General features: G+C 39.4%; 1 protein-coding gene across 1 annotated transcript; it reads right to left on the bottom strand.

Annotated features, from left to right (window-relative positions):
* Window positions 1-14,662: 14,662 nt before the first annotated feature.
* Atp6v0d2 (ATPase H+ transporting V0 subunit d2) lies at window positions 14,663-60,637 on the bottom strand. Its single transcript, XM_051198412.1, has 8 exons — window positions 60,377-60,637; window positions 47,547-47,718; window positions 25,232-25,410; window positions 22,906-22,985; window positions 21,524-21,601; window positions 17,712-17,888; window positions 16,452-16,526; window positions 14,663-14,934 (listed from the first exon to the last, which is right to left on the bottom strand). Exons 1-8 carry the CDS (start codon window positions 60,504-60,506, stop codon window positions 14,773-14,775), a joined length of 1,053 nt encoding a protein of 350 aa, XP_051054369.1. The 5' UTR covers window positions 60,507-60,637; the 3' UTR covers window positions 14,663-14,772.
* Between the last annotated feature and the right edge of the window lie 11,452 nt (window positions 60,638-72,089).

The following is a 72,089-nucleotide window of genomic DNA, read 5'->3' as shown; positions in this document are numbered from 1 at the left end:
GAAATAGAGTACCAGGTGATCCTACATTCAAAACAGCTGGACAAAACAGCCTTGCAGACTACAGCCAGGATTTCTGCCTTTTCTTAAAATCCCCCATGACAGCACCCCTTATCAGCAGGAAGTAATTTGGAAAGAACAACGCCCAAATTCCCAAATATTGTCTATAAATGTTTGTTTTCATTTAATTGGACTTGGTTATATAAAATAAAAAAAAAACTGGAAAAAGCTTATCTGAGATGCTTTGACAGTCCCATCACCAGAAAATACACATTTTTGTTGCTATTAGACAAGAGGGACTCATTCCATGGGGCCAAGTTCTAGGTAAACTGTGAACTGGGCTGCTGCTGACCCCCCGACACTGCATGGGAAATGCAGAGAGATGGTTCTTGATAGTTTGGAGCCTAGATCCAGCTGTGATGTGAGAAAATAATTTCCTCTTTTATTTTAGATTCATCTAATAGGATGTCTTATTTTTTCACAGAATCAATGATCTTTGGAAGCTATGACTTACAAATGAATTCTACATTAATTAAACTACTTTAATATGCATATATGGAAGAGTCAAAACGACATCTAATTTCATGTTAACTTAAAAAGTCTGTTTATTTTTGTCTAACCTTTATCTGAATGTTATGTACAGATTAAAATGAACATCTACTACTTTTGTTGTATGGTGAAACTATCATTCTGTGTGTTAAAGGACGAAATCCTGGAGGTCAAACAGGATAATGGGACTAGAAGGATGGCTGGTACTTGGTCTCTTTTCTTTCAAAAATAGAAGAGACCCAGGAGATGACAGAACTCCCCTAAATGGGCCCTAAAATCCCTATTTTACCAGAGAAGGAGTAGAGACCCCAGAAGCTTAACTTAGTGGCATACATCTTGAAAAACAGTCTCTGGAGGGAGAAATGCCCCCTGTCTCCTAAGATGATCCACATAGTAAAATGCTGACCCATTCCAGTACATGGTATGGCTAGTAGAGGAAAAAGTAAAGGAGCCAACAGCAACCCCCAGTAACCCCTTTTGGAGATTTGACTGACATTTAAAAAAAAATGTTGGTTTGGGTCCTGTCTTAGTTACTTTTTCTTTAAGCAACTTTTTATTGATTTTGTGTGTGTATGTGTGTGTGTGTGTGTGTGTGTGTGTGTGTGTGAATTTTTACATTATGCATCTAGATCCCACTCATCTCTCCATCCCCTTGCTTCTGCCCTTTGCTCTTGCAACCTCTTCCCCACCAACCCCCCCAAACCCTCCAAAACAACAACAAAAGCCAAATTTAAAAGTAAAACCAAAAAATAACCTAAAACCAAAACATAGTAAACAAAATGAGCATGGAAGCTGTAGTGTGACCTAGTAAGTCACACTACTTACTACCCTTTAGTCCAGACATTTTTAGTTGTGTGTATTCATTGCAATGAGGCATTAGTCTGTTTCAGGGCTTCTGGCTTTTGATACACCCTTGATTTTGGGCCCTCACTGGGGCTCCTCTTAGATATCCTATAGTTGCCTTATGTCATGGAGATCCTGTAGTTTTGAATCTGCAGGTTCAGCTCCTTCACATGTTCCAGCAGTTTCGGGTGGGCTACCTCATAGCCCTGGTTCTGGGTCTGGGTTGGTCAGTTTGCCTTTCCTCATTGTGACCACCCAAGTGAGATCTTCAGCACTGCCCTGGCTAGCTCACCCACTGTAGCAAACAGCAAGGAGTGGCACCATTCTCCTGCTCCTGCCTTCATAGGGTCCAGCTTACCCATATTCATACCACTAGGATTAAGCATTCTGCAATCTACTCTCTACACTTACACTAGTTATAGGTCTCTGTGCTGATCATCATCTCTACTAAAATAGAAGCATCTCTGATGAGGGTTGCAAGATGCATTAATGCATAGATGTAATGATAAGGATTAGGAATCGGGTTAATATTATATCCAATTAGCAGAATAATAGTAAATTCTCCCCAACTGTCTATGACTTTTGTAGTCACAGGTTCTTGGCCCAACAGTACTGCCAGGTATGGGTATGGGCTCCATCTTGTAGAGCAGGACTTAAATCCAATCACCAAGGAGTTGGTTACTCCCATGATTCTAGTGCCTTTATTATACCAGTGGGCATATCTTGCCAGACCAGTTATCATATACTATCACACCTTGCACGGTTCACAGCTGGATAATATTCATGATTGTTTTTCTCCTTTAGTAGCACCTTTCAACACTATGGAAGCTAGCCAGTAATGATGAAGCTGCCTGGTCAGCACCAGTTTGGTTCATCCATGCCCTATGATTCAAGTATGTGGCCTTCAGCAGCAGGAGCTTACTATCATGTTCTGGATAGCAAATAAGCATTGACAATAGTCTGTAAAGTCTTGGTTGACATCTCAAAAACAGGTAACCCATTTCCAGCACTGGGATTTTCATTTGTTAGCCTGTAGTGTTTAGTAGGGGTGTTGCTGCCAGTTATCCAGTTATAGGGCAACTCCAGTCTCTGTCTCTTTATTTATTTTCTTTTTTAATTTTTTTTTCTTCAAGACAGGGTTTCCTTGTGTAACCCTCCTGCCCTGGAATTTTGTTTGTAGGTTAGGCTAGCATCAAACTCAGGGATCTACCTGCCTCTGCCTCCCAAGTTCTGGGATTAACTACATGTTAATGTATGTGCCACTATACACAGCTAAAGGGTTACTCCATTTTAACCCTCTGCCCATGTCTCTGTCTTCCTAGTATGGGAACTGTAACTGGTTGAGAATTACTGGCAGTTGATAAGCTAGGAGGAAGAAAGTCAGTTTCTTTGACACTGTAGCCTCCAGCAGGCTAGAGTATTAACTGCTCCTCTAGAAGGCAGGAATATGATTTCCACTTTAATATATGAAGCTTTTTTTTTACCATACTAGGTAAGTCGTCACATGAATTTTTAAAAATTCTTTTTGTGTAAATACCCAGAATAAAAGTACAACACAAAATAAAATAATTTATAATATTACAAAAAATATTATCCTACTGTCCAATCAGGATTCTCATCTTGACTCACTTCAGCTAGAGAGAATCACACCCTTAAAGACTCCCAGAGACAACTATCCAGGTCACCAGCTTCAGCTTGTTTCAGAGGGACTGTCAAATTACCCCAGTAGACTATCCCTTCTAGCTATAGAACTCTAAAGACCCACATCAGCTTCCAAAAGGGTTATGTCCCATTCACCTTATCTTAAGTTGAAAATACCACAAAAGCAAAATTTTCTGAATAGCATGACTTAGCAACAATTGCTGTTGAGTATTGGCTTTTGATAGGGCTAACTGAGATGAGAGCTCTGGTTCCCCTACCTTATCTGGCATTATGGGAATTTATTACATTGCCTGAGACAAATGCCAGAACTCAAAATTAGGACGATGACTCTTTCACTGTATTTTCAAACCTAGGGTTTTATGTAAACAAGGTGTGTGGGCTTTTACCATTGAGACATACCCTAGTCTCCAACTCTGGTTTCTCTTGAGTGCATATCATTCATAAAGATGGGAGATCACTCCTTCCTTGGTTCTGTACTGAACTCTTCTCTGCTGCAAGTTATTCAGACTGAGATGCTCTAACTGCAGCCATAATAAACAAGCCACAGAACATCCAATGTGAATGATCTTGCCAGCGAGCTAGGGAATGCCCTATTGGTGGAGGTTTGAGACATGAACTGGAAAGCCATATCAGTGCTTTCCATGTTACTTTCTCTTCTTTTCCAGAATACTCTACAGTGGTAACTCGTCATTTTGCCATGGACTGTGATCATCTGGAAGATTCCTGCTCTAAATGAGGTAGGGGTGTTATATTGCCAAGCACTGGTTAAAGCTCAAGAGAGAGGAAATGATGCCACAATGGTAGCAAGTTCAGCTATCTGGTTCATGGCTGTGACCACATGGATAAGCAGAAGTGCTATTCTCATGTAGAATTTATACACATTTAAAACTTCTGCACCAAAGTGAAGTGCTATGCCTGTGGGGTAACAGATCAAGGGTAACTCCATGCTATGGTGAATTAGGGTAACTTGAACTAGAATGACCAATGAGACTATAGCCTAATTATTTTCCTTTGTTGTTCTCCTCTTTCTGACTGATGATTGTATTTTATCATGCTATTTTCACTGATTTAAAGTTCAGGAGAGAGGCTTTCTTCAGATCTGTGAACTTTACTTGTGATGTAAAGGAAGGAAAGAGAAGAGGAGCCTGACTTTCCTTATTCCACTCTCTGTTCTGCTGTGGATAGAGGTTTTGAACAGGAGGAGTTGAGTCATACCAGTAGCCATTTCTGTGTTTCTTGACTATGCTCCCATGTAGGAGGTAAAACCAATGGTGAAAATATCTATGGGTTTCTATAAATAACCAAAGTTTAGCATAGTGATGGCTTTGGATTGTCTGACCTGAGTAGCTATTCAATAACAAGTTACATATGTCCCAGGTCTTTATAGAAAATGCAGCTAAGTGGCAGTAAAAAAGCAAATATGCAAGGAAAATGGCACATGAGAGGAGTTGGAATTATTGCAGGCTTGATATGGGACACAAAGGATGGCAAAGGTTTAGTTAGAACATGCTGTTTTCAGAGACTATATCTAAACCCCTGAGTAAACACTGATGTGTAGAATAGCATAATTTGGAGTTACTCAGGAACTGCAGAGAAGTGCATTTTCTCAGAAATCAAGATGTTATTTTTGTATACTATATCACTTAGACAACTATATTTCATTTGCTGTAATCAATTTTTCAAAGTCAGGTAGAATAATCAACAAGTTCTGGAAAAAAAGAAAAATGTATTTTTAAAAGTATTCCAATAATACTTAAGTAAGGCAAAAGGTGGAAATTATAACTTGATTATTGTTGAGTGAGGCATTCTCTACATTTCTAAACATCCATTCATGCTTACATTTCAGCATCCTAATTCAATTACACAACTTATTTCTTGGTTTTGTTATGAAAGATAGAAACAAAAAAATGAAGGGTTTTTTTTTTTTGTCCTAGCAAGTTATATTAAATAAGGAAACAAATGATACTTGGAGTAGTATACTAAGGCTGTTAGTTCAAGATATGACCATGGAAGTAGACTGATGGATAATAGAAACATTAAGATATCATGACTATTGGAGATGGCTCAGTGGTTAACACACTTGTTTTTCTTGCAGAAGACCTGGCTTCATTTCCCAGGACCCACGTGGCAGCTTGAAACTGTGTGTAACTCCAGTTCAGAAGATCTCATACCCTCTTCTGGCTTGCAGAGGCACTGCACACACATAGTGCATAAGCACACATGTAGGTAAAAACACCCACCCATACACATGAAGTAAAAATAAATAAATCATTTTCTGTTTGTTTTTTTGAGACAGGATTTCTACATGTACCCCTGGCTGTCATAGAACTCACTCCGTAGACCAGGCTGGCCTCAAACTCAGAGATCTGCCTGCCTCTGCCTGCCTCCTGGGTTCTGGGAGTAAAGGTATGTGCCACCACTGCCCAACTAATAAATAATTTTTTAAGGATGAAATTATGTATGTTAATTTACTCATGGAAATATTTTGTTTGTTTTTAGTTTGGGTTTTGCTATAAGACAGAGAGCCCTGCATTTAGTACAGATAATGTGATGAATACTAACTACTCAAGAGCATGCAAATCAAATTGTGGAGAACAGGTATTCTGAAGTTCTAAAGGATACCTTAAAAATATGAAAATAGTCTCTGTTGGTACTGATATCAATCTCTTGGGGGAAAATCTTGTTATTAATTTCTTATCTTTCTTGGTTGAAACTTTTTGGATATTTTCCACATCACTGCATATGAATAAAATTCAGCACTCTAGGGTAGGCAAAAAGGTAATGAAAATTAAAGGATGCTAGAGGTAGTGGCATCCTGAGGGCTGTGAAATGAACATCTCTCCACCCTGCAACCCACAGGAGGAACAGCTGTGTGCTCTGACACACTAGCTGAGATGCTGCGGATTTAAAAATAAATGTGTCATGTATTTCCCCATTATTTTTTTAATGAATATTTAAAAAGTCCTTTACTTGGGGGGAGGACTGGAGAGATGGCTCAGCTACTGTTCCAGAGGGCCCAGGTTTAATTCCCAGCACCCACATGGCAACTTGTAACTGTCTGTAGCTCTTGTTTTAGAGAAGCCAACACCCTCAGACATACACTCAGATAAAATGTCAACATACATGCAATAAAAATAAATACATAAATAATTTTTTAAAGTCCTTTACTTAAATTCTGGCTCAGGGCTAACACTTAACAGTATTACTTGACTCCTAAGAGTTAATGGGACTGTTTTCTTTTTGGTCTATAAAGAACACTTGTCAATTTATATGAGTTATGATTATACACTTTCTATTTAAACAGAGTGCTGTTCTGCTGTGTCTATAACTATATCCACAGAGGTGGGAATCACTCTCTGCTGGCCCTTTGGATCTGAGGTGAGTCTTTCAAGCCCCAACAGAGTGCTCAGGTCTTTGCTTGTGGGGCCCTTTGATGCTGAGCCACGCAGCCTTGGCACTGGCTTCCTCTGCTCCTCAGAAGTCTTGCTCCTCTCACAGTGCCATTGAGTTACATTTAAAGGTAGCATTTATTGTCTTGTTCAGAGTCTATTCTTCCCTAATTATGTTAAGTGCTTATAGTGTAATAATTATATACCAGTGGATAAATACGTAGGAAAAGCCCAAAACTGTAAGAAAAAGGAGAAATTGTTAAAACGTTAACTAATGCTTTTCATTTGACATCAGTGAGATAGAGTTTTGCCCATTTTTCCTAAACTATCTCTGCCAGCAGGCAAGTCTCATGGTTCTAAGCAAGAATGTTTGTTTTGAAGTCGTGCTCTACTGGGGTTTCTTCTGAATGGAGCTCTTCTTTCTGTTTTGTTTTTACAAAGCCTTTCCTTTTTTCCTTCCTGTTGTGTTTCCACATTTTCAAAACACTCCTATGTTTAGTGCAGCCTCTCTGTGGGGCTCAGCAGGGTCAGCAGTATCCAGCTGCTACCGATTTGAACCAATTACTCTCTCGGAAGCCCTTCCTGAAAGTGGCCTCACCCAGAACAGCAGTGGCCACTTCCTCAATAAAGAGGCTCTGCTGCACTCTGGAAGCAGATGGATTGAAGCTTCTACCTGTTTTCTCTAGATTTCTAGTGTTTACTGAGGGGGTCCTGTGTCTGCCCAGGCCACGCCTCTCTCCCACTTGACGAATTTTACCCAGCTTTAAACAAGTAGCTGGCTACAAGATAGAACTGATTCATTTCAAGGTTGAAGCGAGGAAGTAGGAGAAAGCACATTTCTTTTTCTACTGACGATAAAGCCTCAGAAGTAATTTCCCCCACTTGATTATTCAGTTCTAAAGATAGGCTTCAGGAAATATCTCTTATCAGCATTTATCTAAACCGATTCACAAAAATTTCATCTATTATACTTGCAAAAACCAGGACCAGTGCATACATCAATTTTAAGAAGCAGCTTATAGATAATTTTAATCATATGTTCAATTTAGTTGGAGATCAAAATAGTTGTAACCTCAGCCCCTGTGCCCTCCTCATGACTGACATGTTGCACTTTGCTGGCCAGGTGGAGAGTACTTTTCTACCTATGCAGGAGCCTCCTTCTTGCAGCCTGCTTGTTGTGCTCAGTAGGTAAAAGCATCTTGCCCTTGGGTAAGAAAAGTATATAGAGTACCTGCATTTTATGTACTCTTATGGGTAGGTGGGGGCACAAATGCCACAGGGCAGGTGTGGAAGTCAAAGGACAACCTGTGTAGTCCATTCTCTCCCTTAGCCCATGTGGGTCTAAGGGATTGCACTCAAGCCTTCACCCGCTGAGCTATCTCACAGACCAATTATTTTTAAAATTAAAATCCTTCCCATTTCTCCCTCAAGTGAGAGTTTTCTCCCTCAGCCTCTGCAATTGAGTTTTTTACCCTAGAGTCCATAAATAGGTCAGAAGATACTCATTATTCTAAGAGACTATGCTTTAGTGGTGATCATATTCCTAAACTACATGTGAATCCAAATTATTAAATTCATTGTAGGGACTGATGTTAAAATGTTCATTGCTAATGTAAGGCTAAGATCTCATAAACTGCACCCAGGACAGAGCATAAGCTTAAAGCACGCAGGGCATAAGCTTAAAGCACACAATTTATGTGCATGATTTTGCCTGTTTTCAGCCTCCCCTCCCTCCCCCCCCCGCCCTAACAGGTTTCTGAGACTCTGAGTGATTTATTCAGCATGTACTATATCACACCCTATCAGGGTAAGTCAGAGGATCTGGAGTGCTGGAGTCTCTTCAAATATTGCAAAATACGCTAATAAATTCAAATCTAATCATGAATATGACTAAAGTTTTAGCTGTGGATACAGCTCAGTGATGTGTGCTTGCCTCACAGGCACAAAGCTAGTTTGATCTCCTGTGTGGCAGTAACAAAACAAAACAACACTCTCCAAATCCTCAGCTCCATTTCCTTTCTCTTTTTAAAATATCCTTTGTCCCAGTGACCTACTGGCCTCCTAAACTATCTTAAGTTTTAAAAGCTCATGATGATATTACAGAGATAACTCAAAGGACATGAGTAAACCCTCTTTAAAAAAAAAAAAACTAAATTGAAACAACCCCAAATGTAAAGCAGACAACATATTATACAGTGAGTCATGCATCTCAGCATTAATAGCCAAGTTCAGTTTGGATAATTGTAAGCTTTAATTTTAGAAAACCTACAAAAGAAAATAGTGTGTGTGTATGTTTTTTGGGGGTGAGGGTGGTTTCTATAAACACCATGACCCGCGCAGAGGCAAGAATAGAATCCAGTTCAACATAACTTAGTTAGCCTTTGTTGGTTCCAACTTCTGGAGTCTGAGGCCAGGCTGTTTATTTTAGACATGTTTAAGCACAGCACAATTTTGGAGCTTTCTCGTGACAATTATCCCAACCCCATGTGCACAACAAAGCTTAAGGCATGACTACATCTGAATTCTTTTGCAAACACATGTGAGCTTGTCAACAAAGATAAGTTCTATAGCGTAAGGGCCTAGGAACTGATGTGGTCTAAGTTATACAGCTAGCTTACAAGTAGAGGTCACAAAGCTATGAAATGCATTTGGTATCTCCCCTAAACTTGGGCTCTATTGACTGAGAAGCAATGTTCAAGATAAAGGTTAGGGAGGAAGAGTCTGAGATAAACATAATAGTCTCAGGATGCAGGTGTGGCCTGGTCCCACATATAGAAAGGATCACCTATTAACTACATCCACTCCCAGGCTTCTAGGTGGAAAAATGGTATACACATCTTTTCCACGGAGACAAGTCTGCATGTTTAAAATTCCTGGTTTCCCTAGAGCTATCTATGGGCACCAGGACCACATGCCCTTTACAAAATAGAAATGTAATAAATAATTGAAAATGTGAAATGACTGCGCAAAAGGTAAGGAAAATTGGATTGGTGTGTACCTCAGTGGTACTCTAGCATATAATATAAATTTCCAGCACTGACAAAATAAAGGTTAATGATGACCTTCAATGATGAAGAGCAAGATTAGTATTAGTGGCTCTGCTATAGTCAAGTTATTGTTCATAAGTCATGTGCTGTATTATTACTGCATGTAAGGAAGACATGGGCTATGCTGTTTATAAGAAAGTCATGTGTATGTTATTGTTTGTAAAGAAGCCACATGCATGTTACAGTTTGTAACTAAAACACTAGCACAATTAGTCTTACAGGGGCTGAAGTCAGCTATTATGGAAGAGCTCCTTCTATACTTTCCAACGGTGTCAATGGTTACAGGTTTTCAACGTCACTTGTGAATCTGGAAGACTCATCATTATCCAAGGAGTATCTCATTTGTAAAATACTGATACCCACAGTGGTCTTACATGAACCTTCTTATTGGTTATCTTTCTTCCCTAAAAATAGTTCCAATTCATTTTTCATAGCATAAGCAAACAGACATCATCCTTGCCGAGCCACTCTCTAGTGGGTTGGACTACACTTAGCTGTCAAGCCCTTAGTCAGTGGTAGAAACTGGCAAGCACATCACAAGATGACCAAGGCAGGAAAGCAGCTGGGGAATAATTGATGAGAGTCAGGTGCAAAAATGAAGATGTGAAGAAGAAACAATTTAGGAAAGAACACTTGGCCCTTAATATATGTTTTACATTTTCTTCTTGTGTATATATAAGACATGTTTTAAGACCATGTTGTCATCCAAAATGACATCAAAACTCCTGAACTCAACTTTTGTAAAGCATAAGGGATGAAATCACTTAGAATGATGTCCTCTGATATGGTCACATATACCTCCTAGCAGTGTGTGTGTGTGTGTGTGTGTGTGTGTGTGTGTGTGTGTGCATGATGTATACTTCCAAATGGAGAAAAATGATTAAAAAATGAATCATATTATGATTTTCACAATAGAGAGAACTCTGGTTGAAAGTAACAAGGCCAAACAGACAACTAAGCTGATCTATACTCCAATGCACCCCATATCTTTCTTTTCTGTGGATCTAAAACATTACTTACAGCATTTCAAAGTGTCAATCCTGAATGCTAATGTTAAGGAAGCCTTCAGAGCTGATCAGCATGCAATCACCACTGTCTGACAGTTTCTCTGGTTCTCCATGTAATGTTACATATACTTCCACTATGCTGAGCAGCCAGTGAGATGGGGCACATTAGGCTGGTTGCTTCAGACTGGTTAACTGAATCCCTTCATTGCCAAAAACGCCATCCTAGATTTACCTAGATTCAAGCCACCTGCACAGTCTCATTCATTGCTGTACATCCCTGAAGTACCAGAACGTATTAAGCAATGGTTTCCTTTTAGACGTTCAGTAAATGTCTTGATATGTGCAACTGCTAAACCTCACTCCAGTCCTAACAGGTTCCTGACTGACCACAGATAGTTGGAAGAAGATCTTGTAAAGTCATGATGGTAATGCTAAAAGGAGTGAGGAGAAACAAGGTGAGAGTAGTCGAGAAAGGTATGAATCAGCAGGTAGGACTGGCTGCCGACTGGAAGGGTTGGGGAGGGTGGAATTCACTAGATGAGGTACAGCAGATGGCAGAGATGGAAACTGAGAGTGTATCAAAATATTGGAAGCAGGATAGGGAAAAGAATAGTGAAGGTGACTGCTCCAAAAATTGAAGAAATCAAGTATAGTGGCCTATGTTTGCATTCTGAATACTAGGATCCAAAGATCAAGGGCAAGCCATGGCTCCATATCAAGACTGTCTCTCAAAACAAACACAAAGATAGAAATAAAAAGCCTACCCAGCCAACCAAAACCCCTCACATAGAATAGCAAGTAAAGTCTTGTCTCCTTGCTTGCTATGGTTCAGTCTCTTCTTAAGACTCAAGACAATCTATAAGCCCCTATAAAGTAAAATAAAACAACCAAGTTGCATATGTTCAATAACTAATGGCATAGAATAAATGCCTCAATTTCAAAAATGAAGAACACGGTTTCAGATATATAAATCTGAAACCCAGAAGAGAAAATGCCAACCACTGTTTCCCCATATCTAGTATTTGGGGCTCATGATAGAATAATTTAATTTGGGCTCCAGTGGCCTTTGGAATTCTTGCCTTTCCCTTTCTGCTGCCTCCAACACCTATGATCTCTCTCTCTCTCTCTCTCTCTCCCTTTCTCCCTCCCTCCCTTCTTTCCTCCCTCCCTTACTCCTCTCTCTGACTGGTTCTATTCTGGGTCTATAACTTGCTTCAACGGATATCCCATAATCTTGGCATCTACAGCATCGTAAGGCCTTCACCAGAACTTAGCCTTTACCTTCCTTTCATACAGTTGTCTCTCAGGACCTCCTTGTGGGGAATATAACACTGCCAAGTATTGCATGACTTCAGAAGGTTTCTAGATCCTTGGTGCAATGCTCCCTGGCTCCATCACGCTAATATGTTGCATGCATGCAAATTGATATCTGCTATCGTAAGAAGTATCCTGCCTCTCAACCTCTGGCCCATGATTGCAGCAGCCTCTCTGTACTTTTGAGACTGAACGTGAATAACAAAAAACAAAAACAAGAAAACCCAAATAGTTCCCCAGGGAATGGTTTTGAGCATAAAGTCCCTTTAGTTCTCCTGGTATTCTCAGCTCAAACATACTCCTTTCAAATTAACATTAATTTTCACAGTTTAGATTCTTTGGCCAGTTGGGTCTTTCCCTCAGGGCACCCTTTCTTTCTTTTTATTTTTGTTTGTTTGTTTTGTTTTTTGTTTGTTTGTTTGTTTTGTTTGGTTTGGTTTGGTTGGTTGGTTGGTTTGGTTTTTCGAGGCAGGGTTTCTCTGTATTGCTTTGGATCCTGTCCTAGAACCAGCTCTGTAGACCAGCCTGGCTTCAAACTCTCAAAGATCCTCTGCCTCTGCCTCTGCCTCTGCCTCTGCCTCTGCCTCCTGAGTGTGTGTGCCACCAATGCCTGGCAAGGGCACCCTTTTTAATTGTCACAATGCAGACCAAGAAGGCTCTTTTTAATGGTGCTAATCTTTTTAGTAAATATCACAGTGTTGTTTACACCTACCTAGTCTGCAATTTCAACTTTGTCCGTTCTCCTTTTCCCCCTAAGGCATGTTTTCATGTCTTTCTGTTCTTGCTGCATTCTCTCACTATAGCTAGACCTTGGTAAAAAGCAATGAGTGGTAACCATGACATGGTCTGAATGCCATTCTGTCCTGAAATTTCTTCTAACAAGCAGTCAGTTCCCTTTGAATTCAGCTTCTGTCAAGTTTTCATGATGCAGGCAGAATATAGCTAATTCTTTAAACGACATCCCAGGAATGGTTTCTAGCCAAGTACTCACTACAGTGCTTCAGAAGCCTCATGAGATGAGACTCTGTGGTCTATATTTCTCTTGGCATTCTGCCTTTCCAAACTCTTATCAGAGTGTCCCATTAAGCACTACTTAGAAGATTCTAGGGCTGCTCTAATCCATAACTTTCCAAATCTATTATCACACAAACCAACCTTAAGGGCCCTGAGTCACATAACAAGTGTATCATAGCAACTTCAGTATCGACTTTCTGTAACAGTTACCGGGTTGTGTTGCTGTCGCAAAATACCCAACAGTAGGACTTTGAGAGGGAAGGATTTATTTTGACTCACAGCTTGAGAGTACAGTCCACCATGACTGAGAAGGTATGAATGGCATGAGCATGAAGCAGCCAGGTATATTGCATCTTCAGTCAGGAAGTAGGCACTTAGCTTTCGTCTTAGTTCAACAAATCATTATTTTTTTCCTTATACCTATAATGATTTTTCTACAGAAAAAACGTGTAGATGAATTTTTCTTTGGGGTTGCCTGCTCACAAAAATGATATGAAGACCTATTATTAATTATGAAAGCTCAGCTTAGCTATCCCACTAGCTCTTATAACTTAAATTAACCAATTTGTATTCATCTACATGTTGCCACATAGTTTTTACCTCTCCTTCTACATGCCATGCTTTCTCTGTGTCCCACTGGTGCCTCCGCCTTTCTTCTTCCCAGAGCTCCCTCTGCCTAAAAGTTCCTGCTATACCTCCTGCCTAGCTATTGGCCATTTAGCTTTCTATTAAACCAATCACAGTGACACATATTCACACAATATAAAGGAATATTCCACAACAAAATGTTGTGCTCCTTAGTTTATATGTGCTATTCTAGACAATGTGTTTATGAACTTTGTTAAATATGCTTATACAAATAATGTTCAAATTATCTCTGTGTGTTTCTTTATTTTACTTTTTACAATTGTTTCGTGTGTGTGTGTGTGTGTGTGTGTGTGTGTGTGTGTGTGTTGCATATGTAAAGGTTAAAGGCAATCTTGCAGTACTAAGTTCCTTTCTTCTACCATGTGAGCTCCCAGGGATTGAACTCAGGTAGTTAGGACTGACAAGAAGCTCCCTTACCTGCTGAGTTATCTTGATGACTGGCATGTCTAATTCTTGAAACACAGCAAATGCAGACTATAGTTAAAAACACTCTTTTTTATTTAAAGAAAAGATTGGGAACATATTTTTGTATTTTCTTTTTTCTGAGCATCCCTCTCCACCGGTTCTAGGCTTTATGAAGAAGTTATACTAAATCTCAGTTTTTTCTTCAGAAGGAACAAAATATAATTAGAGTAATTTTCTTCTTGAAAAAAGTGTGACAGAACCACAAATATATCTCTTCTCTTTCCATCTACCCGTGAGTGTGTGTGTGTGTGTGTCTGTGTGTGTATGAGAGAGAGAGAGAGAGAGAGAGAGAGAGAGAGAAAGAGAACACAATTTATCAACAAAGTTAGCAACGTTAACATCTTAGGAATCTGTCTTTTTCAGGCTTACCAATACAAATGTCTTGGGGTATTAACTCACCAAATGTGCTGTGTGTTGGTAGCACACAGCTTTGCAATTTTGTGAATTCATGGAAGGAACAAACAGCTAAAAAAGTAAAGCAGATACTCAGTGTTTGAGCTTGGAGAGATGAATGGAAAAGGACTACTGAAGTACTTGTTTAGGTATGATTTTAACATAACTAAACAAGAGCACAAAAATGCTACAGGATCAATTAAAATGAATGTGTAAGGCCAGTGAGCACTGAGACATAAACGTGAAAAAATGATGAAGGCTTTCTGAAAATAAGAAAGGACTGTTTTGTTTCAAGTTCAGTTTATTGGGCTACATGCAATGCCTGGAAAGGAGAAATGCCTTACATTTGCATGATATAGATAATGTAAGACACAATCCCTTTTCCTTCCTTAATAACTTTCTTTCAACTGTATAATTTTCTGCATTTGAGGCCTCATTACTGGCTTATAAAATTGGAATGTAACTGTTGATTTTAGCTCGATGTCTCTGGGAGATGCATTCTGCTATCCACACTATATTTCTCATCTCTTGCTCCTTCAACTTTACATATGCATAAAACACACCATAGTGGAATTGCCTGTTGAACGCCAGCACATTCATTTGCACCTAAAGAAGGAAAAAGATTACATGGACCATCAGCTTGTCTAGAATATACTACATTTATGAAGTAATAAACAAGCTAGATATGTTTTTTTTCTATATGGTGATTGTTTATTCTTAAGTAGTATGTAAATTAGACCAATAATGGGAGTAGAGGTAACTTAACACATCTTTAGGACAAATATAGAAGGTATCAGCTTAAAAAGTAAATTTATGGACTCAAAAGACAGGCTTCACATCCTAGCACTGCCAGCAGAAAGCTGTGTTCAGGGAAAGCATGTTTAACTTTGTAATATTACTTATTTGGCTTTGATTTGGTTGGTCTAGCCTAATTTCAGTAAAGTATTCCTTCCTGGCCACAACTTCAAAAAATCTGAAGAGATATTTAAGGCTCTCTTTCTCTCAGGGCTGTGTGACAGTGCTCTGGAATTCAGGCTGGCACTGTAAGCTCTTTTTAGGTGTTCTGTAACTAAAGTCCATGCAGTTGCATTGCTTTGTTCTACAAAACTAAGTAAGCAAAAGAAAATAAAGTTTCTTAAAACTAGAATTAAGCTGCAAATTGAACAGTTTTTTCACTTTGCTCCATTTTGATATAAGGATGGAAAGAAAACAGAAGAGGTACACAGTCCATCCTGCTGTTCTGCAAACCCTAAGCAACACAGGCTGCCCCTGGTGCGTACACTACACACTCATTTTTCTGAAGAAAAGCAGCTTCCTTGACTGCTCCTTTGTGGTGTTGGTTTAGCCAACCTGTGTAGATTTTAAAGATCCCTAATATGTTGGATTATTTGCCTTGTTTCTGTTTCTTTCTATGAAAGTGAGCTGTTGGAATATGCCCAATGTCTAAAGACAGCAAAGTTCCCAAGCTACATATAGTAACATCCTAACCCTAAAGCCTGGTTCTTTATTTAGTCAGTCAGGTAGGCATGGGTGAGCCAAGGGTTTCCATCAAGTGAATATGCTCGAAAAATTCTTTAAATTTGTGGAATTATTTAGATTTGTGGGGATAAACTCGATTGCAAAAAAATAAAAATTTTCTTCATTAAATAGTGCAGTAACTAAGGACCTAACTCCAATTGATTAAGTAATCTGCCTTTTTAGGGAAGGATAATTATCTAGGCTATGGTTTTCCATATAAATAATTCACACATAGGCATACTGTCTACATTTTAACTATATCTAACCCTTCCTGCGGGTGACATGGACTAAAGAGTGAGAGGAAGCAAACTGAGAGGAGTTGGTGTCTGTGAAGACATTCTTGCTTTCCTTTTGTAGTTAACTATGGAAAAGCCACTTCTAAAGCTTTCACCCAAAACAATCTGCACAGGAAAATTCATGTGAACCTATATATGAGCTGCAAGGATCTGACCCTCCAAGGAAATGATAATACACAATGTTTACTGAAAAGCATCTATTTTCCCCATTTAAGAGAAAAAGAAACTCCAAGTGAGAAAACATCTAAAACCCATAATGACAGCAACAACAAAAGCAAATAAACCATAATATTTCCACTTCTGCCATACCTCTCGCTCATAGAAAACATCTTCCAATGTCTTTCCCCCACTGCCGCCTACAGCTTCAAACAAAGGCTTGTAAACCTTAAAAACAAAGGAAAGAGCTTACATATAAAGTTCATCTCATTTCTTACAATTGCATTTAAACACATTTTCTGAGCAATAGGTACTGGTGTGTGTGTGTGTGTGTGTGTGTGTGTGTGTGTGTGTGTGTGTGTGTGCTTTAAAGAAAATTTGTACAGAAGGCCTAAATGCCCTTGATCAGGCTTTTCACTACTTATACCCTCCATTGCCTCCAAAAGTCCAAACAACCAAAAAAGGTGAATGAAATTCTCACTTGTGGGCTGAATGGGCTACAAGTACAGAGGAGAAAAAAACTGTATTTTCCCTCAGTGTGCATTGTCATTTTCACACATTAAAAACCTTGGACTTAGTGAACTCTTACAGTTTGACCAGTTTGTGAGTTCCTTGAGATGGCAACTGATACACCTCAAGAAGTTGCAAGTGCAGAAAGAGTGGAAACAGGGGAGAAGCTCAAATTATAACTTTATACTAAAGAGTTGCCCACAATTGAAGATGGCATACTAAGAAGGTTTATGGATGCTGTTTGCTGGCTCTTTAACTGGAAAGATTCAGAAACCCATAAGGAAACCTCAGAGTTACTCTTAAACTGAGGAAGTAAATGGATACGTACCCACAAGTCTGAGGAAGTGGATCTGGGTGAGAATAGCCACATGGAGGAACCTCGGGCCATCTTAGAACGCCGAAGGCAGGGGGAGGAAAAGCGAGTGAGCAGTTCTGTTCCTCTCCCAGTTTCTGCCACTCAGCAAAGGGGTTAGGAAAAGCCACACATATCCCACACTCTCCTGCAGTCCCCATAGAGGATCTGTCATGACTCTGTTTCCCTACTGGGTACTTGAAAGGAACATTGAGGTCAGGCTGTTTTAGGAACTTTGACATGAACTCTCACTTCCAAGAAGTTGCTCCAGCCTCTTGGGGGAAGTTGCTTTATAAGGTACTTAAAGACGTGCCCAGATAACCACTCCTGGGAGATTTAAACAAGGGATTTCTTGGCAGGACTCTTAAAAGACACCAGCTTGGACTGGAAACTTGAAGTGTTTCTCTGGGAGGCATAATTATAGCAAGAGGAACTGCTTGCTGCCATCCGGCTATTGCCTGGGATGAGATGTCTAAATAGATGTGTGAGTTTCTAAAGGGCCCCTTGCTGAAGTAATGCAAGGCACTCAGGGTGCTGGTGAAAGCACTTACTCCATAATTATCCGCTACTCTCTTCATCTGCTCGAAGTCTTCAGCTTGAGCTAACAAGTGCAGCCCCTCAGGATAGAGCTTGCCACAGGTGGGGAAGAGGGTCTCCCTGTCTTCTTTGCTCAGTTCAGTGCCAAACGAGTTCAGGGTGATGATTAAAGCGCGTCTGTCTGCCTCAAACTGAAAGAGAAAAACATGGAAGCAGCAATCTAATAATCTTTTTACACCACACGCTACATGCAGAATTGCATCGCTGAAGTGATCTACTTTCCATGTCTAATTACAATGTAGTCATGTGTTACTAATGTCCCTTTAGTCTCCCCTTGAAAGGGAGAAATTTATTTGCTGGGGGAATATTGCACAGCCCTGTGATAGCCTATGACTCTTGAAACCCTACCAAGATTTACTTCCCAGGCTCCCTGCAACGAGTTACTCACATGTTGCTTCATGTAGGTCACAAGAGTAAGAAATGTGTTTTCCATAAAAGTGGTAATTATGTCACTACAGTGCAGGCATTGGGGGAATAAGGGAATGCAAGTAAAGCTGTCTGCCAGGGTGTTTGAACAACAAAAATGTGTATCACTACATCATATTACTAACCCCTTCTAATTGCTCCTATCACTATTGTTTGTGTTATTGTTTGTGATGCTGATGATCCAATGTTAGTTCTTACCAAGGCATCCAGCCTGCCTCAGCCATGCAACCCACGCAACCCTTAAAAGTGTCCGTCAATCTGTTCTCTTTTTTTGCTCTTGCCTGTTCTATGTCCATCTGTCTGTCTGCCTGCTTCTCTTATGTCCCCACTCTGAGACAGCCTTTTTTGCTCTTTCGCTATCCTTATCCCTCCTCTCCCAATAAACCTCTTTCACATGATGTGTTCTCTTAGTGGCATACCTTGGCAGGGCCCATTGAAGGTACCCACTTCACAGCATTTTATCCTTTCATCCAATCCAGAGCCTCATGCATGTCATACCAGCTCTACCATTGAGCCATATCCCTAGCCCTACTTATTTTACAGAATTAATCTTTATGCTATAGACCATCTTTATTTTCATGGTTTTGGATTTTTAAATGACCTATTGTAACACAAATAAATAAAAACCCAGAGCTATATATTGGGTTTCAAGCTGATGGTCAGATAAGCAAAGCAACCAGCCACTTGCTCTTATCTCTACCTCAGATTGAAAAAGGGCTGCCCTCTCGTCAATGTGGCTGGAGACTAAATCTCAGACTACGGTCCCGTCTCCACCAAACCTCAGAATGCAATCCCAGACTGCTGCCTCTTGCTTTTATACCTCTCAAATCCTGGGATTAAAGGCATGTGATCCCAAGTACTGAGATCACATTTGTGTGAGCTGTTTCTCTTTAGGACTGGATCAATTTCATGTAGCTCTCTGTGGCCTTGAACTAATAGATCCATCTGCTTGTCTCTTGAGTCCTGGTATTAAAGGTATGTGCCACCATTGCCTGGCTGTATGGCTTATGGCTAGCTTTGCTTGGCAAGCTTTAAAAAATCATAAATAAAATACCACTACAACTCAGTACTCTTCTCTACCCTATCTGGTATTTTAAACTGAGATGATCTCATGCAGGTCTTGTCTAGCTAACCACAGCTGCTGTGAGTTCATGTAACAGCTATGTCATGTCCAGAAGAAAGCATTACACTGCATTCCTCCCTGTCTATTGGTCCTTATTCCTCCTAGATCCCTTTCCATGTCCTTAAGGGCCCTTCCTCTTTTTATCTGAGTATTGTTGGGTTCAGAAACCCTTCTCCAGGCCCTTGAAGTACTTTATACTTACCGTGTCATTCTAAAGTCTGCCCCTGTACTTTTCCATTCCTTACTCATAACTCTTGGAAGGGCCAAGAATTATTTTTATTCATTGTTCATTTTTTGGAGTCAATGCCTGCCACATAGGAGTATTCTAACTATTTACTGAATCTTTTGAATTCTCTACAATATTTTCTACTGTGATGCTATGAAATCATGGCTCAGTAGCTTTGACATCAGTGAAAGTTGACTAAAAATGCAGAATATCAAGCCACAGTCTAAAGTTAAACCTACTGAACCAACACTCTGCCTTTTAAAAAGATTCCACGGCCTTTCACCAGCACAAGAAAGCTAAGAAGAATGGCTCTGAGCTGTCCTTCATTATTTTCCACACTTACTAGCTATTAACAAAGCCAGGCTTACAACAGGTGTTTCTTATCATCAGGAGAGTGAGCAGTCCCTCTGGTTCTTTTGATTGCAATCATGGAAATTATGGGTTGGTCAGAAGCTGGGTAGCCTTATTTGGAAGCAAAGGTGGTTACACTCTGGCTCCTGCATACAGCCAGTCCTGTAAATCACTTTAGAACTTCCAGGGATGAGAGGAATTGCAAATAGAATTGTTCATAACAATACAAATACTTTAAATGAAAGTTGGGGTAGAATAAGCAACAGGCAGGTAATTGTCCCAAGTGTTCTTTGGTGTTCTTTCATAGTTGTAAGATGTTAGAATTTTAAGGAGGGAAGTATAACAGGGTAGGCAGCATTACAGACATCAAGTCAGCAGAAGTCATGCCAGAGGACGTTGCTGCAGGAGGAAGCACATGGCATTTGGAGGATGGTTAAAAAGTAAACACCGAGGGAAGCCACTGGAAAACTGGATAGACAGGGGGACATGGGGAAGGAACCAGGAGAGATGACTCTGACTGCTTCTAATGGATTATCCAAATAATCCATTAATTTCCTATGCTTTGCCTTTTAATAACAAAGTGTATTCCTTAACTTGTAAGCACATATTCCATTCCCTACATCTGCATGCTGAAACATTAGGGGTGTTCCCATCAAAAGCTGTCTTTATCACAACAAGTGCTTCTATTTCTGACCTGTTTGGATATGTTTATTTTTTAATTCTTTGTATACTTTAATGTTGTTTATTCCTTTGGTCTGAAGGCTCTTGGTATGATGTGTAGCCTCATAGTGAACACCACTCTAATTAAAAATGTTTAAATATATTGTTCTTTGATCATCCCTAAGCATAGTCTGACACAGCATTTCTTTTATTTTTCAAAAGTCTTAGAAAGCCACTGAGAGATGTGTGTTAAACACTAAGTGCAATCTGTGCCCTGGGTTGAATCCCAGACTCTGTTGATGTCCACTCCAATATCCTATCTTCTGTCAAGAGGACCTCTGAGTATGGGTGGGATCTGTGGTGATAAACAGAAAATTTAAAAGGGTGTTAATATCAACTCCAGAGAAAACACTGATGTGGTGTTCCACACAAATTCCTGCTCATTGTACATTTTGAACTATATTCTTTCTGATGAAAACTGGGATGGTGGAGGACTGCTTACATAGCCTTTGTTTTAGGTTTTTATGAGGGTGATGTCACTATGAATAGAGCTATAATGGACTGAAGTTCCAACCTACAGGGGATTCCTGTTTTTCAATGGCCCCTCTTTGGAAAGACTTTGAGTGGATATTATGAGAATAATTATAACCTATCAGTTGCTAGTAGCATACAAACTGTTTAATGAATTGTAACTTGCTTTCTACACATCCATCAACATGAATCATAACCACACATTCATACTCACTTTGTCTGGTAGATCTTTGCATTGCTGGAGATGGAATCTAAGACCCCATATGTGTTAGGTAAGTGTTCAACCACTGAGCTATAATGCTGGCTTCCAAGAAAACACTTAAGGTATCAAATGACATTGCTTATTGAACTTTCAGCTAACTTCTGAGATGAAGAAATATAACATGGTCAAAGCAATAACAAGTATGTAAACTCATTGGGCAAAGACAGAGCCAAAGGGTCCTTCTTACCTCAAGAATGGGGCACATAATTTCTGCTGTGACATCACCGTGATCCTTGCAGAATTTATAGAATGCCTCAAGATAAGACTTAGAAAGAAGATTATAAACAATGCAATGAGTTATTTTCCTTCTAGAAACTTCTAGGTCATCTTTTCATAGCTTATGAAATGCTGTAATGGAAACTGAATTGGGATTAATGGAGATTTAATATACCTGTGACCCAGACTAAAAATAACTCCACAAAATTGCACTTATCACAGTGTCTAATTACTTAACAAGCATTTACATAGTTAACTCCAGCTATTCTAACAAGAATGCCAAGTCCTTTGCTGAGCTCTGCAAATGATTTAGTAACCCTGATATTAAATCTTGTAAGACACATTGGCTTTGGCTATGTGAATACATTGGAGCAGCAGAGCATAGGTTATAAGATTAGACCACCTAGGTTTGTATTCCAGCTCTAACTAACCTAATACTAAGTTATTTCTGCCATAGAAGCTTCATGTCTCTGCATCTTTCAGGTTCGTATGAGGAGCAAGAATTGCACAAATCACAGCTTTGCTACTCAAATGAGTGAGTTAAGGCCTATGAACTGCTTAGAACACTATATTCTGTTAGTTCTAGCTCATGAATGCCTCCTTAGAAGTGTCTCTTTATAAAACAAAATGCCTATAATAAAATACTCTTGAGAGGACTATAAGTTCAAGCTTAATACACTATTTATATGCCACAGTATATAGTAATTTACTTTATGAGAGTGTCTAATAGATTTTTCTTGCCTTATAGTACATAGTCTAACTCTAATGGTGGCCACACAATCAGGACAATCCAGTGACCATGTAGTGGCAATATGACACAGTAGATAATTCTGGTATAGGTTCAAAATTGCACTAGCAGATTAATTATGATTCAAAGTTCTGTAACAAAATCTGCAGCAGAGATGGACATGCTACAACAGAATGCCTACTGTCTATGGTGATTTCCTATGATAACAGTTTTCCCCACACATTTATCTGCTTATCTACCATAATCTCACCATCACTTTTTGCATTTAAGACACTGTATATAGAGCAAAGGATAGGAGAAACTGACAGCCACATATATAACAAAAAGTGAGCTCAAAAAATAAAACTATATTCCAAACATGAATAACTTAACAATTGCCGAAGCTGGCCAATGAGCAAAGTAATTTTGTTAATGTTGACTTTCCAAGGGAGGTCTTACCCCCACTGAGGAGTGGATTGGAGTGGGATGGGAGAGGTTGGAGGGCAGAAGAAGGGGAGAGAGGTGGAACTGGGGTTGGTATGTAAAATGAACAAAATTTTAAATAAAAAAGAACTCCATTGTGTTATATTGTGCAATCAAGAAAATACATCTGGGAAAACAATTACCTTGTATAGTTTATTGCGCAGTAATTCAATATTCAGTTCATCGAGAGTGTTTTCAGATACACAGTCTTGGAAGAATGGAGCTGAAAGCAAAAGTGTATAAATCACAAGCCAGACTACAAACTATAGCTATTAAGAATAGCACTGCCACCCTGTGCTCACTGCTAATGAGAACTCTGTGGAATAGCAATCCACACTGGATAAAGCAAACATTGATTAGGATGATAGAACTTGTGATTCATTAAGCATCTACTGTGTGTGAACTCTAGACACTGCTTGCTGTACCAAACAACAGATACTTAGCTTATATAATTTTCACAACCTTGGAAACAATCACGTAAGGCTTGCTTTTTTGCAATTCCTTCCTTATATGTTATTACAACCTTACAGCAATATTTACTATCTGCAACCAAATTTATACCAGGCACATTATTTTATTAAAATTGTGTTTAAATTCATTTTCAAAACTGTTATGATATGAAATGAGGAAACTGGGGTACACTAAGTTGCCCAGGTCATTGTACTGGGACCTTGTAGAGCCTGGATTCAGATTCACAGCTCACTCATTCCACACTCACCTCGTTTTCACCAGGCTGCAATGTCTAAGACACAGACACTTAAAGGTGACATAGTGTGCACTTGCCTTTTTAATGTATCTGTTTGAAGGATCACTAGTTTGTCTCAGAGTGTGGGCTCATGAGTAGAGCATGTTCTTAGCATGCAAAATACCCTGTGTAACCCTGCTCCCCAAATTACTTTATTTTGTTTTTTAAATTTTTCTATGTATGCTTACTTTGCCTGATGTATGTCTGCACCATGAGCATGCCCAGGGCCTGCAGAACAGAAGAGGTTGTTTTGTCCCCTGGAACTGGAGTTACAGATAGTTTGACTCTCCATGTGGGTTCTAGGAATTGAACCCAGGTACTCCAGAATAGCAGCCAGGGCTCTTAACCCCTGAAACATCTCTTCATCCCCTGCCCCCATTTTAAATTAAAGCTATTTTCCCATGATCAACAATGAATTGCTACCATCTAGAATTCCTGACAGTAATAGTGCTTGAAAAATTTCCCATTAACATTTTGAAAAATGAAATTGTTTTCAGTGCTAAGCTACAGTGGAATTAAGTCATTTCATAATTGGACTAGATAATTTGGTAGAGGCTTCCAAGTAGCTTATAGCAATGAAATTTCAAAACTTCTTAAAACAAAATGATTCCTATATATGACCTGAATCAGATTAAGAGTTTAATGTGAAAGAATAAGGAACACAGAAAGGGAAGCCATGTTTGAGAATGTACAAGTTCATCATTTAATTGCTACAATCTGGTAGAAAGCATAAGAATTTGGTGGTTGGGATATGAGCCCCAGCCCCTTCCCTATTTGAATGGCTTATAAATGACTTGACCAGATTGCCTCATTTATCATCATCTGATAAACATGAAAGCAAGGTTAGATGATTTTTATGCATGCGTGAATGTGCATATTTGTGTACATATGTCTATGTACATGTGTGCCTATACACATGTGTGCGCACAGGTAGAAGCCAGAGAAAACCTTAGGTGCCCTTCTACCTTGTGACCTGGAGCTTGCCAAGAAGGCTAGGTTAGTGGTTCAGAAAGTCCTGTGGATCTCTGCTTCCCCAGTGCTGAGTTGGAAGAAGGTGCCACAACACTGGCTTTTTTTTTTTTTTTCAAAATTTCTTTGTCTCAAATTCAAGTCCTTATGATTTCAAGACAAGTGCTATACCAACTGAACCATCTCCCCAGGCCTACATGATTCTTTTGATGTTGTTTGTTTTTATGAAGCAGAGTCTCTCTATGTGATCAGACTGACCTCAGGATGCCAAAGTCCTTTCTTAGCCTTTTGCATATATATATATATATATACACATATATATATATATATATATATATATGTGTGTGTGTGTGTGTATGTATGTATATGTATATATATACGTATATATATACATATATATATACGTATATATGTGTGTGTGTGTGTGTGCGCGCGCGCACTGCCACACCCAGCTCAAATATCCTATCAACAACTATGAATCTGTATAGCATAAAATGACATTCACAAAAATGTTTCAGCCCAGCATTGGTGGTGTACACCTTTAGTCCCAGCACTTGGAGGTAGAGGCAGGCGGGTCTCTGTGAGTTCGAGGCCAGCCTGGTCTACAGAGTTAGTTCCATGACAGGCTCCAAAGCAATACAGAGAAACCCTGTCTCGAAAAACTGAACAAACAAACAAAAAGTTTCATATTGAAGGTACATTTTCTAATGACTGTACTAACATGCACAGGCCATTTTACAAATAAGTATTAATACCTAATGGTGTTTCAACCAGCACAGCCTTGAAGAGATCTGAGGTGGTCTCTGCAATGTTGACTGCTTCCATCTCTGTGAAACGGCCCAATGGGTGACACTTGGCTAGAACTTCTTTCACAGATTTCTTTTGCAATGCTCCATTCATCAGTAGTATTACATTGTCTATCATATAGCTGCAGCTGGAATAATATTTATTTATTAGTGAAACAGTTAACTGGGTGGTGTGGTAACTTGTAGTTGGGCCCTGAAGAAGTCCACAGGCCAGACTCCTTGGAAAATGACATTCAAGCTGAAATTTAAAGAATGAATGGAGTTTTGACATAAAGGGCTGAGACCTGGGAGATAGTTTTTCAAGGTGGAAGGAAGACATTTGAGATCACACACACACACAGACACACACACACACAGACACACAGACACAGGCCCAAGGTTGTCCATGATAGGTCATTATTATAGATAAAGGGAGGAGCCTGGGAGTTGTGGACAATGGTGGAGGCTGAAAGCTTTTCAACTATAGAGAGTGTTGTGGCCTATGTGTTTAATATTAAAGTGGAAGAAGAGGCAAATACGTATCTATAGAGTGTGGTACTTTACAAAAGTCATTTTATTTGATCTCCATAACATCACTGTAATGGTAGTACTATTATAGTCTAATTGAGGGACCAGTGGCCCAGGAAGATGCAAATGTTGCCCATGATTCCAGGTTCCTGCTACATTTGAGTTCCTGCCTTATCTTGTCTCATGGACAGAGATTCAGGATATGTAAGCCAAATCAACACTTTCCTGTCCTCCCGGTGTTTTATCACAGCACTAGAAACCCTAACTAAGACAGCAAGCAAAGGGCTCATTGTGTGCAATAGAGGAGGAACCTGCGATAAAGGGAATGGAGAAGAACAGCCAGATGAGGGGAGAGCCAGGGGAATTAACTCCAGAAAGTTCTAGAAAGTTATAAGGAGATATTACAGAGTGTCAATGACCACAGGTACATTAAGGCAAACATTGACATCGACATCCATAATCTACAGAAACTAGGACCATCTAAGCTAGTAAAAGCACTCAGTGGAGTATGTTTGTGGGAGAGGAAAAGGGAAAGAAAGGCAGAGCTGATCAATGCATGTTTAAAAGAATAGGAAATGGGAAAGACGGAGGGAGAGAACTCATACCACAAGCTGACCTTAATGTAAGTAGAAATGGCCTTGCACAGAAGCCTTGCGACTTAGATCAGTCAGTATTTGTTTCAGGTGAAAGAGAAGGTGGAATGTGCAGTGCCGAGTGGGGAGAAACAGGGGAGGAAATGAAGTCACAGGTTGGAGGAGGGAAGGAACAGTCCACTAATGAACGAACAAAGGCCCTCTAGTTTGACAGTGGTGGAAGATTGCACCACAACTTGACAAGTGACACCTTTCAGTGGGTTGCAGGGAACCTGGATACTTGGAAATGCTATTGTAGGATCCTGGTGCATGGGTTACAGGTTTACTGAGCAGCAATTCATTTCATGGTGGAAAAGCAAGTCTGCCTTGCTGTGGAAAGTCTACAGTCTACCTCATTGAGGATTCTAACTAGCATTCCCGAAGCAGACAATTATCCTTCATAAAAAGCAGTTGACTATGAAGTTTCTTTACTTCCCAAACACCAGCACCCAATTACAACATTATGAAATTTTAGAATCCACTTTATCTGTTGAAAATGATACTAGCATGGTATTGTTTGTTTGACTGTCCCTTTAGGCTCAACGGCAGAGGATTTGCTACCACTTTTAAGAGTCCTTGGTACTTGTGCCCCACAGCACCTCTGTAATGTAACAGCTTATGTGCTCCTGCCATTCTGCAGCTTAAGTCAATGCTGTAGGGAGGATTTGCCTGCATGTAATGACCTGCACAGGGTGCAGACTGTATATTACATGTGCTTATACTTTGCTAATACAGAAGTTGGCTTCTTACCACAAAGAATCACAAGGAGTACAGATTGGGTTGAATTTTATTTCAACTCATTCTTTGAGTGGATTTGTTTCTAAAATAACAATAACACCAGTTCTCATAGCATTGTTTGGAAATGAGTGATTAGGAGATATCTCTTTCCAGTCCCTTCCTTACCTCCTTGTCCCCATCACACATATATGAGTCACACATAGGTAGCATCAGCTGATGGAGGTGGGACATTGCTCAGAGATAAAGTAATTTCTCCTGCTTTGATATCCATAAAGCTCCATGGCCATGAATATGGTGGCCAGCTTCAAGTCACCTGGTTTTCTACCTAGTTAAGACTCTTGCTTTAGATAATTTTGTTCACAGATAGATTTAGATAAATTTGGTCACAGATTCAGGATCAGTACCTACTCCTACAGAGTAACTCTCACCACTACTCATTATCTACACCAACTCATTATCTAGCCCCTTTCTTAGCAGTTTATTCTGTGCCTCTGATATTGGCATCTGGGGAAATCATAGTATAGTCACTCAATTTCAAGACTACCTTAAGTTGTTAAAAGTACACTTTTTAGGCTGGGCATGGTGGAACCCAGCTGTTATGCTAACACTTGGGAGATTGAGGCAGAGGACCACAAGTTTGAGGCCAAATTGATCAATATAGTGACACCCTACTTCAAAAAATTATAAGTAAATATTAGTCATGCTAGAGTTTGCATTATGTGGCAGACTCCTGATAATTTACTACCAAGACTTCACCGATCAGGGCACCAGTGCTAGAGCTGGGGCATCTGTGCCTTCAGATCACCCTGCTCCAATCTGACAGGAATTTGTTGGCAGTAATGTCTACCTGCCTCTCTGTGAAACCTCTTTTCCATCCCAAGTGTACACCACTTCTGCAGGCTGTGCACAGCATCCGTACAGCAACAACTGCAGCAGAACAACAACTACTTCCAAAGCCAAGGCTTCAATTCCTTTATCCAGGTCAGATAAAAAAGCCAGCTCAACCTCAACAAGGGGGAGCTCATGGACCCCAGTCTGAAGCTGGGAAACCAGCATAGGATCAACCCAGATTCCTTGAATGTGGATGTTAGTTAGGAGGACTGGGAAGTCTATGGGGCCTCTGGTAGTGGATCAGTGTTTATCCCTAGTATACAAATGGACTTTGGGAGCCCATTCCACTCTCTCAGCCTAGACACATGGGGGAGGGCCTGAGCCCTGCTCCAAATGATATGATAGACTTTGAAGATCTCCCATGGAAGGCCTCACTCTCCCTAGCGAGCAGAAAGGGAATGGAATGGTTGGGAGGGAAGAGAAGAAGGGAGGGAGAGGAAACTGGGATTGATATGTAGAACAAGCTTGTTTCAAATTTAAACATATATATATATATATGTATGTATATATATGAATATATATGAATATATATATATTCAGCTCAAGCCAGACAATACTTTCAGCATTTGCCTTTGGTCTAAGATTTATTCTCTCCTCTTCATCTTTTTTGTACTTAAGAAACTTGAGAATACCTAAAACACATATTTTTTGTACAAAAATGACCAGATTTTTCAGTTGCTGAAGGTCCACTAAGGGTCATAATTTACTGAGTTAGAGGAACTTTCTTTTATGGAAAAAAACTCAATACTTGTGTCATTAACAGCAACTGTGAAATGGCTGCCATTTGCTAAATGCTATGTGCATGAGACAGAAAAATAATGATGATCAGTGATGATCTTGACCTTGATATTTTGAGGAGTACTAATCAGGTGGCCTAGGGATGCCTCACTGCTAGAACCTGTCTTAGCAGCAGCACAGAGAATAGGTTACCAGAGGAAGATCCATAAAGTGTAACTTCCATTGCATCCTATCAATGGTAGATGTTAACATTGCTTGTCATTCATCATTTTTTATTGGCCTTGATCTTCTGGCTGAGGTAGTATCTGCCAGGTTTCTCCAAAGTAAATTTGCTGCATCCATTCTTTCTGTGTTCTGCCTTTTAAAATTTCTTCACGCAGCACCCTTAGCAGTGATGGTGATGATTATCTCGCTTTAGCACAGACTTTCTACAACAGTTACAGAATTTTTTCCACAAGGGAGATTTATTCTTTCTCCTTCATTTATTAATTAATGTAATCATTTTTTGCACCAGTATTGACCCGTGGTATTTATTTTATGCTGGAATAATAGTTCAGTGCTACTTCCCTCAGTTTGTTGCTCAGATTGTTCCAGGTTTGGCCACTGTGAACTCATTCAGTTGGCTAAATGCTCCTTTCATGTGCCTGTGTCATTGCTGTTTGGCTCCTAGCACTTCTTCCCAATCTGGCACTGTACAGTGTCGAGGCTAATTCTGGATATTTCCTGTCCCAGCCTTAGAATCAGCTATTTCTCTGAGGCATTCTTTTGGTCCTATTGTGAGTGAATAGTGCTAGAACCAACATCTGGACACTAGTTGGGCTTGCTAAGAAGATATTATTTCTGTATGACCATCTCAGCTGAGAGAAAGAAGAATCCATGTGTGTTCTAACCAAAGGTTCCATTGTACTGTAACCGCTCAGTCCCTGACACTCAACAATATCATCCAAGGCCACATTTTTCTTCTGTTGTGGAAGCAGAATATTAGCAAATCTCAGTTCTAGATAAACCTCTCCTGAATCTCAAGTTTATGGATCTGAGACTATGTCCTTTGCTTCTTATAAACATAAGTAGTCTTATGATGGATTTATAATGTAAAATAAAATAGATGCTTGCTTTTCATTTACATATTGTTGTTCTGGAGATTAAACTAGGCTTCAGAGATGACATGACAGTCTCCTGTCCCTGAGCTAAGTTCCCAGCTGTGATCTGAACTCTTGTACTTCCTTTCGGTGCATATGACCACTCATTTTTCCACAGGTACCACAGTCACATAAATCATAGAGGCACACAACCCAAATGCCTCTGATGCATTTCTCTTCTCTTTGCAAGCTCTATTCTTTATCAGCATCTACACTGCTTTCCCTCTTCAAGGTCAAATGTATATTTCCATTCCTTGTATAAAGGCACTTCTTAAATCAGTCTATGATTGCCTCTTCAGCAAAAGATAAGATTATGTATATTTTCAGGTATAAGATGCTGGAATGCTTGCCTAGTGCATACCTAGATCTGGAATGTGACTTATAGCATTGAAGGAAAACAAAGTACACATTTTAAAAGAGAATAGTGGTGGTGGCACACACCTTTGATCCCAGCACTCAGGAGGCAGAGGTAGGTAGATCTCTGCAAGTTTGAGATCAGCCTGGTCTACAAAGCTAGGTTCAGGAGAGCAAGAGCTACATAGAGAAACCTGTCTGGAAAATATATATATGTGTGTGTGTGTGTGTGTGTGAGAGAGAGAGAGAGAGAGAGAGAGAGAGAGAGAGAGAGAGAAGACCTCTGAAGAATATTCTTGGGGCAGAAATGAGCCTTTGTAATAGGCTGAGAAGGTAGGAGTGCCAAAGGGAAAACAGTCATTAGAGTGAGTGGGGTGAGGATGGTAACTGCAAATGCCTGGGAAAGGTAGAAGAGCACTCAGCAGCCCACATGATTTTGATGGCACAATGGGTTAGGATGCAAGACTGAAGGAGGCTTGTAAACAAGTGTCAAAAAAGAGGGAAATAGACCATTCTTTTAAACAAATTTGGCACCAGAGGACAAGAAGGGGCAGACTTGGTAGGGCCACAGAACAAACTAAAGTAAATCATGCATATCAAAGCAGTTTGTAAATCATAATAAGATTGTCACATTAGAAGGATCCAGGGCTTGGGAACAGATAAACATGATTCTAAAACCAGTTCTGCCACTTAAAAGCCAGTTCACAAGCACTCCATTTCCTCAGCTTAAGAATGGAAATATTTATTCAGTTTTGAATGGTTGGCCTCAGGATTAGTCATAATAAGAAAATACAGGAGAGTGCCTCGCGTTAAAGAAGGCCATGCACTCTGAGAACAGATTTTCCTACAAATTGGTCTCTGCAGGGATGGAAAAAGAAAGTGAAAAACCACATTTTTAATATGAAAACTTTACTTTTATATCTTTTTATTAAGCTTGAGGTTTCTTCATATGTGGTTTTACATTTACTTCTAAATAAAAGGACCCTTTCAAAATTCACCATTTCTCTTGGAGGGTAGGAGGTGGGGATCAGATCATGAGGAATGGCGGTGAGATAGTTCAGGGGCTTTTACATGAGTTTAATCTTTGGAAGCCACCATGGAAGGAGGGAACCAATTCCCCAAAATTATCCTTTGACATCTATATGAGTATGCCTGTATTCACACATGCACAACCTAATAATAATGAAAATTAAATTTAAAAAAAACAAGGACATGAGCTGGTTATACTTTGGAATATTAGCTTCAAGTGCTTCATTTGTAAATATTTAAAAAACCAGTTGCCATTCTGACACACACACACTCTCTCCCTCTCTCTCTCTCCCCTCTCTCTCTCTCTCTCTCTCTCTGTGTGTGTGTGTGTGTGTGTGTGTGTGTGTATGTATGTGTTTGCTTGCGTGTGTGTGACCAGTTCTGCATCTTTGAACTCTTCACATCTTTGGGTGGTCATGGTTCTAGATGACATTTTCTTTAAGTAAAAATTCAATGTTATTTTTCCCTTCAGTAATGAAATCATTAACTTCAACACATTATTACTAAAGTATATTATATGCATAAATGAAACTGTTACAAAGAGCTCATTATATTTTCTAATTAAAATATGCTAATATAAAACCCCCAAACCAAAAATGAAAACAGTGCTTACCAGTGGCAGTCCTCAATGACAGCTACTCCTATATTTAAAAAGGCTTGAACTACTTTTTAGAGGTACTGAAGACTCAGCCTAATCAAGTTCTTTTGTCCTCAAATGAACGGTGTATAACTTGGTGACTATATTAGACATGTGTTGTAAAGGCATGTGACTATGACATGGGTTGATCCTGGCAGTCACATCTTTACCACACTGATTTATTTTATGGGTTGGAGTGTGTATGACATGGTGTGTGTGGAGGTCAGAGAGTACCATGAGAGCGTCAGTTTTCTCCTCCCACCATGTAGGCTCTAGGGTTGGAACTCACATCAACAGGCTTGGTAGATGTGTATCTTTACTCACCGAGTCATCTTGTGAACCCAAGATTCACATCTTTACATCAAGCTTGATGTACCTAAACATCCTACCTAAAAGGTCATGCCAGCATCCTTTTCTCTGGACAGTATAAAGAATTGTATGCTCAATGATAATTGTCTTAGGTGATCAGAGTTCTTAGATATGTTTGCTAGGTCATGTTTGCACATATGGATCCCAGAGAATGGAATATACTGTGTAATATTAGATATAACTGTTTACTAACAGAGGTTTGGTGTGTGTGTGTGTGTGTGTGTGTGTGTGTGTGTGTGTGTGTTTGTATGCGTGAGCATACGCGCATGCATGTTATATTTGGTAACATTTTAAAAACAATTTATTCCACCACCAGTGAAACTCCTTTGTACTGGTTAACTCATATAGGCTGAGCTGTCATTCATTATGACACAGACAGCAAGGGCCATGTTGTATCTCTCAACTTAATAATTTTCAAGTGAAGGTTTGGTAAACATTTAATTAAGTTATGGAATTGCTCAACCCAGACCTAGTCAGACGTGTTCCATGAGGAAGTCCTGATGTTTTGTATGATTTGCAAAAACACTGCTGAGGTTCAGAACACACACAAACGATGTGTTCCTTCTGTATTTTCAGTAACATTTTTTTTATTTTCTGAAGCTTTTCTTTTCTAAAATAGAGGAAGTGAAATTAATTTTTCAGAATGATTTAACTTTTGTTGCCACATTCATTTTTCCTTCTAGAAAAATAAAATACTTAACAAAATTACTCTGCATTTAGGATTGCCTATAATAGAAAACATCAGCATGAGAATGTTGCTCACCCTGTATTGCCCAAACTCTACAACTGTTAACCTCTTTAGTTTTAAGATAGTGGCCAGGCTTGCTGAAAATTCTTCCAACTTACTTGCATTTTTCTACAGCAGTGTCATGTTCTTTGTCTTTTCTAGATGCATAAAAATGTTTGAAGGTCAAACCCCTCTCATCATTCCAGGCAATAGTCGGATACATTTTCATTTTAGCTTTTTCAATGTTTCCAGCTCAGGTCTGGTTATGATCACTTGCTGCTCTTGAAAAGGACTAGGGTTCAGTTCCCAGCACCCACATCAGGTGGCTCACAACTTTCTATAACACCAGTTCCAGTGGGGACCTGACATCCTCTTCTGGCTTCCTCTGGAACCAGGCATGCACTCACACATCCACATACAATAAATAAATCTTTAAAATGTCTTCAGCTAGAAGCTAGAAGACCTCTCTGTCTCTGTCTCTTGGCATCTCTGTATGTATATTGACAGAGGCAATAAAGAATGCACATTCATTCACAAATATTCATTACACATTTAATGGGATATATGATCTGGAGTCCATTACTATTTCTCAATTTCAACTGTGTGATCTTGTGTAAGTCATTTCATATGTTCATTTGAAATACAGTTATGCTTAATTCTCACCCATGTGTGGTGACAAGTCTACAAAGTATATTTGTGTGTGTGTGTATGTGTGTGTGTGTGTGTGTGTGTGTGTGTGTGTGTGTGTGTGTTCGTTCTGGGCTTAGAGCAGAACAGAGAAGTAATGAACATTTTCTAACAAAAGTAAAGGAAATAACTGGCTTCCTGGTACCTTTTCTGGAGTTCCCTCTCTAGGAGTGAAAATTGTTCATTTCCTGAATCTTCTGTAACTTTTTATTCACAAAATGACCATAATATTAAAAGGATGCCTCCTTTGTTTCCCCTCTTCTAGCATACCTGAAGCATCTCAGGAACTCAAAGAAAACTACCAATAGAAAGAAGGTGTTTTTGGTCAGTTAGATCAGTTACATACACTGGGAGCATCTACTATAGCCTGCTCCTCATTTTTAGTATGTTTATCACTCAGAAAAGGTTTTATAGACTCTTACTGTTTTTTTTTTCTTTCTGACACAGAGAAGAAACAAATCTTAGTGAATAGGAAAGTATCTAAGAGCGCAATCTGCTAATATTAAAAATTGAATATCTTTTGATACAGCAATTTTACTTCTGGGAATCTGAACTAAAGGAATTATGTCACATGAAAGGACAGGCATAGCTGCAGTGAGACTGGTTACAGAGTCATCTGAAATGGCAGAGAAACAAGCCAGGGGTTGTGGCACATGCCTGTAATATCGTGTTCTGATGCCTGAGGCCAGAGGACTATGAACTCAGTCATCTGAGATTTACAGGGAGATCCTTTAAAACTGATCAATCGATCCATCAAACAATCCAGAGAGAGAAAAGTGAATGATCAAATGAATCATGGTGCACCCAGCATAATAGGATCTACTGTTCTCACTATACAAAACACATTCTACATGTGTTTATTTGGAAAATTCATAACAAATATGAAATAGACAACTTATTCACAATGTCTATATGCAGTACTATTGTGTAAAACAAACAATAAAGCTAATGATATAAATTTGTCCTTACATGTAAACTCATGTATATCTGAAACTTATCATATGGAATATATAGAAAGATATAACCAAAACATATGCATGGTTACCATGGAACTTAAGGACATGGGTACTTCATATGTTTTTCTCTATTTCTAAAAACCCAATAATGTTAGCACTAGTCAGTACAGTTGGTGTGAGAATTAAATGAACATAATACATGTGAAGTAGTTATACCTTGTAGTGAATACTAAATTCTAGTTAAAAACTATTTTTTAAAAAAATACTGATTCTTTACAATAAAAAAGGAAGATAAAATAAAACTAGGACAACAGATATCTGAATCACTACCAAGGTAAATGTTAATCTGTATCCTGAGAACCAAGGTTACGAAACAGCCTCAAATTTCTTCAAGCAATTGTCAGGAAGGAGAAATAGTTTAGAAGCCAGGTTACCAGGATCTATCCCGACCCCTCGTGGACAGTTAGTGATTAGGCAGCTCATGGGCAAAACCCAAAGGAAAAGAGCATGCTTGCCTTTGGCCCAGTTTTGCATCCCACTTGAAAATCTGTTGCAAGAATGACATCCTAAGCTCCTCTACACCCACTTCCTTAATATCCTTAATCCTCAGATGCTAATTTTGCTAATTTCAATTGGCATCAACAGCTTAGCAGCAGTGTTAAACTGGTTTCCTTTTTGTTGCTAGATTCACCTGGGTCTAGCCATTTCTGCATAGAAAATGCACCTCTTCCTACAAGGCTGGACTTGGGCATTGGCTTCTCTTGTGCATCCTTTCCTCACTCTCCCAGGTGAACATTGTGCTAGCATTTGCAAGTAAAATTTGCTACTTTTTTTTTTTCATGTTTGAACACTTTTAAGTGAAGGTAGACTTAGACTGAATGAGTTTTCTTATTGTGTAAGTGCATATGTTTACAGGTGATTTTCACAAACCTGTGACTTATGTAACAACCCAGGGTCCTACATTTGGCTTAATCATATCCCATTTTTATTAAACAATTTTAAACCAAAGACCCTGAATTTTACTTGCAGCTGCTATCACAAAATAGTCTTTTTTAGAATTAAACTCACAACTCTGCATTGTGTAAAATGTCATTTCTTCTGTAGATGGAAACCAAGGTTTTGGATGACTAAAGAACTTGTTCTTGGGGTGAGTGCCAAAGCAGCTTAGTGTAGAGTCATGTTGGAGCAAATGGTAGTGAGAATTTCCCAACCTGCATCAGAGTTACCTGCAAAGCTTACTAAATAAAATGCAGATTCATAGACATATACCAAGAAACACTAACCCATGATTTTTGGAAGCACAGACTTGGAATCTGTACCTTAAGTAATCCTTCCACAGTTAGAAAACAAAACTCATTTTTAATCTTAGAATCTTGCACAAATCTTCATTTGCAGTAGTCACTTAATATGTGTACTATGATGATCAAACAAATATTGCCTAGTTCAGACAGACCAGATTTCAGTTCTGCATAATAGCACTGATGTTTTTCAGCACTTATAGGACTATGAGGGTTTAAATGATAAGACTGCAGCTGAGACTCTTTAGCTATATCCCTGTTTCCTATGGAATTTCTGGAGACAGTAAAAACCTTTCAGTCAGAGTCATGTGTAAGACTGGTAGAAGGACATTACTGGCTGGAACAATCAGGAATGAACAGTGATGATGCTAAGGTAATGGACTTGCAACGCTGTGACAGAACCTGAGATAAACAACTCAAGAAGACTGACTCACTTCAGAGGTTTTTACTCAACCACAGTGGGAAGGCAGCGCCAGAGCACAGCCTTTGCCCTCACTCACACTGGCTTGGGAGCTTGATCAGCTCAGCTCAAACCACCAACACTTTTTGTTAATTGAGAAAAGCTGGCCAGAAGTAAAACTTGGTCTTCCTGTACTTGAATGATATTTATTTGATCAGCACAACAGATCAGGTGACAACCGTGACGTCAGGAGGACAGGAAGGAGGCAGGAAAGGCATGCCCCAAGAGACACACCTCCTACTTCCTTCAATCAGAATCCAGTTCTGTCAGCTTCCAATTGTTCATTAAAAATATTAGTCCATCCATAGATTAAACTATTGATCAGATCAGAGAGAAACCTTAAGTTCTAGTCACAGGTAGGAAAAAAAATCTCTTAGAGACACACCTACAGATGTACTTTACTTATCTCTTGGCATCTTTCAATCCAATCAAATTGGTAGTCAAGATTAATTGTCACTGTTGGCAGTCAATCTCAAAATATTATTGGAAAATTTGACTGTGGAAATAAGAACACAGTATGTACTAAGCTGAGTTTGGGGAAAGAGAAACACAAAGATTAACATATCTAAATTATCTGAACCAGGGGAAGGTTCTACAGTCATTTAAAAATAATGTTAGAAAAAAGCTGACAGTGAATGTAGGGAGGCTAATATTTCAAATTAACAGTAATTTTGGTCTTTTCAAAATGAAAGAAAGAGAATATAGAAAGCTGTCAAGCGATGATGAGATAAAGAGTAACTTATTTATATTATGGTCTTTAATTCACATTGGATTTTGAATATATCTACATATATAAAAATAAAATCCTTGTAAATCATCCCTTCCTTTTGTCTAGACTGCTCAGAGTTCACTGCTATCTGCTCTCCCTCACTCCTCACAAATCCAGATGCTAAATTCTGATACCTCTAAAGTATCTAGCCACCATGCCACCATCCTCTCTTTCCCATTTCACCTGCCAAGTTTCCAGTGCAAATTTAAGAAATAGCTTCCTCTTTAGCTTCTATGCTTTAAGTCTCATCTCCTGAATGCATCTTTTATAATAATAACAGAATTATCTCCCTAAATATGTAAAATCAAATAAATAAACAAGAAGGGATACAACACATTTGGAACATGGATGCTTGGAGTACAGTACTTGGAATCTGTACTTGGGTGCTTACAGCTCTGTAGACTTAGGCAGGTTATTTTTCAATGTCCTAGTACATAAGTATGACAGCAGCATTGCCAGTCACTGAACATTGAACTGTGTGCACAACAGTCCTAAGAACTGATACTCTCCCACTGACCAGATGAGAAAAGAGCACAAAGGCATAGACATTAAACTGCTCAGCTATCCAGCCACCTGTGGTGGAAGCATTCAATCATTTCATCTTATAGTCTCACGGAAGAACCTTACTCCTTGTTATATAGGGCAGTGGCCATCCAGTAAGGGGTACAGATCGGCACAGAGAAGCATAGAAACTTGGGCATCTTTGTTGAAGCCCTTCTTTCACTTGGCCAGGCTTTTTCTCATCCTCTCCCCTTCTTCCTCTTTTCACATCTAGGTCCAGAACCATATGAAATGAGTTCCTATTCCTACGCACAATGTCTTTTCCTGTCTCAGGTATTCCTTCAATGTATGCACATGTTAAATATTGGTTAAATATTCTACCTTCTCTGCAGACCCTTTCATGTCAGAGCTATTGTTCCATGTCTGTAGGAACCACTCACAGATCCCTAGATTTGTAACAATTGCTGCCTAATTCTGTCTTGGCTTTTCACCATTCAGGGACACATCTGCATGCTTCACTTGAATAGGCATTCTCCGAGTCAAGGTATTCTTATCCTGTCTAGACTGCTGAAGACTTGCTTGATTTTAGTACTGAAAGGCCTGAGTCTATAACCTGAACATACAATACAGAGCAAAGCCTACAGATAGTCTGTAGGCCATCCATGGAACAGTAAAGAACTTTGGTTACCCCTAATAAATGAATCTTTAAAGGTTTCTTCAGATTACCTGAGATTCTCACTATCTTTCATCTTACATTCAGGGTTTCTTATTGCATTCATCCCTGTGTCTATGGTGAGGACCAATCCAGATCCCCTCTCCAAACACCCAACATTTCCAGACATTCAAGTAGGTAAATGGGATTTGTATGTAATCTGCAAGCATCATCCCATATATTTAATGTAAATGCTGGAAAGAGCAGTTGAAACGCTTCTGTAAAGTACTGGGTAGGGAAGGAAGAAAAACAAAACATTCTTGGTCTGTAATAAGCAATCTTCACTAACATGCTGCTGGATCTGTTCCTTTGTTTCATAAACTGTGCATAATTATGGTATGCAAAACCTTCAGATATTCTTGCTATGAAGGATTTAAAAATATCTGCTCCACATTTTCAAAATATGTTTTCCATGTACAGTAATTATCTCATGTAAAATGTGAAAAACTTAAGATAATCAATTTAAATTTAGACTGTCTCTCTTAGGGTTGACTTTGACAGTGCTGTAGTGTTACCTCGGGATACTTCCTACTAGGACAAGATCCAATTCTGATTGTTGGAAGTTTATCAGGGCTAGATAGGCACTTGACTTCATAGAACATTTTGGAGGATGTATAAGAGAAGATATTTTAAAACTGTAGGACACCAACCCCCATTTGTACAAGTTGGTTATTGAAATAAATCTCTAAGCTCTGCAGAGAGCACCAGGCTTGTGCCAGAAGTGAAAAGTCATACCACAAGATGATAAAACAAGATAAAACATAGACGACTCTGTAGGAGCCAGATGTAGTGGTGCACATCTGTAACACTAGAACCTAGGAAGTCGTGGCAGGTGAATTAAAAGACCAGACCAACTGGTAAGCTATATGGTTGGCCTACTCTCAAAATATTAAGGGCTGGGGAGGGAGCTCAGTGGTAGAATGCTTGACTAGCATGCTGATGGACCTGGTTCAACTCCCAAAAGTTTAAAGTCATAAGACCTAGTTGTTCATTACTGCAATCCCAGATACTTAGGGGGTTGAGTCAAATGGCCTGTAAATTCTGGATCAGCAAGATAGCTCAGATAAGTCTGCCCATTAATGGAACTCTGTGTGAACACAGGGAGTAAAATGGGTGAAAGCACATGCTTAGAATCTCCAGGACAGAGTTTTCCATTTCTTTCCACTTTTTAGAAAGAGTCCTACAGAGCCAGATGACAATGCAGGGCTGAGTGTCTGTAATCCTACTATTAAGAGGTATAAGAAGGAAGAACACAAATTCAAGATCAGCTTGCACTCCACAGTGGGACAGTCTCAAGGAAAGTAAAGTAAAGGAAAGGAAAGGAAAGGAAAGAAAAGGAAAGGAAAGGAAAGGAAAGGAAAGGAAAGGAAAGGGGAAAAAGAAAAAAAAAAAGAGAAAAGAAAAGAAAAAACCCAAGGCAATGGATGGTGGCAAATCCTGTAATCCAAGCAATTGGAAGGTGGAGACAGGAGGATTAGGAGTTCAAGATTGGCTTTGGCTACATTCTGAGTTCTACCCAGGGTGGGCTACATAAGACCCTGCCTCAAAAATCCAAACCAAGCAACCAAACAAACAAACAAACAAACAAGCAAGCAAACTAATAAAATGTTCTACACACACACACACACACACACAAATAAATACATCATTTTTATTACTGGGTCTGGGGTGTACTCAGTTTTTTTGCCTAGTATGTGTGAGATCCTGAATGTGATCTTCAGTACCAAAAGCATACACCAATGATAAATGTTATAAAATTAAATTGCATCAAGCCAAAAAATAATAGCTTTTTTACTTATTATTACTAAAAAAGACTACTATATTAATTTACAAAGTATGCATATCAATTAAAAACTTCTATAAACTCTGATAAAAATAGGTAAATAATTTAGCCTGGTAATAAGTATGGAGTAATCAGTTTTGCTTGTAAGGAACTGAAAAATGAATAGAGAAGTTGAGAGTTTTTAATCTATCAGATTGGAAAAAAATTTAAAAAACACAAAATACTGACAATTGTATAAGAACACAAGACTTCTTATGTATTAATTTGGAGATTCAAACTGCTGTTACTTTTGTTATATGCAATTTAGCAATATTTACCAAATTTTAAAATGTACATTTCTAGCTACCAGTCTGGGGGTCCATTAGCTCCCCCTTGTTCAGATCAGCTGTCTCTGTGAGTTTCTGTAGACTGGTCTTGACCTCATTTTCTTATCACTCCTCCCTCTCTGCAAATGTGGGTCTCAGAAGGCCTAGGCAGTCTAAGGGGCCTCTGACAGTGGAACCAGGATGTATCCCTGGTGCATGAAAGGATTTTGGAAGCACATTCCCCATGGAGGGATATTACCTTAGCCTAGTCCCTACTCTAAATGACTTGACAGATTTTGTTGACCCCTCCTGGAAGGTATCACCCTCCCTGTGGAGTTGGGAGGAGGGAATGGGATGGGAGGAGGGTCAGGGGGCATTGGAGGGATGGAGGGAGAGGGAACTGGGATCAATATGTAAAATAAGAAAATATTATGTGTATATATATATATATATATATATATATATATATGAAAAAGGAAAAAAAAAAAACAAGAAAACAAAAAATCAAGCATTTCTAACCAGAAGCCAGGGGATCATGAGTTCAAGGCAAGCCTGGGATTTACAGTAAGTCTCAGACTATTTAGTTAGATACTGGGAACCAGTCTCAATCAAAACAAATGAAGAAAAGCACATTTCTTTGACTTATCACTTCCGCTGCCAACAAACCAAAGTTAGAAATCAATTCAAGACATACCTCGATGGCTGGGTATGTGGCTCATTAACAGAGCACTTATCCTTCCTTGCAAATACACTTCTTAGAGTTTTATCCCATGCACTGCAAGGAAACATCTTCACAGAAGTTAGCTAATTGCAATTTATTTTTGCAATGTAAAGAAATAAAAATAATTAGGCTACCTGTTGAGAGATGACTGGTAATGGAATCATAGCATATGATTATTTAATGAGAACAATGTTCACAGGGATATCAGTAAGAAATATTGGGAGAGAGAGAAAGAAATATGCAGTGTTCTTTAGGGCATGCATTGTTAGACACATATACATATAAATGTTTTTATGAAAAAAAATAAGAAATTAAAAAGTGGTTCCACTAGGGAGAGGAACTAGGTGTGTATCAAAGGGGTATGTGGAATAGAGAATTTTTATGTTTTTCTGAACTTATGGAAAGTTATAATCATGCCCCTTGGTTTTTTTTCCTCACACACCTTTTCTCTCTCTTTCTCCCTCTCTCCCCCCTTTCTTCTGTTTATCCTCCTCCTTTTATACAACATGAGTAACAGGTCCCTGTTATGAGCAGTTTCCACCAGCCTGCTCCCAGAGCCGGGTCAATCCCAAATAACACACAGAGGTGCTGTATTAGATATAAAGCTGTTGGCCTGTTAATAGCATTTTGTATTGGCTAGCTCTATTTTAAATATTAATCCATTTCTATTAATCTAAGTGTTTCCACATGGTCTTTCTTATCTTACAAGAGAGAGGAGCCAGACCTCTTCTCTCAAGTCCCTACATCTTGACTCCTCTACTACAACTCCCAGAATCCTCCTTGTCTCCTAGTCCCACCTATCTTGCTTTCCTATTGGCCATCAGGGCTTTATTCATTACCCAGTAAGAGAAACATATTTACAGACTGACATCTCTCTTCAGAACCCAGAGACTTTTCCATGCTAGCAAGTATACTACTGAACAACAAACTCAGCCATATTTTTTCTTGAAAACATTTATTAATCATGGAGTGAACCTTCTTCTCAGCACCACATGGAACCCTCTCTAAAACTGACCACATACTTGGAAATGTAGTAAACCTGAACAGATTAAAAATAAATAAATAAATAAATGGAATAACCCCATGTATCTTATCAGACCACCATGCTTTAATGTTAGAATTCAACAACAACACAAATTGTAGAAACCCTACAAATTCATGGAAACTGAGAAATACATAATTGCATCATTCCTGGGTCAAGGAAGAAATAAAGAAAGAAATTAAAGACTTCCTAGAATTCAATGAGAATGAAGACACAGCACACCCAAATTTATGTCATCAAATGTCACCCAACCAAAAAAAGCCCAGGGCCAGATGGCTTCAGTACAGAATTCTAATGTGAATTCAAAGAACAGCTAATACCAATACTCCTCAAAGTGTTCCACACAATAGCAGCAGAAGGGGTCATTGCCAAACTCTTTTTGCAAGGCTACAATTACCTTGGTACCCACGCCACACAAAAACACAACTAAGAAAGCGAACTACAGACCAATATCCCTCATGAACATTAATGCTAGTTAACAGGCCAACAGCTTTATATCTAATACAGCATCTCTGTGTGTTATTTGGGATTGACCCGGCTCTCTGGGAGCAGAAATACTCAACAAAATACTGGCAAATAGAATCCAAGAACACATCAGAGAAATCATCCACCATGACCAAGTAGGCTTCACCCAGGGATGCAGGGATGGTTCAACATACAAAAATACATCAATGCAATCCACCATATAAATAAACTGATAAAGAAAAACCACATGATCATTTCACTAGATGCTGAAAAAGCCTTTGACAAAATCCAACATCCCTTCATGATTAAGGTCTTCAAGAAATCAGAAATAACAGGGACCTTGGTCTCCTAAACATAATAAAAGCAATATACAGTAAACCAACAGCTAACATCAAACTAAATGGAAAGAAACTCAAAATGATTCCTCTAAAATCAGGAACAAGACAAGGTTGTCTACTCTCTCCATGTCTCTTCGATATTATACTTGAATTTCTAACTAGAGCAATAAGACAACAAAAGGAAACACAAATTAGAAAGGAAGAAGTCAAACTTTCACTATTTGCAGTGATATGATAGTTTACATAAGTGACCCTAAAAACTCTACCAAGGAACTACCTTGAGCAAAAAGGCAGAATGGAAGATTAACTAAAAAAATCAGTAGCTCTATCTATACAGACGATAAATGGGCTGAGAAAGAAAGCAGAGAAACATCACCTTTTCCAACAGCCACAAAGAACATAAAATATATTGGAGGTAACACTAACCAAACAAGTGAAAGACCTAGATAGAAAGAACTTTGAGCCTTTCAAAAAAAGAAATTATACAAGATACCAGAAAATGGAAAGATCTCCCATGCTCTTGGATAGACAGGAGCAACATGGTAAAAATGGCAATCTTGCCAAAAGCAATCTAGAGATTCAATGCAATCCCCCTCAAAATAACAGCACAGTTCTTCACAGACCTTGAAAAAATGATACACAAATTTATGTTGAAAAGCAAAAGACCCAGGAGAGCCAAAATAACCCTGTACAATAAAAGGAACTTCTGGGGGGATCACCATCCCTGACTTCAAGCTCTATTATAGAACTATAGTCCTGAAAACAGCTTGGTATTGCCACAAAAATAGACAGGTATAGCAATGAAATCAAATTGAAAACCCTGACATTAATCCACACACCTATGAACACCAGATTTTTTGACAAAGCAGCTACAATTATTCAATGGAAAAAAGAAAACATCACCAACAAAGGGTGCTGGCATAACTGGATACTGACTTGTAGAAGAGTGCAGATAGATCCATATTTACTGCCATGCTCAAAACTTAAGTCCAAATTGATCAATGAACTCAACATAAAGCCAGCCCCACTGAAATCTTAGAAGAGAAAGTGGGAGGTACCCTCGATCCAATTAGTACCGGAGATTGCTTCCTGGATATAATACCAGTATCGACACTGATATTGACAATTAATAAATGGGTCCTCCAGAAGCTGAGAAGCTTCTGTAAGGCAAAGGACACAGTCAACAAGACAAAACAGCAGCCCACAGAATTAGAAAAGATACTCACCAACCCCACATCTGGCAGAGGGCTGATCTCCAAAATATACAAAATACTCAAGAAGCTAGTCACCAAAACACCAAATAGTCCCATTAAAAAGTGGGGTACAGAACTAAATAGAAAATTTTCAATAGAGGAATCTAAAATGGCTGAAACACACTTTAAAAAGTGTTCAACACCCTTAGCCTTCAGAGAAATGCAAATAAAAACAACTCTGAGATTCCATCTTACTCCTTCAGAATGGCTACAATTAAAACCACCAATGACAGTTTATGCTGGAGAGGATGTGAAGAAAGGGGTATACTCCTCCACTGCTGGTGAGAGTACAAACTTGTACAGCCACTTGGAAGATCAGTATGGTGGTTCCTCGGGAAAATTGGGATCAGTCTACCACAAGATTCAGCAATTCTACTCCTAGGCATATACCCAAACGATGCACACTCATACAACAAGGATGTCTGTTCAACTATGTTCATAGCAGCATTATTTGTAATTGCCAGAAACTGGAAGTAACCTAAATGCCTCTCAACTGAGAATGGATGGAGTAAATGTGGTACATTTACACAATGGAGTACCAATCAGCTGAAAAAAAAAATAGTGGAATCTTGAAAGTTGTAGACAAATGGGTGGAACTACAAGAAACTTTCCTGAGTGGTGTGACCCAGCCTCAAAAAGACAAACATAGTATGTACTCACTCATATATGAATTTTAGACATAGAGCAAAGGATCACTGACTTACATTCCATGTGGCCAGAGAAGCTAGGAATCAAGGAGGATCTTAAGAGAGACATACATGGTCCCTCACGGAAGGGAAAAGGGACAAGATCTCCTGAGCAAATTGGCAGCATATGGGGAGAGGAAAGGGTATTAGAAGAAAGAGAAGGAGAGAAGAGGAGGGGAGAGGAGAATATGAGGGAACACGAAAATTGAGCCAGGGAAAGAATAGATGAGAGCAAGAAAAGAAAAGAGATACCATAAATGAGGGAGCAATTATAGCTATAAAGAGAAATCTGGCACTATAGAAATGTCCAGAGATCTAGAAAGATGACCCCAACTAACCATCTAAGCAACATTGGAGAGGCTACCTTAAATGCCCTTCCCCAATAATGAGATTGACTACATTATATGCCATCCTAGAGCCTTCATCCAGTAGCTGATGGAAGCAGAAGCAGATACCCACAGCTAAACACTAAGATGAACTCCTGGAATCCAGTTGCAGAGAGGGAGAAGTGTTAAGCAAAGGGGTCAAGAACAAGTTGCAGAAACCCACAGAATCAGCTGACCTGAATAAGGGGGAACTCATGGACTCCAGACTGATAGCTGGGAAACCAGCATAGGACTAACCTAGACCCCCTGAACGTGGGTCTCAGTTAGAAGGCCTGGGCACTCGGTACCTCTGACAGTAGAACTAGGATGTATCACTGGTGCATGAAAGGACTTCGGGAGCACCTTCCCCATGCAAGGATACTCCCTTAGTCTAGAGACATAAGGGAAGGCCTAGGCCCTACCCCAATTGACTTGACAGATTTTGATGATCCCTCCTGGAAGGCCTTATTCTTCCTGGGGAGTGGATGGGGAATGGGACTGGGGGTGGGTATGGGAGGGTGGGAGGGAGAGGGAACTGTGATATGTAAAATAAGAAAAAAAAATCCTAAAAAAAAAAAAATGTACAGGCTGGAAAACCCCAGAAACAGCTGATGTGAACAAGGGGGAGCTCATGGACCCCAGACTGATAGCTGGAAACCAGCATAGGACCGACCCAGACCCCCTTAATGTGTGTCTTAGTTAGGAGACCTGGGCAGTCTATGGAACATCTAACAATGGAACCAGGATGTATCCCTAGTGCACGAACAGATGTTAGGAGTCCATTCCCTATGGAGGGATACTCCCTTAGCCTAGAGACTCGGGGAGGGGGGGGAGCCTTGGCTCTACAGCACATAACTTGACAGATTTTGAGGATCCCTCATGGAAGGCCTCAACTGCCCTGGGGAGTGGGTGGGATATGGGATTAGGGTCTGTGATGGGTATGGAAGTATGGGAGGGAGAGGGAACTGGGATCGATAAATAAAATAAGAAAAAATATTAAATAAAAAATTTAAAAAAATAGATAATGGAGAGATTGAAGCAGGGGTGGGAATACAATAACACCCTTGTTGTCTTACTACCAGTTTTTTTAATTTATTATTTTACATGTCGATCCCAGTTCCCTCTCCCTCCCTCCCTCCCTTTTACCCTCTCTGCCCCCTCACATGCACCCTGAACTATCAGACAGTTTTAAAGGCAGAGGCTGAAACTGCCCCTTTAGAAGTCTCCTCTGCCATCTGCCTATTTGCTTTAACCCTTTCTCCTGTTTCTCAGAGCCTATCTCTACACTCCATAGTTTTTTCCCACGACCTTCTTACATGCATTCCAATGCCCACTTTATTTGATTTATAGACAATTTCCTGATTTATGTCTATTGATGAATACAGTGCTCTATACATAGTCCTATTCTTTTATTTCATTTATTTACTTTTAGACCCACACAATTCAGCATTTTTATCATTGTTAACATTGTTCTATGAATACATTGCATGCTTGAGTGCTAAACACTTAGTAGAACTTGGGTCTATTAGTTATAACTTTGTTCCTTATAATTAAATTTGATCTATATAATATCCAGCATATCTATTATAAGTCTTTGTTTTTAACTAGGTCAGCTATAATTTTACAGATATTGAAGTTGCTCATGTGAGTACCGGTATACTTTTACATGTCATTTATTACTGCGTGAGCATTGGAATTTGCCTTAGAATGAGGAACACACACATAGAAAGGTTGAAAGCACTGATAAGGGTCAAGAATAAAATGTGTATCTATGACAGGAGGCACTTGTACTGTGAGAAATGGACCAGGACAGTTAGAGATGACCTTTATAGCAATTTGTGAATCTTCCCCTACTCTGTAAATGATATTTAAAAAGTCAATAAGAGTTACCGCAGTACTAACACATCAAGAATTAGCTCCACTCAGTATTCATTAAAACAGAAACACTTGTATATGGAGGTTATCACCACCTCCACAATCAGCTTTATATTCGTGAGTTCTCTATTTCAAAAATAGGTTGTGAATTTACCAATTGCTAAAATCTGTATGCATTCAAGATTATAGACAACAAGGTCTAACACAGACACGCAGGCCCACTCTTCCACTTATAACGGTTAGGGGTCATCATCCATCACATTGGGGTTTAGCAGGGCTTCACTTACGTCATATAGGTGAGAAATGTGCTCAGGGGTTCCAAGGAATGGTTCCGGAAGTAGTCAAATTCTCTGCAGAGCTTTTTCCTCATCTCTGTGTCAATTTTGGAAACAGTGAGAGGGTTTGTTTCATTGGCCAGGAAGTTGCCATACTCAGTGGTCTGGAGGTGAATTTTCAGATCTGAAATCCAAAGAACCCCCAAGTCAATTTAAATTTGGAGAGGTGTTTGTGGTAACTTTAGGGTGAAGACATATTCCCTATCTCCTTAGACTAGAGTGCTGATCTCTAAAAAAGAAAAAAAATTTCAGTGTAAATATCAATACTGTAACACACCATAAGAATTTCAAATTACCCAAGAAACAGTATTATTTCACAAAGCTAAAAGCATGTAGGCAAACAAAAAGCCTAGACCAGAGCCATTAACCTTAAAGGTCAGGTTAACAGGACCTGGAATCAATTGAAAGACATTCCTCTGAGCTGATGACTTCCTAGTTATCCAAGAGGAGAAGGCTCTCCCCTACCCTAAGCTGCATCTTCTGGTGGAGGCTCAGATACATAGAGGTCTGAGAAAGTGTCCTTTTCTGGACAGTCTTCACTTTATGCTGGTAATGTGTGTCTATTCTGTTGCCTCTGTAACCATCATTGTTGTCATTCTGTCAACTCAGGATGAGGGGACTCTCCAGGAATCTTTTTGATTCCTTGCATTGGGACTGCTATAGCATCCAGTTTCATGGTCTGAGCAGCAACAGGATTGTCACCCTTTTCATCATGCAGAGGGCCACTCAGACCCTATGAGTTATAAGCCATTCTAGTGGAGTCCCTATTACAATTTACACTCATTCTGTCAGTTCTCTTCCTATATAGAACCGTCACTAATACAGATGGCTTTGCTTTGGCCAATTTTAATCTTTAGTAAATGGTTTGAGAAATACTAATTCTCTGTCCAACTTGAGGAAAAGAAGAGACTAGTAACAGCTGACAGATATAGAGTGAGATGGGCATCCCTCATGGCTCAATTCTAGTGTCCTTTAGTTACAGACAAAAAAAAAAGTTGAAGTTCAGGGGGCCAAAATGGAGGAGTTAGAAACAGGTTGTCTTGGAACTAGAAGACATTTTACTCCCAAAACCAAACATCATCACTGCACCATTCATTGGTTTGTGTTGTAGAGAACTGAACTAAATTCCAATTCATTTTAATTGTCTATTATTCCTCAAAAGGCTATATCATACTCTTGCTACTGTTGATCCCACCGCAATCTCTAGGATCATGTAAGTAAACTGGTATTCAAAGCCATGTTTAATTGACTTCAAAATCATTTCAAAGTTGTAATTGGGCTATCGATCCATGCAATCATTATTACATACTCTGAAAAGCCAGTTTTTCTGAGACAAAATTATTTAAGCCCACTGATCTGAATTTGAAAACACTTTGCTAATACTTCTGGCATAGCACCTGCTGTATTTTGAATGTTCCCTGTAAGGCTAACCTGGTGGTGCTGTTTGGAGAGACCAGAATTGAGGCTTATTTAATGGAAGAGGATTACTTGGAATTTGCCTTGAAGTTGACATCCATCTCTGGTTCTGGTCTATGCCTAAACTGCTTTCTTCACTGTGGTATGCTGACCACATTTAAGACCATTTGTTGCTTTTGTAAGAGCAGGATTCAGTTCCCAGCAGCTACAGGAGGGCATTGGCAGGACTGAGCAGTCTAAGGGACCTCAGACAGTGGAGGCAGGATGTATCCCTGGTGCACAAAAGGAACTTGCAAACACATCCCCCATGGAGGGATAACTGCCTTAATCTAGAGACATGAGAGAAGCCCTAGTCCCTACTTCACATGACCTGTCAGATCTACATGACCCCAACTGGATGGCATTCCCCTACATATGGAATTGGGGGGGATGGGAAGGGAAGGTGGTTAGGGTGCACGTGAGAGGGCAGAGAGGGTAAAAGTGAGGGAGGGAGGGAGGGAGGGAGGAAAGGAGGGAGGGAGGGAGGAAGGGAGAGAGGGAGGGAAGAAGAGGGAACTGGGATCAACGTGTAAAATAATAAATTAAAAATAAATAAATAAATAATGCTTTGACTCCAAAATTTAAGTTCAAGGACAAGTTACTGGGGAAAAGGATTTCTATTTTTGTTTCCACAGAAAATGAAAAGATGTGGATTCCTTCCAGACTAATGTGGTTTGATCAAGCCAGACCACCTGAAACAGAGTACCAGGTGATCCTACATTCAAAACAGCTGGACAAAACAGCCTTGCAGACTACAGCCAGAATTTCTGCCTTTTCTTAAAATCCCCCATGACAGCGCCCCTTACCAGCAGGAAGTAGTTTGGAAAGAACGATGCCCAAATTCCCAAATATTGTCTATAAATGTTTGTTTTCATTTAAATGAACTTGGTTATAAATAAATAAATAAGTAAAATTATTAAAAATAAATAAATAAAATATAAAGTGTCTAAAAAAAAAGATATAGGGCATTGGATTCTTTTTCAGTGTTTTGAGTAGATTTTTCTCAAAGTTGCTCTTTACTGAATCAATTACATCTGTAACTCAGTTTTAGGAAATTACATTTCATTCCAAGCCTTGTTTGTCATTATGGCGGTGCAGAATTTTATGGAACTATGCGGTTTGTATTTTCACTACGAAAGATTATTTGCCAACATGAGCGACACAAATGGTGGCATTTCTTTCAAAACCATATTTTGCTCAGTGACATATGTTTCTTCTAAGCTAAATAACTTTCAAACCTTTTCCCTGCCAATGAGAAGCTTCAGTGAAATATTTCCTTTGCTTCAGACCCTGGAGGAATCTTGGGATGCTGGAGCCCTGGAAAATGAAATAAGAGACCCCTTTCCTTCACCAGCACCAATATGATCCACATCCAGACATTTGCACAGTGCTCAGGGTTGTATAGTTTTCAAAATGGGTTCACGATATTTCTTCTCTTGCATTTCCCTAAATGCTCATCTCAATAGGTGTGCCAGCAATAGGCTTTGCAACCACATACATCGCAATAAGGATAAACAGGCTTCTTTACTGTAGAAACTGAAAAGCTTTAATGGAATCATTTAATGGATTACTTCTTTGTAAAGAGCAGGACACAGACCTTTCAAGCCACTAAGAAACAAAAGAGCTGCTTTCAGAGCATATGTGGAGAGATCACACTACCATTTAATTAATAGAAGTAGTGTCTTTTCTTTATTAAATAAGGAAATATGACGTCAGTTTTGCAGACTGTGGTATCCCAATGTACTAAGTAAATGTAATAGTTTCTTAACAGCAATAGAAAAGAAATCTATTAGACCATTTTAATGAATGGTAGAGTATTTCATAAAGTGGTAGGTATGTATGTATGCCTGAATACATGTTTGTCAGACTGTAAAACACTTCTTCTGAGGTTGGAAACTAGCCCTCATGAAAGGAATGATCCAAAGCCAGGTGGCTAGTGAATAAGGAAGTATCTTCATTATTATTATCTGTTGTGGTTTAAATAGGTATGATCCCCATAGATCCATGTGTTTGAATGCTTGGCTCATAGTGAGTGACACTATTAGGAGATTTGGCCTTGTTGGAGGAAGTGTGTCACTGTGGGGTGGGCTTTGAGGTCTCATATGCTCAAACTATGTCCAATATGATATACAGTCTCCTTCCTCTGCCTACAGATCAAGATGTAGAATGCTCATCTCCTTCTTCAGCACCATGTCTGCCTGCACACCACCATGTCCCACTATGATGATAATGGACTACACCTCTGAAACTTCAAGCCAGCCCTAATTAAATGTTTTTCTTTATAAGAGTTACTATGATCATGGTGTCTCTTCACAGTGATAGAAACCCTAAGACACATGTTCGTCGATTGGCAGATATTTTAGAAAATTATTTTGTCTTGTGAAACTTGCTATTTGGGCCTGCTTCTAATATTTAAAATTGAAAGTTGGGTGTGCTAATATGTCTGTAATCCTAGCACTCTGGAGGCAGAGGTGGGAAGCTCAAGAATTTGATACCAACTTGGACTACCTAGGGAGATTCTAAGGCAACAAACAGAAAGGAACATCTCTTCTCTCTTAGAAGTTACTCAAAGAAGGCACCTTCAGACACACCCATTATCCAGGGTACTGTTACAGCCATTGGACCCTTCCCATTTTCCAACTCTGCTAGTGCTGACCTTAAGGAGGTCTGCTTATCTCTCTCAATTTAATTTTCTGATCCAGAAAATACTAGAAAACTTACATGTCATGAGTAAGGCCCTGGGTATCATCTCCAGTACCATGTGTGTGCAAATATATACACAAACAGACACACATAATACACACAGAGAGAGAATATAGGGTCTATACAATCAGACTATGGCAAGGGTTAAATCAAACAATAGTTGTGATTTAATCAACAGTTTAAAAAAGGCAACTGCAGTATATGAAGAGGCAGTATATAGAAACTACTTCAAAATGTTAATTTTTTTCCTCTGTGTATTTGTCTACTTCCTAAACAGTTTGATTCTCCAAGAACTTTGACTTTTATCCTCTAAATGGGGAATTTCCCAACTGATGTACACAGTTCCAGCACTAGATTTAATAATTATCTAGATTTTAATACACATATTTATCATGGCTTCAATATGGAATATTCCCCACAGGCTCTTGGGTTTGAAAACTTGGTGGAACTGTTTGGGAGAGTGTAGAAATTTGGGTGATGGAGTCTAATGGGTAAATCTAGTTTGTAAGCCCATTGGCAGAAGTCCTGGAAAATTACAGCCATTTCTCTGCTTCTAATCCTAAAAATGGGAGCAGACCACACCCAAGCTCGTGTCATATTGACTGACCCATTGTGTCTTCTGTGACAAGATAGACTGGTAGTTCCTTAAAATGTGAGACAGAAAGACCTTCTTTCCTTAAGTTGTGTATGTCAGATTTTTTTTCACAATTTTTAGAAAGGTAATTAATATAAAACCAGACACCACTTCATTTATTTTGCTAACTTATTATTATTCATATTGCATTAAAACTTCATAATTCTATTTGGTGCTTTAGTATATTAAATGTTTTTTTCCTCAGTCCTTCCTTCCCTCCCTCCCTTCTCTTCCTTCTCTCTCCTCTCTTCTCCCTCCCTGTCTTTTCCTCCTCCTCCATCCCCTACCCCCTCTCTCCAACTCTTCATCTTTTGCTTCCTCATTGATCCCTTTCTAGGGTCTTGGCTTATTTTACACGTAGGCAAAGCTAACTTTGAGCTCAACAGCCTTATGCCTCAGCCTCCCAACTGCTGGAATTATAGGCACCTCCTACATCTATTCATCAGTTTCCACTTCCACCTTTTCTTATTTTGGATGATCATCTGACACTGAGATTCTTTTGCCAATCTATTAATTGATTTTCCTAATGCTCTTAATGAACCACTGGCATACAATTTACTGTTTCCTAAGAACTGTTTCCATCTTATCCTGCTCTTACAAAGTGGCTTATAAAAGTCACTTGGTATTAAAAGTAATTTAAAACAAGATTTATAGATGTATAGAGTATTTTAGCACTAATAAGATGATTTTAATATGTATCATCTCTTAAATTTTCATTTGTCCTCATTTCTTTTTTTAATTTATTTTTCTTATTTTACATATCGATCCCAGTTCCCTCTCCCATACCCCCCACCACCACCCTCCCATCCCATTCCCCACACACACTCTCCACAGGGAGGATGATGACTTCCAGGAGGGATCAACAAAATCTGTCAAGTCATTTTGAGTAGTGACTTGGTCTTCTCTCCTGCCTCTAGGTTAGGGGAGTATCCCTCCATGGGGAATGTGCTCCCAAAGTCTTTTCATGCACCAGGAATACATCCTGGTTCCACTGTCTGAGGTCCCTTAGACTGTCCAGGCCTTCTAACTAAGACCGATGTTCAGGTGGTCTGAATCAGTCCAATGCTGGTTTCCCAGCTATCAGTCTAGGGGTCCATGAGTTCCCCTTGTTCAGGTCAGCTGTCTCTGTGGGTTTCTGTAGCCTGGTCTTGTCCCTATTTTCTTGTCACCCCTTCCTCTCTGCATCTGGATTCCAGTTCAGCTCAGTGTTTAACTGTGGGTGTCTGCTACTAGGGCTCTATGATGGCAGATAAGTTAGTCATCAGTCTCATCAAGGAAGAGCATTTAAGGTAGCCTTTCCACTGTTGCTCAGATTGTTAGTTGGGGTCATCCTTGTAGGTCTCTGAACATTTTTCTAGAGTCAGTTTTCTCTTCAAACCTATAATGGTTCCCTCTTTTGTGGAATCTCTCTCTCTCATCTATTCCTCCCCTACCTCAATTTTCCTAGTCCAGAAAATGGAAAGATCTCCCATGCTCTTGGATAGATAGGATAAACATAGTAAAAATGGCAATCTTGCCAAAAGCAATCTACAGATTCAATGAAATCCCCATCCAAATCCCAGCACAATTCTTCACTGACCTTGAAAGGATAATACTCAACTTTATATTAAAAATACAAAAGATCCAGGATAGGCAAAACAACCCTGTACAAGAAAGAAATTTCAGGAGGCATCATCATCCCCAACTTCAAGCTCTACTATAGAGCTATAGTCCTGGAAACAGCTTGGTACCGGCACAAAAATAGATAGGTAGACCAATGGAATCTAATTGAAAATCCTCCTATTAACCCACAGAACTATGAACACCTGATTTTTGACAAAACCGTTAAAAGTATACAATGGAAGGAGGAAAGCATCTTCAACAAATGGTGCTGGCACAACTGAATGATGGTGTGTGGAAGACTACAGATAGACCCATGTCTATTGCCATGTACACAACTGGTCCTCATTTCATAAACGAAGAAAGTGAGGCCTGGAGAGGTTATGTGTCCATGTTTTCCATGTCAGAAGGTCTGTTGCTGCACTCAGACATGACTCTTATCCTCACCCAGTATTACGGTCATCATCCTGACCTTCACCCTCAGACTGTCAAGGCACCTCAACATTTTTCTCAACCTACACTCCAGCCTCACCTCCAGTTATTGCAATGCTACTGCCAAACTGATTCACTTGGCTTTCGTTTTCTATAGGTCACTGGCTTCCCAGTTGCCCAGAGTGTTTACCAGTTTTAAGCCTTCTTCCAAAGCTATATCAGCAAGTTCCTCAAATACCACTTCTCAAGTTTGGTTCACTTTCATGTGTAAATTGAAACTATTTTTTTGTATTTTTAATTTTTAGTGACTTTTTTCTTACCAACGATATCCTGAGCTACATAGTTATGTAGGTACTTAATATTCTTGCTATTCTTTTTATTCTTCATAGCACTTAATTCAAATTTTGTCTCCACAGTTTAGCAAAGATTGCCACCAGCAAATCGTAAAGGGTCAATCAGGTGCCCTAGGCAGACAAGGTAAAAGAGCAACACATTTTGACATAATTAAACAAATGCAACACATCTTTACATAGTGAAACAAATGAAGCACATCTTTGCATAGTTAAACAAGTATCTAATTTCTTCACAAGTTAATACTTTAGTCTACAGTAGGGTAGTGAGGTTAATGTCCTTTGGCATGTAATAACATACAAATGTCATAGATGCTGTTCAAGATTGGGTTCACTGAAAGTTATGAACAACAAAGATGAAACTTTCCAATTCTGTGTTACCAGGGACACAGTAGCAAAGGGCTTCTAGAAGTAGTGGCTTGACATAAGGGTTAAAATTGGGTGAAGGGAATTTGTGATTAAAGGGATAAGTTAAAAAGCTTGTGATCAAGGCTTGAAAGATGGACAGGTAGAGGTCAGTTAATGTCTATTTAGTTCAGTGGAAGTCACTGTTGTACTATGGAACAGCCACAGTGTTGCATATCCATTCTAAATATAAAACAAAAGTAAGTGCTTGGATGAGAGGTACAAATTGTGTCTAATGATTCAGAGAAAAGTCTTCCTCCTAAAATTTATTCTTGTGTGTGTGTGTGTGTGTGTGTGTGTGTGTGTGTGTGTGTGTGTGTGTGTGTGTGCTCATTTGTCCACAGAGGTCGGAAGTGGATATCCACTCCTCTGGCACTGCAGTTATAGACATTTTTGAGCTGATATGCATGTCAAGAATGAAAACCTAGTTCTATGCAGGAACAGCAAGAAAGCATTCTTAACTGTTGAGACATTTCTGGTTCCTCCATACTTTAAATGTAAAAAGAATGTGTATGTGTATATGTACAGTGAAAATTTTCCAATTTCTTACCTGCCATATCAATACCACTGACCACTTACTCTTGTCTTCAGGTAATTGTTATAAAAATTGTATTTAGTTTCTTTTAAATATTATACATTCTTTGAATCTAGGTAATCATACAAAACCATTTTTTTTAAATTTATCACCTTTTCCAAAACTAAGACATATCATATCACAAATGGTCCTTCTTTGCTTAGCTCACTTCATGTGTCTTGGTAATTTTTCTACTGCCACTATCCAGGAATTTCTTGTTTTAGCTTTAATTTTTCAAGCTGTAAAATATTCCATTATAAGAAAGTCCCCAAACTTAATTAACTAGTTTCCTACAGAAGGACATTTGATTGGCACCTGTGGAGGTTTGGATGGAAATGTTCCTTATAGGCTGTGTCATTTGCATATTTGATCCCCAAGCTGGGGGTGACATTGTTACAGGAAGGAAGTGTGACCTTACTGTAGGAAGAACTTACTGGGGATGGGCTTTGAGGTTTCAGAGCCTCAGTGCCCTTTCTGGTTCTCCTTTCTCCGATTCCTGTTTGGTGTTCAAAATGTTAAGTTCTCAGCTTCACTTCTTGCTGTCAAGCCTCTACTCTGCCATCATGAACTCATCTCTCTGGAACTAGAGGGTCAAATGAACCCTTCTTTCTATTAAATTGATGCAGTCATGAAAAGTAACTAAAACAACATGCATCTTTTGCTGTTCCAAATAATGCAAAGAAGAGCATTCACACATATGCCTTCTCACATGTGTGCAAAGTTTTTGATGGAATGTGAAATTTCCAGGCACCATTTTTATGCATTTGGAATTTTGATGGGTTCTGCTCAGTTTCCCTCTTTAGGGGTTTCTTATTTGCCTAGCCATTTCATTTTCTAGAATGAGAATCCCTTTATGGCAGGAACTATATCTTATCCATGTTTACTTCTTTGGCTTTAGCTAGAAAGCTTTTATTGTATGCTGGATGCATTAGTTCTCACTTGAAAGCACAGATGGGGAAAGGAAATCCCTTTAAAGACACCTAACTGTCAGGAATACAAAGTGGGCATCTTACATTCCCTTCCAAAAACCTGTGGCAAGGAGAACAATGTGAAAATCCAATCTAGGGTATTGCCCACACCCCAGAGACAGTGCATACTTTTACTGTGTTTGGAAAGGCCTATTCATTACTAAACTTTGGCCATTGCTGTCTCCATCTTGTCTTTTTCTAAGAGGTGAAACTCTTTCCACAATTATTTGTACTTGAGTTTCTGATGAAAGTGTGTTGTTTTTTTTTAAAAAAAAAAAAAAAAAAAAAAAAAAAAAGGTAAAGCTTCCTTCTTTTGTTCCCAGGAATGACTGACTCATTGTGGCTCCCATGACTAGTGTGTGCTTCAGTTAGTCAGGGCCACACTTGGAGTGGGTCAGTATTTCTGACCACATTTGCCCAGTTACAGACACAAGCCAGCACAATCCTGAATATGAAGACTTCCCAATGTTTTCCTGGACAATTTTATTTTCTGTCTTCTAAATTTACTTGAAATATTATGTGTTCTTTGAAAGTGTTCTAAAACAGTCTCTGCTATCACATCAGGATGTTTTAAAGGACTATAGGCTTTAAAAACAGTGAAAGCAAATTCAAACTTTGCTAAGTAAGCTTTTCTTTTGTCAAATGCACCTGCTTCGACATAGTACTGTGACAGCACAGCTTTACCTTCTCTTCTTTATCCACAATTCACATAATGCATACTGTGCAAAAGTAAACAGAAGTACATAAGTCCTTAACTTCCATCCTAGCAAATGCCCTTGATGGATTCTTAACCCTAACTTGGCTCAAAAAGTACCTGCATATTCACAGAAGTAACACGCACATTGCTTTCCAGAGATGTTTACTTCCCATCATACTAGAAATGGACTAAGTAAGGCAGTCTGTGTTGTACCTATTATCAAAAGAGGTGTGACATCAAAACAGCATAGGTTTATTCATGTATCTGTGTGTGTGTGTTGCTGGAGATGTTACTTAGAGCCTCATGCATGGCTAGGCAATTGGCAAGCACTCTAGCACTGAGACACCCATAGCTCTATTTTCTGTTGTTGGTAGCCTTTGGTTACTCACAGCCATTCTAACTAAGCCTCACTGTCCTCAGGTGTATGAGGACAAAAGTTCTTAATTAAGGAGCTGGAGATATGGTTCAGAGATTAAGAGCGCTTGCTGCTCTTGCAAAGGGCTGTATGTTGGTTCTCACCACATTATGTGGTGTGCAACCTTCTGTAACTTCAGCTCCAAGGCATCCATACCCTCTTTTGACCTCTGTGGACACCTGCACACATGTGGCATACACATACCCACAAGTACACATTTTGAACATTCTTTAAAGGTTTTCTCATATAAATTTTCTTCAGCATCTATGAAAACTTGAATGTGGTTTACTGATTTTTTGATAATATTTTTTAGTATCTTCCAGTAATAGTCTGTCACACAGATTCATGTATGGTTGGAGGCAGTCCCTATAAGTTGACATGAGGTTCTGTTGGGTCAGCCTACTCTTCTGAGTTCTGAGTCTGTAGACAGATAGATATCTGGGAATTAATAATTGAAAAAATCATATTGAGAAGAAAGAAAAATTGTGAGGCATAATGATGATAAAGTAATGATGCATTGGGCAGGGTTTCCTAATTAGGATATAAGGCTACCTTCAGGAGGTCCACTACTCCTTAGCATTGTTTAGGAAGTTATGTGTGTGGGTATAAGTACAACTTTTCCAAGAAGCATCATTCCTAAGGTTTCCAACAGGGTTTAAAAACTTGCCTTGAAGATAAAGGTACTAAAGGAGTTAGGTGACTATTTTAGGCCAGATTGCATGCTATATATATATATATTTCCTTCTTCTCTTCCATTTCCTCTTTCAATAGAATCTTTGATTAAAATGCCCTATGGTAAAAAAAAATATCTTATAACTTTCAAAAGAAAAGAAAACCCTCACATTTATTTCATTTATAATTATGTGTACATGTATGTGTGAGGGGTGGGCATGTATATGTATGTGAATGGAGGTGCCTTTGGAAGCCTGAGTCCTCAGATGCCCGAGCAGCTGGTATTATTAGATGGCTGTAAACTGTCTGCCCAGTGCAGGTATTGAGAAGTGAGTTCAGGTCATCTGCAATAGCCATCTCTCATGCCCTGGTGGTAACTTTTAGTTCTTGACTTGTGTCTTCTTTACTTTTCTATATCCTAGAATTCTTTCTCTGACTTTGATATGACTTCTTTAATTTCTCTATGATGTGTGCAGAAAGTGTTATCAAAAGGCCCCTTAATTGTGGCTTGCAATTAAATTAGCATTTGTTTTTATTGTTTGTAGAGGCTTGCCTCAAAACTAAACAGAATTTATCCAAATGGATGACTTCTCTCTGAAGCAAGTATTCTGCCCTATGTTAATGTTTAATTTATGGAGACATTTCTATAAGCAATTGACATTCTCTAGTCACCAAACTCCTAACTGAATATGTTGTATTTGAAATTATGTATCATTGTTTGTAGTTAATAGAATTACTTATCATCTGAAAGATCTGTTTATAAAGTAAACCAAAGGGCAGGGCAAGGGTGATCCCACCTTGAGTCCTTAACTCTGGCTTTAGCTAGCCAAACTATACAAAGTCACCTTCAGAAGTTTGGTTTTCTTTTCTTTTTGTTTTTTTGGTTTGTCATCCACTCCCACCTCATCCCCCACTCCTTATGACACCTACTTAATGCTTTTTCTAAGAATTTTTCCCTTAGTGCTTCTTGTAGAAAAATCTGGAAGTCTCTTAAAACAAGTGAGCAAAGCTGCTTTTAATATAAAAACGCTTACAGATGTGCATCCTTCCTTGTGTTTCAAGAAAAGTGTGATTTAAGGAAAATTATTATTTATTGGGTACGTATCTACTTTGCTCTCCTTAGTAACTATGTAGGAATTCTTTCCCCCACGTAAAAGGGAGGAATTTTGAGGATCAGAGGCTTTTAAAAACTAGGTCACCAACTTTTAACACACCTCCTGGCTATTCTTTTTCATGTCCCTTCAGTTAAAGGCAAATCTCAAATAATTACCCATTCAATCCTGAAAAACTGAAGCTAGACAAAAAATTTCTGTGAACCCAAACTATTAGCTCTTTCTTTCTTCATAGACTCATGTTGGTGAAGGGCCTTACCAAATAGTGTTTATAATTATGTGGATAAAAATAGATAGGATGACAAAGGAAAAACAATATTTTAAAGTATTATTATCAGAATACATCAAAAATAAAATGTGCTCTTTACAGAGACATTACAAATTAAGGTCAAAGGACCCTTGAAATTAGAGTAGCATCTAAATTTACACTATATAAGCATTAATATATTTGAGAATATCTGCGAGAACTTCAGTGGGCAGCTGCGGGTTTCTGGGTGGGTGTCAGAGTCGCAGGTGATGCTTATACCTATTGCCACGGCTTATTCCCTGCATTCATAATGGAAAGAATGTTAAACTGTTAAACAGTATCCATGGATACAGACTTTTTTTTCCTCCTCAGATCCAGAGTCCCTAAACCACAGGTCTCTGGGTATGTGAATTCCAGGACTAAGAACCTGTTCTGGCCATCTGAGTAGGCGATTGCAGCCCCATTCCCTCCCTTCCAGAGAACAACATCATCTTTGAATGGGCGAGGTGAACAGCTTACCTTCCAAGGTCTCACACTGCACTAGGTTGACATAGTCCTGCTGAGTTAGGAGGCTGGCTTTGCATCCTCGCACAAGGCCCTCCAGGTAGCCATGGTCCACATTGAAGTACAGTTCTGCAGTCTCACGCATATTGCTCAGCCTGAAACAGCAGCCACAGAACGCTGGCCCTGGTCTGGGAAAGAGTGGGTGTTGCAGTCACTCTGCTGAAAGTCAGGGTGCTACTGACTAGTTTGCTCCAGTTTCTGCAACTGTCAACACAGCGCCTGGGTCTTGTTTTTACATCAACAGTGAGTCAGCCAGATGGCCTAAGTACCGGGGAGAAGTGAGAGGAGGGGCCCTGTCATCTCTTCCTCCCACTGTCAAGGTCATAACAGTTTTGTCAATGACACCTTTTCCACTTATGAACTTTAATTATGTTGCATTTATTCCACTTTTTTGAGGACTGTTCATGTGAACAGGTTTCTTTTTTAAAACTCTGGAAAACCTTGGGTGTGATGACTCTTGCATTGAGTTGTAGCACTTGAGAGACTGAAGCAGGAGGTTTGCCATGAATTTGAGGACTGCTTGGGTTACAGAGTGAAACTCGTCTCAAAAAAATAAAACAGGCAAAAAAAAAAAAAAGCATTTAAAAAAAATGTTTGGAGACAGAGGAGATAATTCTGTAATATAGTGTATTTGTTAAACAAATAATTAGTAATGTCTTTTATTTTTATTTATTTATTTTGTTTGTTTTGTTTGTTTTTGAGACAGGGTTTCTCTGTATTGCTTTGGAGCCTGTCCAATAATATTATAAAATTGCCTAGACTGCTAGCCATTTCATAACCAGTCTAGAATTAGAGCCTTGCATTCATATAACAATAAACCACTCCCTTTGCACAATTGGGTTGATGATAATGCACTCTTCATTTTCTTTTTTCTTGTGGTTACTGTGAGACCTGTGATATGACTCCCCAAGTCACAGGTAAGGAATCAGATGTCAAAAGCTATGAGGCAGCTCAGAAAGTTCAGCTGGCAATGCAGTGGGTATCAACAAAGCCTGCACTTAATTGCTGAGTCCCATGCTTCAAAAGGACTACTTGTTTCCCCCAAAATACATGGCTCACAAACTAACAATGTCTTCGGTATGAATTCCTTAGGTAGGATTGCCTATGTATTCTGTAAAATGCTCACCTACGTAAAGTTAAGGAATCAGAACTCTGAGCTTTCTCAGTACTTCCACAATGACTTAGAGTAGAAAAGATCCAATCAAGGTAAATGCTGCTGTAGCTTTTTGGAACCACAGAGAAGTACACTTAGCTTTAAGCAGTGCTCTGAAAGTCTGCAATTGATGGGTGACCAAGGTTCTTATTATATTGCCATGGTTGGGCCTCCCACAATTACTTCATCTGTAAACATCCTGAATATATTTTACCAGGAATCTTGCAAGCATATCTGTCATGTTCATAGGTCTAAAGATGACTGTATGTGTTGTCATTTTATATAGCTAAAATGAGTGGAGGATACAAATAATGTATAACAACAAAGTTTTTTATCATGTAATTATTTATATGCTTGAGGTTATTATCTCTATGGTTATGCTTGCATCTGTAGTTCCTGATTGTTTACTCAGTTTTTCTATTTCCAGCATTCCCTCAGTTTTTATTTTCTTTATTGTCTTTATTTCAGTTTTCAGGTCTTGAACTGTTTTAATTATTTCTTTCATCTGTGTGATTATTTTTTCTTGTGTTCCCTTGCTTTCTTTAAGACATTTGTTCATTTCTTGCATTTTTTTGGGGGGGGGTTTGGTCTTTTTCTCTATTTCTTCCAATATTTTGTTTGTTTTTTCTTCCATTTCTTCAAGGGATTTTCTCATATCATCTTTGAGGACTTCTATCATTTTCATGAAATTGTTTTTTTAGGTAATTCTCTTCTGCTTCATCTGCTTTGTGTGTTCAGATCTAGTTGGTATAAAGTCCCTAGATTCTGGTGGTGACATACTAGTCTTTCTATTAGTGTTTTCGGGTATTGCCATCTTCCCATCCCTTCCTTCAGTGGGTGCAGGAGGGGGTCTCTCTTTCTCTTTCCTCCCCTCCTGGTGGGTGTAGGTAGGTCAAGACTTTGATGTCAGTAACTTTGGATGATCTGAGCTCTCTTGGAGGTCTCTCAAGCAGAAGCTACAGCAGGGCCAATGATGTTGTGAGGGCAGGCTCAGGATGGTCTCAAACAGACTACTGGCCAGGTGAGGGCACACTCCAGATGGTTCCATATGGAGGGGCGGGTCCAGTATGTGCAGAGCAGACCCAGGAAGTTCCAAGGAGAGGGTGGGGATGTTGGACCTGAGCTCTGGCCAAACGCTCACCCCAAGCAGTGGGCCCACTAGGGCCACGGATGAAGGGAAGCCAGGATCTGGATGGTCCAGTGTGCCAGAGTGGGAACACTCAGGCCAATGACATAGGGAGGTCAAGATGCAGAGCTGACCCAGGAAGTTCCCAGTAAAGGATGAGGGGGAGATTCTGCCTGGGCTGGTCCCAAACTCACCTCAAGCAGAAGGCAGAAGAAGATGCCCAAAGGTCAGGAAAGGGCAGGTTCCACAGTACATAGCTTTTTACCTGTTTTACCTATTCTTACCTCACCTTGCTCTGAGAGACAGTCAATGTGCACATTAACAAAATGATCTTAGGAATTGTTCTCTAATTAAAACTGCCCAACTGTAACCCAGTATTTTCCAAATGTTTGATTGAATACAGTCCCCTTCTATGGGCAATTTGCACCTTGAAAATCTGGAAAAAAAAAAGTAGCATTCTTTGAAAAATGATTTATAAATTCTGATGTGTAACAGTTATTTTTAAAGTGTAAAAATGCATGCTATTTTATTTAACTTTATTATTTTGACATTTATATTAACATGCAAAGAAGGAGCTTTCATTATAACATTTCCATATATATGTATCATTAGATATTGTTTTTATTCACTCCCTGGTAACGCCCCTCTCACTCTCTTCCCTGCCTTGTTGGCCCATTGGCTGCCTCCAGACTTCCCTTCTGTTCTCATGGCACATGTCTTCCCTTACCTTCTTGCTACTATCTCTTTCTCCTTTAGATCTCTACTTCCCTCCTTATAGTTTCCTTCCAACTTTCCTATCACACTATTTCATAAATATTCAATTAATTTTTACTCTTAAATTATATTTTTAATTCACTGATGCCTTAAAACATAAAAGCTTAAAAATGTTCCCTTTTTCTCATCTGTTGTTTTGTTGGCAGTGACCCCAGAGCAATAAGCGGTATGGTGAACTAGTGGTGAAAAATTTACCTGTGGGAAAAGTAAATGACATTATTACGGCAAGGGTAATATGAACTAAAATGATTTTTGTGAGCAGAGGGATCATTATTGTATAGGACTAGAAAAAGTGTTACACTGGAAAGGTACACAGGCAGAAAGGTTTTACTAATAATTCTATAGTGTTAGCATTAGATGAAACCTCAGGTGTCATGAGATATGAAGTCATATTAACTACAGGAGTACAGAGGAGCCTTGGTTCCCTTGAGGTTGGTCATTGTGTTTTCAGACACGTCAAGCATAAGAAATATCTGTTTCTTGGCAAAATAAAACACTTTCCCATGGAAGTTAGAATTTGCTGGCTCTACTTCTCACGATATATTTATTTATTTGTTTGTTTGTTTGTTTAAGATCCGGTGAGCCAAATTCTCTTAAAAGTCGCTGTAAGGTAACTTTAACATATTTGAAATGACTGGTTTTTATGAAAAAAAAATCCCTGGTTTATGAGTACTCTAAGACTACACCCATGAACTAGAAGTTTTGAGCATACAGGAAATGAAGGGGAACTAAGGATATCATAATAAAAAACTAGCCTTCTGATCTTTTTTATGATAATATTTTTATTTAAATTTGCAGCAAGCTTGTTTTACATGTCAATGCCAGTTTCCTCACCCTCCCCTCTTCCCCTGCCCCCCTACAAACCCCACTCCATCTCCTTTCTGCTTCCCAGGGAGGGTGAGGTCTTCCATGGGGGATCTTCAAAGTCTGTCATATCAGGGCCTAAGCCCTCCCTCATGTGTCTAGGCTGAGAGATTATCCCTCAATATGAAATGGGCTCCCAAAGTCCATTCATACACTAGGAATAATAACTTATTTGCTACCAAAGGCCCCATAAACTGCCCAGTCCTCTTAACTGACATCCATGTTCAGGGAGTCTGTGCTGGGCCTATGTTGGTTTCCCAGCTATCAGACTGGGGTGCATGAGCTCCCCCTTATTCAAGCAGAGTCTGTGGGTTTCTCCAGCCTGGTCTTGACCCCTTTGCTCATCACTCCTCCCTCTCTGCAACTGGATTCCAGGAGTTCAGCTCAGTGTTTAGCTGTGGGTATCTGTTTCTGCTTCCATCAGCTACTAGATGAAGGCTCTAGGATCTCATTATTGGGGAAGGGCACTTAAGGTAGCCTCTCCAATGTTGCTTAGATGGTTAGTTGGGGTCATCTTTCTAGATCTCTGGACATTTCCCTAGTGGCAGATTTCTCATGAAACCTATAATGGCTCCCTTTAATTGTGGTATCTCTTTTCTTGCTCTCCTCTCCTCTTTCTTTTAACTCCCTTTCCCCTCCCTACATGCTCCCAATTTCCTCAGGAGATCTTGTTCCTTTCCCCTTTTCCGGGGGACCATGTGTGTCTCTCTTAGGGTCCTTCTTGTTTCCTAGCTTTTCTGGTGGCATGGATTGTAGGCTGGTAATCCTTTGCTCTATGTCTAAAATCCATATATGAGTGTGTACATACCATGTTTGTCTTTTTGTAACTGGGTTACCTCACTCAGGATGGTTTCTTCTAGTTCCCTCCATTTGCCTGCAAATTTCAAAATTCCATTCCCCCCCCACCCCCGCCGCCGCTGAGTAGTACTCCATTGTATAAATGTACCACATTTTCTCCATTTATTCTTCAATTCATGTAGCTAGCCTTCTGGTCTTAAAGCATAAGGAAAAAATTAAATGGGCAGAAATGTGAAGAAAGAAAAAGTGATTTCATTACCTGAAAGTGATTCATAAAGTTTGCCTCAACCCTAGACCCAAAAACCCAAGAAGGAGATGGGAGCAAGAAATGGGGGGAATTGACCACAAGACAGGATTCTGATCAAGTGGCAAACTTTATTTTTCTACCCAGAGCTTATATAGATAGCAGAGCAAGGATGTAGGAAAGCAGACAGAGGAGGTAAGAAGAATAGTTGAGGACCTGTTCTTGTAAGCAGAATATAGGAAATCACAAAGAATGGATGTTGACATGGGTAGAAAGATCAGGAGTTATGAGAACAAGAAAGGTTACTATGGTGACGGGGCTAGTGGTTATATGCTAGGCTGATCTTGCTAAATAGGGCTAGTTACTAAATCGTCAAACCTTTGTGGAATAACTGAAGGCTCTAAATGTACAGCCAAGATCCAGCCTCAGTTTCCAACAAAAGTTTATGCAAGTTTTAAAGAATGAGTATTAATCAATTTGACTTAGAACTGTGTTTCTTGTTTTCTGCAATGGTTCACTCTTGTAGGTGGGGGTTGTATCTCTCTATTTCGAACAATAGAGAGAAGGTAAAAGAAGAGCATACATGTAGGACTTCATATAGGCAACCAAAAGGTTGGACATGTGGTTGGCAATAAAGCACAAAGTAACAGGGACAGACTATAAAGATTTAGGTAAGTGAACTTTATAGGGGACAGTGATGTCACCACTTTTCTCTTGTACAATATTAAAAGCAATGAAAATCAGTTTAATGATCTATGACCTCTGTGATGAAATTTGTGAATCTCACATTCATGAGGTGAGCACAAAATGAGAAAGTTTTTCTCAAAAGAACTCAGACATTATTATATAGTACATCTGAGCATGAGAAAGTCCTTCTCAGTACTACATAAAAGGTAGAAACAATGGAGGGAAAAATAAAATTATTTCTACATAAGAGTTAATATATCTGTGTTTAGTAACTGCAAACCAAATAGAAAGGAAAGACTAATAATATTAGTTTTGATTTCATAGACTGTATCATTTTCTGAGAAATGAACATGACAATGGGCAGGTTTGAGCATGTCAGACAAAAATGAACTATTTTTATAAAGAATGAGTTGGGGCCTGGAGCTATAGCCTAGTTGGTAGAATGTTTGCCTAGCTAGCAAGAAGCCTGGATTTGATCTTCTAAAATTGTGTAAGCCAGTTGTGGTGTCACACTAGCATTCAGGGAGGAAAGACAGGAAGATCAGAGGTTCAAGGTTTAGCCACAAAAGAACTCCTAGGCCAGCCTGTGGTACTCAAAACCCTGTTCCCAAAACAGGGTTAGCTAGGCATAGTCATGCATATTGTAATTCCAGTCCTCAAGAGACAGAGGCAGGAGGGTCACTAAAACTTCCAGGCCAGTATGGTCTACAAAGTGAGTTTCTAGCCTGCCTTAAGTAACTAATGAGACCTTGTTTCAAAATGAATTAAAAAAATAAATAAGAATTATTGAAGACAAAAATGGGGAGCAAATTATAAAGGGAAGAAAAAATGATATAGAACAAATAATTGTGATGATATGGGGGAAATAAAATCAGCATCCCCTCCTCCAAATATCCAGAATAATTCACCAATGAAATTCAAATAGCCAAAAATTGTACAATTGTACATTTTTGTTTGAAACTGGATCTCTTGATGCTACCCAGGCTGATCTTCCCACTTCAGTTAAAGAATCTCACTATATTAATGCATATGTTCTTTTTTGATTTCTGCTCATGTGACAAAAATCAAGTTGGAAGCTACAGAGGTGGCAGAGTCGAAGTTGGCCACATGGAGCCTGGGACTTGAGAAATGTAAAACAGTGGTAAAGACAGCCTCCCTATTCCTTTTATCTTGCCTAAATACCAAATATTTTTCTTGAGATGTCCCTAAATTCTTCATCTTGTCTTTTCCCTTCATTGAAACACAAATCTTCTGGATCATCAAGAAAGATTTGATCCTGAGCAGGGCAGTGGGCAAGCTTCCTACAGGCAGGCTACTCTGGTACCACCCCATTGAACTCTGAAATCTACAAATCCCACTCTGCTCTCCAACCCTGAGCATCCTCTCCACCATCTCAGCAACTCCTTGAGACACAGATTGTAACTGCACAGAGAGGAACAAGAGACAACAATTGCAACAATCAGTCCAAAAGAGCATTTCTGAGACACAAACACTGACTACAAGAATTGGACTAAGAGCCTGCACAATTAGAGGATGAGATGGGTAAGCACCAATACAATAATACATTCAACAACCAAAACAGCAATATGGCAACACCAGAACATAGTGGTCTTACAACAGAAAGACCTGAACATCCTAACTCAGAAGAAGTAGAAGAAAAAAACCTTAAATATAATTTTATGAAGATAATAGAGACCCTTAAAGACTAAATGAAATTTTCCCTTAAGGAAATGGAGGAAAAGACAAACAAAAAAAATTGGAAGAAATCAATAAATCTCTCTTTTTGATTTTTTTTATTTAAATTTGAAACAAGCTTGTTTTACATGTCCATCCCAGTTCTGGAACCCTCCCATCTTCCCCTGCTCCCCACCACAAACCCCCATCCCATCCCCTTTCTGCTCCCCAGGGAGGGTGAGGCCTTCCATGGAGAGTCTTCGAAGTCTGTCATATCATTTGAAGCAGGGTCTAGGCCCTCCCCCATGTGTCTAGGCTGAAGGAGTATCCCTCTGTGTGGAATAGGCTCCCAAAGTGCATTTGTATACTAGGGATAAATACTGATCCACTATCAGACCTCCTAACTAACACCCACATTCAGGGGATCTAGGTCAGTCCTATGCTGGTTATCCAGCTATCAGACTGGGGTGCATGAGCTTCCCCTTATTCAGGTCAGCTGATTCTGTGGGTTTCTCCAGCCTGGTCATGACCCCTTTGCTCAGCACCCCAAGCTCTCTGCAACTAGATTCCAAGAGTTTGGCTCAGTATTAGCTGTGAGTATCTTTTCCTGCTTCCATCAGCTACTAGATGGAGGCTCTATATGGATGGCATATAAGGTAGTCATCAATCTCATTAAAGAAAGCTGAGAAAACCAAGGGAAAAAAACAATCAAATGGATGAAGCAATCAGTTCATAACTTGAAAATGATATACGGATAGTAAAGAAAACACAAACTGAGGGAATGCTAGAAATGGAAAATCTGGGTAAACAAACTAACTACAGATGCAAACATAATCAACAGAATACAAGAGATAGAAGAATCACAGAAGTTGAAGATATTATAGAGGAAACAGATTCATTGGTCAAAGAAAATGTTAATTCCAAAAAATTCTTAACATAAAACATCCAGAAAATCTGGGACATCATGAAGAGACCAACCCTAAGAATAATAGGCAGTGGGACCAGGATTTATCTCCAGTGCTTGAACTGGCTTTTTGAAGCCCATTCTCTTTGGAGGGATACCTTGCTCAGACTAGATATAGTGGGTCCTGTCTTAAAGAGATGTGCTGACTCCCCATGGAGGAGTGGATGGGGTGGGGTGGGGAGAAGGTGGGGAGAGTGGGATGAGAGGAGTGAATGGGAACTGGGAATGGTATGAAAACTGAGAAAGAATTGTTTCTTTTTTTTTTTTTTTTTTAACATATCGATCCCAGTTCTCTCTCCCTCCCATCCTTCCATATCCCCCATGCCATCCCCCATCCACTCCCCAGGGATGGTGAGACCTTCCATGAGGGATCATCAAAGTCTATCAAATAATTTGGAGTAGGGACTAGGCCCTCCCCAATGTCAATAGGCTAAGGGAGTATCTCTCCATGGGGAATGAGCTCCTGAAGTCCATTTCTGTACTAGGAATACTTCTTGGTTCCATTGGCAGAGGTATCAGACACTTTCCAGATTCAGGGGTTCTGAGTCAGTCTTACACTAGTTTCTCAGCTATCAGTCTGGGGTCCATAAGCTCCCCATTGTTCAGGTCAGCTGATTCTGTGGGTTTCTCCAGCCTATTCTTGACTTCTTCCCCTTCTGTAAGGGACCATATATGTCTCTCTCAGGGTTCTCCTTGTTTCCTAGCTTCTGTGGTGGTATGGATTAGAGGCTGGTGATCCTTTGCTCTATGTCTAAAATCCAAACATGAGTGAGTACATACCATATTTGTCCTTTTGTGACTGGGTTATCTCACTCAGGATGGTTTTTTCTAGTTGCCTGCAAATTTTAAGATTCCATTTTTCCCCCATTGAGTAGTACTCCATTGTGTAAATGTACCATATTTTCTTTATCCATTCTTCAGTTGAGGAGTGTTTAGGTTGCTTCCAGATTCTGGCTATTACAAATAATGCTGCTATGAATATAGTTGAACAGATGTCTTTGTGCATGGATGTGCATCTTTTGGGTATATGCCTAAGAGTGGGATTACTGGGTCTTGAAGTAGACTTCTTCCCATTTTCCCGAGAAACTCCATACTGATCTCCAAAGTGGCTGTACAAGTTTGCACTCCCACCAGCAGTGGAGGAGTGTTCCCCTTTCTCCACATCCTCTCCAGCATAAACCATCATTGTGTTTTTTGATTGTAGCCATTCTGATAGAAGTAAAATGGTATCTCAGAGTTGTTTTGATTTGAATTTTCCTGATGGCTAAGGATATTGAGCACTTTCTTAAATGTCTTTCAGCCATTTTAGATTCCTCTATTGAGAATTCTCTGTTTAGTTCTGTACCCTACTTTTTAATCAGATTATTTGGTGTTTTGGTGACTATCTTCTTGAGTTCTTTGTGTATTTTGGAGATCAGCCCTCTGTCAGGTGTGGGGTTGTTTAAGATCTTTTCCCAGTCTGTGGGCTGCTGTTTTGTCTTGTTCACTGTGTCCTTTGCCTTAGAGAAGCTTCTCAGTTTCTACGGGTCCCATTTATTAATTGTTGATCTCAGTGTCTGTGCTACTGGTGTTATGTTCAGGAAGTGGTCTTCTGTATCAATTCCTTCAAGGTTACCTCCTACTTTCTTTTGTAAGGGATTCATTGTGGTTGGATTGGGGAAAGGTGGGGAGAGTAGGAGGAGGGGAATGAGTGGGAACTGGGATGGGTATGTAAATTGAGAAAAGATTGCTTTAAAAGAAAAAAACTCATGTCACGAAGAAAAAGATTTAATCTTCTAGTGTCCATGGGAGAAGAGGAGCTAAGTTTCTGCAAGATCCATTAGTTAGCATGGATGATGTAATTGAGAACACATCCTTCCCAATGTGGCCTCCAGGGCTTTTGCACTGGTTCATGCTGGCACTGGAACTGACTCTTACCTTTTGTTTGAATGAAGTTGATTTACCCTCTTTCTCTTACTAGAAAGTCTTTATACTGTTGATATAGTGTGGATACAGTATTTCTTGATTTTTTTTTCCATGTCCAGAACAATTGTCATTGATATCTTTAAGAAAATAGTGCAGCAGTAAAGGAAAAGAGAGCAAGAAATCAGGAATTAGAGGGAGGGAACACCTGTCCTTGGCATTGAAAGGAGGAATCCTTCCAACTCCTATAATTTCCATAGGAAAAATGGGATCTGTCACTCATAGGGACTTGTTCCCAGTAAGACCTGCCTTGAAAAATTTCCTCCACTAAATCCTAGCATGTAACAGTGATTGGCCTTTGGTTTGGGCATCCAACATATATCCACTTCTATCTCTTCTGTCTTGTGTCATTTACAATGTTCCTTCTTCCTCCTACCCTTCTGTCTTTATAAAATAACAACAGCAGCTTCTAATCATCATAACCATAACTGAAGCAACATGTGTAAGTTGTACGACACAGGGCGAGTCCCAAGTCCTCATTTAGTTATCATTGCAATGCTTGTCATTGTCTTCACTGAACAGAAGACCTGGCTGCCCTGTGTAGGATGACTGCAGGTTGGTGAGCACAAGACGCATCAGCATGTACCATTCTGGGCTTGTTGAGAGAGGAAATGAAATTCCCTTTCCTTTTTCAGTGTTTGATGGGATGCAGTAAAAGGCAGCCCAGCTGTCTCTTCAGGCACTTCTAATCTTAGCACAGTCTTCCTTTCATCACAGTCCTCTGCCCGGAACAATTGTCTTGCTTTCTAGAGTGTTTTAGGTACAATGATGACTGAGGGACAGTAAGTTCAGTAGCAGCTAAGCTTAGAGAAGAATGATGATGATTGATAGGACTGGAATTGAGTTAGCAGACACGGTGTCTTGTAAAGACTGAGCTAGCAGAATGGCCTCTCTGGTCTTCTGTAACCAGGCAGGGAATTCTACTCTGGGGATATCCACCCTTTTAATGCCACCCCCTCTTATTGTAAAGGGATTTCAACAGATTAAGAACTTCAGAAACTAAAGCATATCTTTAACCTATGTAGAGTTGAGCCCCCAAAGCTTGGGAAACTTGCCAATTTGGTAGCTAAATTGCATCTTAGCACACACCAACCCTTCCTGTTGTGACCCCACTTACAGTTCTTACAGAATAGAAATGATAGAGCTTTGTTATGAGTAACGTTTTTCCTGCCGTTCTGGTCCCACTGCCATGCCAGCCCCAAATAACACACAGAGATGCTGTATTAAATATAATTCTGTTGGCCAGTTACTTTTTTCTTATCAGCTAGCTCTGTCTTAATAATTAACCCATTTCTATTAATCTAAGTACGTCCACGTGGTCTTATCTTATTGGAGAGAGGGGCTGGCGTTCTCTCTGTCAGTCTACCATCTTGGATCTCCTCCCTACTACTTCCTCTCTCCTCCTAGTCTCCTTGTCCTGCC

Source organism: Phodopus roborovskii, unplaced genomic scaffold (genome assembly GCF_943737965.1).
Source record: "Phodopus roborovskii unplaced genomic scaffold, PHOROB, whole genome shotgun sequence".
NCBI lineage: Eukaryota > Metazoa > Chordata > Mammalia > Rodentia > Cricetidae > Phodopus > Phodopus roborovskii.
The sequence above is the reverse complement of the archived record's forward strand: the minus strand, read 5'-3'. Positions and strand labels throughout refer to the sequence as shown.

Coding starts and splice junctions, on each gene's coding strand:
- Atp6v0d2 (XM_051198412.1), bottom strand. CDS start 60,506: ATGCGTGAGACTGCAGAACTGTACTTCAATGTGGACCATGGCTACCTG. Junction 22,986..25,231: donor GCTGGTTGAAACACCATTAG/GTATTAATACTT, acceptor TTTTGCTTTCAG/CTCCATTCTTCCAAGACTGT. Junction 14,935..16,451: donor ATGTTTTCTATGAGCGAGAG/GTATGGCAGAAG, acceptor TTCCTTCTTTAG/GTGCAAATGAATGTGCTGGC.